The sequence below is a fragment of the Onychomys torridus genome, chromosome 17 (genome assembly GCF_903995425.1).
Source record: "Onychomys torridus chromosome 17, mOncTor1.1, whole genome shotgun sequence".
Lineage (NCBI taxonomy): Eukaryota > Metazoa > Chordata > Mammalia > Rodentia > Cricetidae > Onychomys > Onychomys torridus.
The window spans coordinates 62,722,300-62,788,872 of record NC_050459.1 but is presented as its reverse complement, the minus strand read 5'-3'; the positions used below and the strand labels follow the sequence as shown (position 1 = coordinate 62,788,872).

The 66,573-nt window shown below is 59.4% G+C and overlaps 5 protein-coding genes and 1 non-coding gene across 11 annotated transcripts in view; 2 read left to right on the top strand and 4 right to left on the bottom strand.

Moving 5' to 3' along the window:
* Positions 1 to 844, bottom strand: part of Ccdc124 (coiled-coil domain containing 124) — a 4,651-nt gene extending 3,807 nt beyond the window's left edge. The window contains 1 exon segment of the mRNA XM_036166557.1: positions 519 to 844. The gene's annotated coding sequence lies outside the window, so the exon portion shown is untranslated.
* A 7,900-nt stretch (positions 845 to 8,744) lies between these two features.
* On the bottom strand, positions 8,745 to 17,719 carry Slc5a5 (solute carrier family 5 member 5). Of its 2 annotated transcripts, XM_036166591.1 has the most exons (15): positions 17,308 to 17,719; positions 16,762 to 16,827; positions 16,196 to 16,247; positions 16,026 to 16,093; positions 15,190 to 15,344; positions 14,791 to 14,931; positions 14,576 to 14,705; positions 14,191 to 14,279; positions 13,860 to 13,972; positions 13,717 to 13,787; positions 13,334 to 13,420; positions 13,075 to 13,256; positions 11,705 to 11,829; positions 10,649 to 10,764; positions 8,745 to 9,810 (listed from the first exon to the last, which is right to left on the bottom strand). In XM_036166591.1, exons 1-15 carry the CDS (start codon positions 17,662 to 17,664, stop codon positions 9,706 to 9,708), a joined length of 1,857 nt encoding a protein of 618 aa, XP_036022484.1. In that variant the 5' UTR covers positions 17,665 to 17,719; the 3' UTR covers positions 8,745 to 9,705. The 2 variants fall into 2 exon arrangements, with proteins under 2 accessions (XP_036022484.1, XP_036022483.1); XM_036166590.1 differs by having other exon boundaries at positions 13,717 to 13,972.
* Positions 17,720 to 20,150: 2,431 nt separating this feature from the next.
* Positions 20,151 to 22,162, bottom strand: Rpl18a (ribosomal protein L18a). Its single transcript, XM_036166505.1, has 5 exons — positions 22,083 to 22,162; positions 20,881 to 21,060; positions 20,678 to 20,807; positions 20,365 to 20,474; positions 20,151 to 20,277 (listed from the first exon to the last, which is right to left on the bottom strand). Exons 1-5 carry the CDS (start codon positions 22,098 to 22,100, stop codon positions 20,185 to 20,187), a joined length of 531 nt encoding a protein of 176 aa, XP_036022398.1. The 5' UTR covers positions 22,101 to 22,162; the 3' UTR covers positions 20,151 to 20,184.
* On the bottom strand, positions 20,526 to 20,656 carry LOC118569259. Its single transcript, XR_004943048.1, has one exon. It is a non-coding gene; the product is annotated as a small nucleolar RNA SNORA68 (small nucleolar RNA).
* Positions 22,163 to 27,054: 4,892 nt separating the features above from the next.
* Positions 27,055 to 35,326, top strand: Map1s (microtubule associated protein 1S). Its single transcript, XM_036166312.1, has 7 exons — positions 27,055 to 27,401; positions 28,903 to 29,007; positions 29,801 to 29,883; positions 30,482 to 30,622; positions 30,839 to 32,933; positions 34,237 to 34,460; positions 34,887 to 35,326. Exons 1-7 carry the CDS (start codon positions 27,278 to 27,280, stop codon positions 35,040 to 35,042), a joined length of 2,928 nt encoding a protein of 975 aa, XP_036022205.1. The 5' UTR covers positions 27,055 to 27,277; the 3' UTR covers positions 35,043 to 35,326.
* Positions 35,327 to 40,136: 4,810 nt separating this feature from the next.
* Positions 40,137 to 61,239, top strand: Fcho1 (FCH and mu domain containing endocytic adaptor 1). Of its 5 annotated transcripts, XM_036166306.1 has the most exons (29): positions 40,137 to 40,360; positions 40,926 to 41,058; positions 46,165 to 46,205; positions 46,732 to 46,805; positions 50,093 to 50,184; positions 51,309 to 51,383; positions 51,538 to 51,679; positions 51,987 to 52,139; positions 52,301 to 52,405; positions 54,165 to 54,263; positions 54,337 to 54,433; positions 54,879 to 54,923; positions 55,034 to 55,106; positions 55,529 to 55,553; positions 55,779 to 55,836; positions 56,449 to 56,627; positions 56,717 to 56,741; positions 56,959 to 57,010; positions 57,364 to 57,458; positions 57,619 to 57,861; positions 58,528 to 58,637; positions 58,736 to 58,823; positions 58,927 to 59,035; positions 59,546 to 59,701; positions 59,893 to 60,025; positions 60,195 to 60,394; positions 60,575 to 60,630; positions 60,808 to 60,972; positions 61,044 to 61,239. In XM_036166306.1, exons 4-29 carry the CDS (start codon positions 46,779 to 46,781, stop codon positions 61,064 to 61,066), a joined length of 2,625 nt encoding a protein of 874 aa, XP_036022199.1. In that variant the 5' UTR covers positions 40,137 to 40,360; positions 40,926 to 41,058; positions 46,165 to 46,205; positions 46,732 to 46,778; the 3' UTR covers positions 61,067 to 61,239. The 5 variants fall into 5 exon arrangements, with proteins under 5 accessions (XP_036022199.1, XP_036022201.1, XP_036022200.1 ...); XM_036166308.1 differs by lacking the exon at positions 40,137 to 40,360 and having other exon boundaries at positions 41,036 to 41,058; positions 46,736 to 46,805; XM_036166307.1 differs by lacking the exons at positions 40,137 to 40,360; positions 40,926 to 41,058 and adding an exon at positions 42,437 to 42,493 and having other exon boundaries at positions 46,736 to 46,805.
* Positions 61,240 to 66,573: the final 5,334 nt, after the last annotated feature.

The following is a 66,573-nucleotide window of genomic DNA, read 5'->3' as shown; positions in this document are numbered from 1 at the left end:
TTTTCTAACCCAGGAACGCCGGCTGAAACTGCAGGGCCAGGGTGGGCGTGGCGGCCCCGCAGAGGCTGCACCCCAGAACCCGCCCCAGCCGGCGTGCGCAGAGAGCGCCGGCCCGCAGCTCTGCTAAGATCTGCGCTCCGGACAGGCCGCTCTCCTGCCGGACAGGGCGCTCTCCTGCCGGGCAGGGCGCTCTCCTGCCGGGCAGGGCGCTCTCCTGCCGGGCAGGGCGCTCTCCTGCCGGGCAGGCCGCTCTCCTGCCGGACAGGCCGCTCTCCTGCCGGGCAGGCCGCTCTCCTGCCGGACAGGGCGCTCTCCTGCCGGACAGGGCGCTCTCCTGCCGGCGGCCCCGCTCTCCTGCCGGACAGGGCGCTCTCCTGCCGGACAGGCCGCTCTCCTGCCGGCGGCCCCGCTCTCCTGCCGGACAGGCCGCTCTCCTGCCGGACAGGCCGCTCTCACTTAACACGCCGCCGCCCGGCGGCCGGGGCGCGGAGAGGAGGCCGTGTGCAAAGGGCGCTCACCGGAACCAGCCAGGCCCGCACCACCACCTCGGGCCCAGGCCGGGCATCGCGGGCGCAGCCTGGTCTCCCACCACCTGGCAAAGCCGAGGCAGGAGGACCACACCGGGTTCGAGGCAGCCTAGGCCGCAGCTGCCCGCGTGGGTCTCCGCGCCGCCGCCGCCTCCAGGAAGCCCTCCGGGCTCGGGCCGGGCCGGGCGGCGCTCCCTGCGCCCCGCCGCGCCTGCGCCGGGAGCGCCCCCCGCCGGGCACCCCGTCTCCGGTTCCGCCCCCCCGGGGGAGGACCCCCAGGCCGAGCCGCGCCCGCCCAGCGAGCCCCGCAGCCCGGCTCCGCCCGCGCCGCAGCCGCTCCTACCTCTTCCCCCGGCTCCGGCCCGGTCGCGTGTCGGTGACGTCACGGAGCCTGCGCACTCGCCTGCCGGTGGCGCGCCGCTCATGACGCTCCCCGGTGCCGCCATCTTGGGAGAGGCAATACCGGCCCGTTTTCGCTAAACCAAAGTTCTCACCCAATGTTGCTGGATCTTCTTCTTTTTTCTACGGAAAATGTGTCTCAAAACATCATTTTATAGTCTCGTTTCAGATACTGGTGGACAAAGACGGAAGATAAAGCTACGCTATACAGCAATGACCTTACCAAGCCGGTCGCTGCCCGGAGAAAAGATGGCAGCGCCGGCGTCACATAGGCTCTGTGGGCGACGGCCCGGACTTCGTGGCCGGGCCGCCAGGGGGGCGACCGTGGCCCACGCGGGGATGCGGCCCCGCCTTTCCTGGCACTTTGGCAGGCTGGGCTCCGGTGAGTGACAGCAGCATTGGCGCCTCCGGAGAAACGCGAACGTCTGTTATTAAACGTCTTAACGCGTCTAAGAGGCGGAGGTCACAGGACGTGGCTTCGGCGCGGTGACAGACGGACACTTGATTTGCAGACAAACTCCAGCGCCCGCGCCTCCTTTGGTCCCCGAGGAGAGCAGGCTGGCCTGCTGAGCGCCCCGCCCCGCCCCGGGCCCCGCCCCGCCCCGGGCCCCGCCCCGGGCCCCGCCCCGCCCCGGGCCCCGCCCCGCCCCGGGCCCCGCCCCATACCCCGCGCCGCGCCCCATACCCCGCCCCATACCCCGCGCCCCGCCCCATACCCCGCCCCATACCCCGCCCCGCCCCATACCCCGCCCCATACCCCGCCCCGCCCCATACCCCGCCCCATACCCCGCGCCGCGCCCCACCCATACCCCGCCCCATACCCGCCCATACCCCGCCCCGCCCCATACCCCGCCCCATTACCCCGCCCCCGCCCCATACCCCGCCCCATACCCCGCCCCATACCCGCCCGCCCCATACCCCGCCCCATACCCCGCCCCATACCCCGCCCGCCCCATACCCCGCCCATACCCCGCCCCATCCCCGCCCCGCCCCCATACCCCGCCCCGGGCCCCGCCCCATACCCCGCGCCGCGCCCCATACCCCGCCCCATACCCCCGCCCCGCCCCATACCCCGCCCCATACCCGCCCCGCCCCATACCCCGCCCCATACCCCGCCCCATACCCCGCCCCATACCCCGCGCCGCGCCCCACCCCATACCCCGCCCCATACCCCGCCCCATACCCCGCCCCGCCCCATACCCCGCCCATACCCCGCCCATACCCCGCCCATACCCCGCGCCGCGCCCCACCCCATCCCCCGCCCCATACCCCGCCCCATACCCCGCGCCGCGCCCCACCCCATACCCCGCCCCATACCCCGCCCCATACCCGCACCCGCCCCGCCCCATACCCGCCCCATACCCCACCCCATACCCACCCCATACCCCGCCCCATACCCCGCCCCATACCCCGCCCCATACCCCATACCCCGCCCCGCCCCATACCCCGCCCCATACCCCATCCCATAACCCACCCCATACCCCGCCCCATAACCCCATACCCCGCACCCCACCCCATACCCCGCCCCATACCCCATACCCCGCGCCCCGCCCCATACCCCATACCCCGCACCCCGCCCCATACCCCGCCCCATACCCCGCCCCATACCCCATACCCCGCGCCCCGCCCCATACCCCACCCCATACCCCACCCCATACCCCACCCCATACCCCGCCCCATACCCCGCCCCATACCCCACCCCATACCCCATACCCCGCACCCCGCCCCATACCCCATACCCCGCGCCCCATACCCCGCACCCCGCCCCATACCCGCACCCCGCCCCATACCCCGCGCCCCGCCCCATACCCCGCGCCCCGCCCCATACCCCGCCCCCTACCCCGCGCCCCGCCCCATACCCCGCGCCCCGCCCCATACCCCACCCCATACCCCGCGCCCCGCCCCATACCCCGCGCCCCGCCCCGCCCGGCGCCCCGATGATGCTGGGCTTGAAACCCAGTGCTTCGTGCATGCTAGGTAAGCACTGCAACCGAGCGCAGCGCTCTGCGCTCAGCCCAGCCGCCACCGCTGTCTGTCTTTCCTTGTTTTTTTTTTGTTGTTGTTTTGTGTGTGTGTGTGTGTGTGTGTGTGTGTGTGTGTGTGTGTGTTTCGAGACAGGGTTTCTCTGTGTAGCTTTGCTCCTTTTCCTGGATCTCACTCTGTTGTAGCCCAGGCTGGCCTCGAACTCACAGAGATCCGCCTGCCTCTGCCTCCCGAGTGCTGGGATTACAGGCGTGCGCCACCACCGCCCCGCGACCACTCTCTGTGAAGTTGGTTTTGCTGTGAAGGTCAGGCTGTCCCCCACCCTGGCGTCTAAGCTGCCCACGTAGGAAGTGACAGATTGGGGGCTCCATACCCAGCTCAAGTCGTGGGTTTGCAGTTAAGCACAGGCCGACCAGGCAGCCAGCAGACTCAAGTTCCCGCTAACCACAGAGGCCCCTTGGCATAGCATGGCTTTAAACACGCCATGCCAAGGGGCCCAGTTAACAGTGGGAACCATTGCACATGGTTCCCCTAGGTCACAGCAGGGCTGCTGTGCTGGCCAAACATGAGGACGGCCTAGGTTGGGGGACCACAGCACCTCAAAAACTAACAGTAGGGAGACGAGGCGGGGGAGGAGAGGTCCTGATGTCCCTGCTTGAAGCCACCGCCCCATAGGGCACCTTGGAGAACCTTCTGTATGCTCCTCCCAAAAGGTACATTTTCCACACGCTTGCGAAATTCATCTGCTCAGAATCGGGCCCTAATCTTCTGCACGTGAAGTGCTCTGAGGTCGGCTACCCTCGGCAAGCCCAGCCCTCCACAGCCAGAGCACAGCCAGAGGGGCGGGGTGCGCGTGGGGCCCCCGCCTAGGATCCCCCAGGGCTGGGGCTGTTTCTAGCTTCATCCCAAGTAGGGGAAGAAAAAGAGGAGAGAATGGAGTCAGTTCCGCTAAAGGCAGAGAGCCTGGGGTGACTGCCGGCTCACTGCACCGGAGGGACCCCTCCAGGACCTCCTCACAGGGCCCGGTGGGTCCGCCACACATGCTCAGGTGTGAAAGAAGCGATTTCCCATATCTTTCTTTTTTTGTTGGACTTCAGATAAAACCTAACAGGATCAGTCTGGTTTGCTGCTTCATTTGTTTAGAGGCGGGGTCTCTCTGCAGCCCAGACTGACTGGAACTTGTGGCTCCTTCGGCCTCAGCTTCTCCAGTGCTGAGATGACTGTGCCCCAAGCATGGCCTTGATTTTATTTTTGTTGCTATAGTTTTCTTGTTTTTGTTTTTGATCTTTTGAGACAGTTTTTCTGTGTAGTCCTGGCTGTCCTGGAACTCACTCTATAGACCAGGCTGGCCTCGAACTCACAGATCCACCTGGCTCTGCCTCTGCTGGGATTAAAGGCGTGTGCCACCACACCTGACAGATATTGTTTTCTATTGTGTTTCTGAGTTATTTGTTTGTTTGGTGTGCGTGGAGCCCAGAGGTTGGTGCTGGGCAACCTCCTTCCCCTCTGCCTCCTTCTTTTGAGGCAAGCTCTCACTGAACCTGGAGGTCACCAGTTTAGCTAGACTGGCTGGCTGGTCAGCAAGTCCCAGAGGGACTTCTTGTCTCTCTGTGTCCCTGTGCGGGATGACAGCGGCATGCTTGGTGTGTTTTGTTTTTAAATGTTGTGTGTGTGAACCTTTTTATCTGTGTGCCGCATGCATTTGGTGCCCACCGAGGTGAGAGGAGGGTGCCAGATTCCCTCAACTGGAGTCACAGACAGACAGTCATGAGCCACCATGTGGTGCTGGGAGCCGAACTCTGCTCCTCTGCAAGAGCAGCCAGTGCTCCAGCTGCTGAGCCATCTCTCCAGCCCCTGTGCTGGTTTATTTGATCAAAGTTGATGAAAAGTGTAAAATGAAACTTATCATGGTGTCTAGTCTACAGGGACTTGGCATCTTCTTTTCTAGGGACCTGCCACTTCTGCCAAGTCCCAGAATGTTCCACCGCCGACTGTTGGCAGTCACCCTAGCCCTGGTCTGTTCTGGACCTTTCAAGTCGGTGGAGTCTCTTGCTCTGGGGACTTCTGTGCCTGTGGCTGTCACCCAGGAGAGTGTATGTCAGGTTCCTCTTGGAGCCCAGGATGGGAATCCTTGAGGATTCCTGCCCCCCTGGCCTACCACAGCCTTGTGCTGGTCCCTCCTCAGTGACCCCAGATTCTCATCTGGCCCTGGGGCTCGTGCAGCTGCGGCCCTGCCAGGGCCCTCTCCCCTCAGCTGCCCTGGCCGTGACTCACCTGCAGGCATCTTGTCTCAAAACAAATGTTTGAGAAAGGACCAGATCCAGCAGCCGCCCTGGAGCCTGATGTGAGGTGGGCTGGGCGGGCATGAAGCCCAGCATGTCTCAAGGCCCCTGGGGACACAAAGCAGAGGCCAAGGGCCTGTTTGCTTTCTGGGGTTGACTCCTCTCCAGCTGCAATCTGCTGCACTGGATAACGTGGGCTGTGTGCTTGCCGATGTGGGGACAACCTGCAGACTCTCTGCCGGCATCACACACCCTGTGGGGCTCTCTCGACAAGCACAGCTCCAGTGGCAGAACCTGAGGAGCCCCCAAATCAACCCCACACAGTTCCTTCCTTTTTCTTTTCTTCCCCACCTCCCTTCCTTCCTTCCTTCCTCCCTTCCTCCCTCCCTCCCTCCCTCCCTCCCTCCCTCCCTCCCTCCCTCTCTCTCTCTCTCTCTTTCTTTCTTTCTTTCTTTCTTTCTTTCTTTCTTTTGTTTCAAGACAGAGTTTCTCTGTGTAGCCCTGGCTGTCCTGGAACTCACTCTGTAGTCCAGGCTGGCCTCGAATTCACAGAGATCCACCTGCCTCTGCCTCCTGAGTGCTGGGATTAAAGGTGTGCACCACCTTGTCCAGTTCAATAAATGTTAATCTTGTTCATTTTGAAAGTTTTTTTCTTTTAAAACATATTTGTTTTGTTATTTTTAATTATGTGCACATGTGTACTTGGTGCCTGCAGAGGTCAGATGGCATCGGATCCCCTGGAACTATGAGGCAGCTGGGAACCGAACCCGGGTCCTCTGCAAGAGCAGCCACGCTTAACCACTGAGCCATCTCCCCAGCTCTTAGAATTTGTCTTTTATTTTTGTTACAGGAGAAATGGTGGGGGTGAGGTTGTTCTTGAAGCTTGTTAAAAGTCCTGATGGTCCAGGCTCACCCACCCATGATGGATGAATTCGAGAAAGCCATCCACCTCATCAAGGAGCAGACAGCATTTTGTGTCCATCACTGGACTTCAGGGTCAGGGGACGGGGGCTTTGAACTCAAGGCCAACACCTTGGCCACCCACTGTAATCAGATCAGCTCAGGTCATCCCTTCTACTCACACATGGTGAGCAAGCGCTCTGCCGCTGAGCCATGCTCCCCACTCAGGATGCTGGGTTCTTCGTAAAGCACAGAGCAGGGTCTGGCCAGGCTTTGTGTTCCCAGAGCAACTGATTTCAACTCCCGCTAAGTAACCATGGCCTCGGCAGATCTTGGTAAAAACAATATGGAGAACCAGAAATTCTAGTGGATGATGTGTATGGGGAGCCCAATGTCTAAGGGAGCCCCAATACTCCCTCCACTGTGAGGCCTGACTGTGGGCAGGTCTTGAATCTTGAATTTGTCTAGGACTTGAGACAGTCTCAGGTAGCCCAGGCTGGCTTGATACTCTCCATGAAGCCATGGATGACACCTTCAGCTTCTGGTCCTCCTGCCTCTGCCTCCCACATGCTGGGATGACAGGTGTGGACCACTCAGCTGAGTGGTGCTTGGGTTTCTGCACCACAGGTGTCCTGGAGCCAGCCAAGCCTGGAGCTGATGCTGCCAAGGAACTTAACTGCTTCCTGTCTGCTGTGGCCCTGTTCCCCCGGCTTCCTGACAGCGCCCCTGCTGCCCCAGAGCTAACAGGAAAGTCAGATGCCAGATCGATCAGCAGGGGAGCCCTGGAGGGGAGGGCAGTCAACAGGGATGGGGACAGGAGAGGGAGGCTCTGTGCTCTGTCCCTGAGGGCAGCAGGCAGTTCTTGAAGGGGTCACCAGAGTCTGGTGAGTCAGCAGGTGGAGGAGCGTCAACCAAGCTTCTAGAATTCCTGCTCAAAGGAGCCCCACCACAGGAGAGAGCTGCACAAAACAGCCAGGGGCCCGTGCGTGCAAAAATGCTAAAAACAGCAGGAGGAGATTGAAGCCAGCTGTGAGGACGCTGGGCGGAGGCATACAGGATTTTATCCCAGGGACCAGGGGGACCCTGGAGCTCCGAGGCCTGGGTCATTCAAACACAAGAAGTGGAAACATTCCCCAAGAGCAGCTCCCCGTGCTGGGGAGCTGATAACATCCACAGCCCTTCAGAGACTTAAAGCCTTTGTGCTAAATGAGGAACTGGGAAATGAGGCTGATGGGAGCTGGGGAGTGGAGCGGGCTGCCAGCCTGCGTCAGGTGGCTGAAGGACAGACGTGATGTACATCCCAGGTGCGGCAGGGCTGCTACCAGCCTGCCTGTCAGTTACTGCTGCTCGGAGGATGTTTGCCATGGAGACAAGAAAAAGAATCCAGGCCAGGGTGAATCAGAAAAGAGGGCCGTTGGGAGGGCTCAGAAGGTAAAGGAGCTTGCTGCCAAGCTTGAGAACCTGAGTTTGACCCTCCAGTCTCACATGTGGAAGGAGGGAGCAGACTCCTGTAAGCTGTCCTCTGGCCTGCGTATGCCCGGCATTGGTGTGTGTTTGCACACACACATAAAGGCAACCATGTTTTAAAACCATAAGGGAGTGATGACTGGGGGCTCACACTTTTTTTTTTTTTTGAGACAGGCTTTCTCTGTGTGGCTTTGCGCCTGTCCTGGAACTCACTCTGTAGCCCAGGCTGGCCTCGAACTCACAGAGATCCCCCTGGCTCTGCCTCCCGAGTGCTGGGATTAAAGGTGTGTGCCACCACCGCCTGGCTGGGGGCTCGCACTTTCAACCCCAGCACTCTGAAGGCAGAGGCAGGGGGATCTCTGTGAGTTCCTACCAGCCTGGGTTAGACTGAGCCTTTGTCTCAGAAAACCAACAAGTAAGTAAATAGACATAAAATAAGGGAATGGTGGGGTCCTGGAGGAGAGGGTGTGGGAGGGCTTCCGGGCTTCTTGCTTGACAAAGTGAACCCTGAGGAGGTGGAGGCAGGAGGATCAGGCACTCAAGGTCATCCTGAGCTGTATAGCAAGTGAGAGACCAGCCTACATATGCCTTTATCCCAAAACAAACATCCACTGCCATAGGAGTCAGCCAGGTCATGGCCACCCAAGAAACGAGTTCCTCAGGAGAAACTGAGGGGCGGTGGCCTGAGGGGTGTGGCTCCCAGGAGGTGGTGCCTGCTCAGGGCCCCCACACACCCTGTTTGCACAGAGCCCCCCTCCCCCCACGTACACAGTCTTCTAGACCTTCTTGTGCTGGGGACAGAGCCTTTGGCATGGCGACAAACCTTCACCAGGTCACGACCCCAGCTGTCCATCTGTCTGCCTGTCTGCCTGTTGTTGAGACAGGAAAACACTCCATAGCCCACACGAATCTGGGACCCACGGCATCTCTCCTGCTTCGGCTTTCTGAAGGCTGGGATCACAGGTGAACCATAGCTGGCTTGCTCCCATAGACTCTCTAGCTTAGAGTGTAGATTTGTCTCTCTGTAGATACTTCTTACACTATTTGCCTAGGGAACCAGGACCCAAAATACGTTCTATGATAAATTTTTTTCAAATATTTTCCATCTATGGGCTCATGGACTGCACAGATGTGGAGCCTAGATACTGATAGTCGATTGATTATGTCACATGAACACCCACAGCAATTTTTATTCATTGTAGACAAACGCTGGAAACAATCTAGCTATCCATCTGCTGGGAATGAGTGACACGTTGTGGTATGTCCATACAATGGAATACTACTTGGCATTGAAAAAGAGTGAAATATTGATATACACAAAAGTATGGAGAGATCACTAGACAGCAGCCAGACTTCCTTAAGACCCTGTGTCAAAAACAAAAACAAAAATATGGAGGTCTAAGTGGGCAGTTCAGTGGTAGAGCGCTTGCTCAGCATGTACCCGGAGGTGAAGGGTGGGAAGCGTGGGAGGTGGCATATATGGGGCCTCGTGGGAGCTGTGAGCAATTAGCAGAGGCTGGGGGCTGATCGCAAAAGAAGCATGTTCCCTGGTAGTTCTGCAAACCACAAGTCACACTCAAGGTGTCACCATGTCCGTGTGTCTCGTGGGGGCTCTGAGAATCCAACCCGGCACTCCCCGGCCCTCCCGCCTCCTGGGGGCTGTGTCCTGGAGACACCCCACTCTCTGCCCCGGTTGGTTTCCCAGTGTCTGCGTCCCTCCCGCTATTTTAAAAACTCCTTCGCGGTGGTGGGGATGGGACCCTGGGCCTACTGCGTGCTGAGCAAGCCCTCCCCTGCTAGCAAGGCGCAGGCCAGGTAACTTATATTTGTTTGTTGGGGGCAGGGTCTGCAGTAGCCCAGGCTGGCCTCAGATACACTATGTAGCCCAGGATGCCCCTGAACTTTGAACCTCCCCAGTGTCGGGTGGACAGCCCTCAGTTTCTCTGCCTGTGAAATGGGCACCGGCGGCTCCACCGGCAAGCCTGTCTGGAGCAGCTCCACAAGGTTCCAGGCGGTTTCCGGGGCGGTGGAGAACATCCCGGGGAGGGGGGCCAGTGTCAGCCAAGCGTCCATGCAACGTCCCGTCCAGCCAATCAGAGAGGAGGCTGCTGGTCCGCGGCCCGCCACTGGCTTCCTGGGCCCCGCCCTCAGAGGTTGGTCTCGAGATCGCGCCCCGGGGACAGCGGGTGGGCCTCGTCGCCGGGCAGGAGGCCAGGGGTCTTTTTGGTCACAGCAGGGGTGACTTCCGGGCCCTGGGAGAAAGCGGAGGACATCACACACCCGCCCCAGATGGGTCCCCAGGTCGGCTATGTGCAGAGGGGCCACCCCCGGCCGCTCAGGCTGTGGAGACAGGGCCTCTGTATCCCAGTGGAGCCTCGAACTTGCAGTGATCCTCCTGCCTCAGTGCTGAGATCACCACCAGGCCCGCACCCAGGTTCATAACATTATTATTATTATTACTATTATTATTATTATTATTATTATTATTATTATTATTTTATATTATGGATATGGGTTTTGGCTAGCATGTGTGTGCGTGCCCAGTGCCTGCAGAGGCCAGCAGGGGACCCCTGGAGCTACAGACATAGGTGCTGGGCAGGGACCGGGTCCTCCGCGGGCCACTGCCCCCTCTCACTGTCACTTGAGACAGGCTCTCTGGGCCCTGGAGGCCTCAGGCCTGCCATAGCTCAGGGTGGCCTTGCACTTGGCATTCCTGTCTCTGGTGTCACCTGCTGGAAAGCCTCTTTCTCTGTGTCACTCTGGGCTCCCACTTTGGGGGCATGGGCGCTGCAGTCCCCGGGCTCAGCTCCAGCCCAGCTCCCCCCTCCGTTTCTTATGCAACTCTGAATTAAGTAATGTTATCTTAAGAATATTCTTCAGAAGTGTCTCTCGAGTGGAAACCAGTTTCCCCCGCCACAGGCAGGAAATAATTGTTTAAAAAAACAGATATGATAAAAATAGACAGTGCTCATCTGTGTCGGCCCCTGGGAAAGGGAGATCTGTAACCGCGGAGAGGAATCTGCCCGGCCCTGGTGCTGCCCCGCCGGGTCCCCACGGCCTTGGTGCCCAGCCACCCGAGCTGGATCTGACCTTCACCAGGCTGTCCTCCAGGGTGGTGGCGTCTTCCTTCGGGGCCACGGACGCCGTCTGCCTAGCGAGGTCCCACCACAGCAGTCCGGGGCCCAGGGAGCTGCGCTTGGTGGGGCCTGAGGGGCAGAGCACGGGGACTCAGGGTCGGCGCTCGTCCAGCCCCGAGCCCACCCAGTGGCTGCCCACTCCTGAGGAGGCGGGTTGGCTTTAGCTCCAGGTGGTTTTTCTCTTTTTGAGACAGGGTCTGTCCTAGAACTCATGGCAATCCCCCTGCCTCTGCCTCCAGAGTGTCGGTATCACAGGTGGGTACCATCTCTCAGCAAGCTGGGAGTGTCCAGCGTTCAGTCCACAAACTGTTTCAACCCTAGTGTCTAGAAGTTCAGCAAACCTGAGGGCATCAACTCGTTCTATCAGAGACGTGACCCAGGCTGGGGCTGTGGTCGGTTATCAATGGATTCGCAGCTCAGGGGTAGAGGGTTTACTGGGCACACACCGAGCCTTGGCTTCCGTCCCCGAACACGTAAACCAGGCATGATAGTGCATGATCTCATGAGAATCCGAAGTTCAAGGCCTGTCTCAGCTACTTAATGAGTTTGAGGCTAGCCTGGGCTACATGAAACCCTGTCTCAAAAGGAAATATGTGAATAAAGAGAAGTATGGCATGGGTTGAGTGCACACATGCCATGCAAGCATTGAGGAAGCTGAGGCAGGAGGATTGTCACGAGTGCGAGAGTCAGTCTGAGCTACAGAATGAGGACCCCACTCCCCATCTCAAACCCAAGCAAACAAATCTGTGGGGCCCAGGAGCCTCCCCACACAGATTTGGTTTCAGGACCGCGGACAGCGCCCCACATCCCTGGGCCTTAGCTGGGACTCTCCTGGAGGAAATTGCCTCAGTTCCCACGTCTGCAAAACAGAACCCGCCTCGTGGGACGCAGGGTGCCTCGGGATGACGCGAATGTGCCAGCTCACAGCCGGTGGGGCCCCTTCCAGCTCTTCTTTGGGAGTCGTGATGGAGGCAGGAGGGCTGACCTCCATGGAGGCCCCTGCACTCACCCGTCAGATAGCTGATGAGGGCGCCACACAGCATGGTGGTAAGCGTGCCCAGAGCCCCGTAGTAGAGATAAGAGATGGCATAGAAGGTGTCAGCCAGGGCAGGGCGGCCTTCGTCCACTCCAGAGCTGGTGGGAGAGGAGGTATGGAGATGCCATCTGTCTACAAGCCACACTTCGCCCACCCTGTCAGCTCAGCCCTCACTCAGACCTGCGCAGGAGCCAGGTCTCCCCACCCACCATGGCTCCCCAGTAATCTTGGAATTAAATAAAACCAATTGCTTAGGGAAAAAACCCTTCTGGTCAGCCTCCATAGACGCACCCTCTGAAGCAGAGGGGAACGCCATCGGGACCTCACCAAGCCTGGAAGGGTCAGTTGGCTGTGGGGCATTTTCTTTTCTTACTTTTCTAGAAGGAACCCGGGTCCCCTCCCATGCTAGGAAAGTGCTCAACCACTGAACTCATCCCAGCCCAGGCCTCCTTTTGGGACAAGGTCTAGCTAAGTTGTCCAAGAAGGCCTTGAAGTCACAGCTTCTGGAGTGCTGGGAGAAGAAGCTTATGCACACTTGGCCTTGTGCACAAAGGTTTAACTGATGAGCAGTTACATACATGTGGTATATCTATTCAATGGAATATTACTCAACCACAAAAAGGGAAAAAAATGGTATACCCTTCACTCACAGATAGTCATGGATGAACTTTCTAAACAAGTCAAGACACAAAAGCCCACATATTCTAAGATTTTGTTCATTCAAAAAGTCCTTAAGAGAGAAATCCACAGACTCAAAACATGGATCCTCCCAGAAGCTAGGAGAATTAAAAATTTTAATGTATTAATGTAGCCCAGATTGTCTTCAAACTAACTCAGTAGCAGGATGATCCATGATCTCACCTGCTGCCTGCACCTTAGACAGGCTTGTGCCACCACACCCAGCTAAACCTAAGTTTTTATGGTTAGTTGTGTAGGATGAATTACATCCCAATAAAAAAATATAATCATTGAGAAAGAAAGAAATAAAAAGTAGCCAGACATGTTGGGCCACACCCATGATCCCAGCATGCAGCAGGTGGGGTCAGGGGGACCATGGGCTTGTTCTGAGAGTTCTGGGGGCCAGCCTGGGCTACATGAGACTCTGTCTCCAACTATTAAAATAAAATTAAATAAAGCCCAAAGCCAGATAATTCCTTTGCCTTCAGCCCCTCTGACCTTCTGTTAAACTCAGCTCACATCCCTGTAGCCTCCGCAATCTGAACGTGGCCCCAGGGCCTTTGCACAGACTGTTTTTACCCCCTAGACATGCTCTTTCCCCGGCTCCCTGTCCCTTCCTGTTGACACCCTGACATCCACCCTGGACCCCGACCCGGGCTGCTCACCTGGGGACCCTGCTGGAGGCGTTGGCAGCTCCGGGTGGGCCCATGAGGACCGAGGCATTGGTGCAGCCGGCGGCCGAGGTGGGCAGCACCCCCATGATGTGCTCTCCGGGTGGATACAGTGTGGCCCCCACGGCCACCCACAGGGATACAGCCAAGCCTGCAGCCAGCCCCGACAGGACGCCCTGGGGGCAGGGTCATCGTGAGGGGCGGCGCTTCCTGACCTTGACCCGAAGACCACGCCCACACCCTCCCCACTCACGGGCGTGTTGCAGGCTGGGAGCAGCATCCCCAGCGTGAAGGCGCCCAGCAGAGGCCCACTGATGACGCCCATCACTGTGAAGGAGCCCTGTGAGGCAGGTGGAGAAAGGCTGGGCTTGGCTACCACCTCTCAGGACTCAGTTTCCCCAACCCTCTTTGTCCCCGAAGGCTGGTAGACAACGACAGTGACAGGGCTCAGGTGTGCCCTCGACCTCTATGTAGCTAAGGCTAGCCTTGAACTCCTCACCTTCCTGCATCAGCCTCTGGGATGACAGGCGCTCAGGCGCCAAGCCCCAGCCCCCAGTGTCCCCAGCAGCCCGGGCTTGTCCCTGAGCCTTGGCTAGGCTCACGCTGGGGGTGCAGGCAGGTGGGGTTGGGTCTCACCTGGAGGACACCGCCTCCCAGCAGCGAGGACAGAGCGGCCACCGTGAGGCAAGCTGAGCCGTAGATGAGGGCTGTGGGGCAGGGGTGGCGTCGAGTCAGTGCGGAGAACCTCCCTGGCCCCACACCCTGGCCCCCAAACTCACAGAGCCCTTTAGAGATGAGGACAAGCTTCCGAGGTGCCAGGCTGGGCATCCGCGGCTTGATGAGGTCTTCCACAGTGACGGCTGCCATGGCGTTGATACTGGTAGATGCTGTGCTGCGGGAGGGGGGGCGGGGACACAAGCGCACAGCCTCAGGGCATAGAGCAGCTGCGGGGTGCTGGCCATCAGACACTGTCCCGCTGCAGGCCCTCTGCCTGGCCCCCTCCACAATTAATGGGCAGGGCCAGAACTTTGCATCCTTGAGGAGATGGCCAGTCAGTATGGATCAGAGCCCCCAGGCTGAGTCACAGCTGGGGCAGAGCAGGGCGCTCACCTGAGGGTGCCACTGTAGGCACAGGCCAGGAAGAGCCCGGGGACTCCGGGCAGGTCCTCAAAAATGTCCAGCACGAGTAGTGGCATGTACTGTGGGAGACAGAGGCCTCTGGCTGTCACACACACGGGCGGTGGCTTCTGTTTGGTTCTGGTGTCCTGGGCAGGCCAGCCCTGGCTACGTAGCGCGTTAGGCCAGCCTGAGCTACCCGAGACCTCCCTCGACGGTCTGGCTGCTCCGTGTGCCGTCTCGCTGGCCTGAGGTCTCATCTTGTGACTCTGGGTTGGTTGGCATGCTCCTCTTGCCCCCCACGCTCCCTCCCTCCCCTGCTCCCAGCTCCCCTCTGAGCGGGGGAAGGAAAGGGGCGGAATCTGCTGAGTGCGCTCACCTGGTCCGGCGCTGAGATGCGCCCCCTGAGGAGGGGGTCACAGTCTCTGTAGAAGACGAACATGACGACGCCACAGCACGCGGCGCTGAGCACGATCAGAAGGAGGCCCAGCTGGTTGACAAGCAGGGCCCTGGGCGGATGGGGGAGTCTTAGGGGTGTGTGGGGAGGCCCGCCCGCCCCAGAAGCCTCTGCCCGGCCCTCTCCTGAACACTCACAGCTTGGCCTTCCTCTCTGTGCCGCAAGCCACGTAGCGCTGAACCTGGGCTTGGTTTACCCCGTACATGGAGAGCCACACCAGCGTGCCGCCCACCATGAAAGTCCAGAAGGTGTAGCGGCTCCGGGGATCGGGGTCAAAGCTGAGCAGGGAATGAGGCAGGTTAGCGCTATGCGAAGATGTCCCCTCCTCAGGTCACCCGCGGCTGTTCTAGATCCTAAGGGGACTTGGGCAGTGGGTTTTGAAGTGTGAGTATGAGTGTTCTGTGTTGAGTTTTGCTCCCTTCTGCGACACCTGTGGAGGAGGGACTCAGAAACTATCCTCCCATCATCACAGCCTGGGGAGGCTGAGGCATCATGTGAGGCTAGCCTGGGCTACGCAGTGAGGCCCTGTCTCTCACTCCATCAGGTTGATCCGGGAATGGTTCTGGGCGAGACCGAGCACGTTCCAGGGGCCCCCCATGAGCATGGCGCCGCGGGCCAGGATCACCCAGAAGCCGCTGAGCATCACCACCACCTGGAACACGTCTGTCCAGACCACGGCCTTCATACCGCCCTGTGCATGGGAGCGGAGAGGGCACCCGGGTCACGGCCTACCCAGAGCCGCTGGGGCAGCATTAGTCAGGGGGAGGCTGCGCACGCCGCCCGCCCGGCCTCCTGCGCCCAGGGAACCAGGCCCTCCCCGGCCCCCACCTGTAAAATAGTGTGCCTGCCCGTGGTTGACTGAAGGGTTAAATAAGGTAAGGAAGGATGCGATGCGCCGGCGACCCCGCAAGCAGCCCAGTATCTGCTCTCTTTGTCCCTCTTTTCCCATGCGTGTGTAGCCAAGGCTGGCCTAGAACCTGCAGGCCTGCGACCTCAGCCTCCCCAGTGCTGCGGTGGCACAGCTGGGCAGCACATCTGTCGTCTCACACGGGCTACAGCGCCAGGAAGAGCCGCCAGAAAGAACATGCCGGCCCGGTGGCACAGCCAAGACGCGGACCCAGAGAAGAGCAGCCGGAGTGTCAGCTAGCTCCAGCTAAAACCAGCTCCTCTGGACAGACAGACGGAGGCTGCAGCTCCGGGACCAGGGAGCCGGGGCAAGGCTCCAGCCGCTCCTGCGCGCGCCTGCCCACGAGTCAGCCCTTAGGTAGGGGAGGCCGTGGGGCCCAGTCAGGCAGGGGCTACCTGGGGGAGTTGGGATGGTGCTGCCCGTCTGGGTCGCCACAAGGCCGCGCAGCGGCCACGGCCCACTCACCACGGTCGTGTACAAGGTGCAGATTACTCCCGTGGACAGGAGCGACGCCCAGATGTCCAACCCGGTCACTGCAAAACACACCTCCTGTCAGGCCTCCAGCCTTCTGCCGGCTCGCGAGGTCCAGCCTGGGCTGCTGGGCTCCCGGCCCCTCCCCCGCCCGCCAGTCAGACCTTGGTTCAGGATGAGCGCGGGCGCGTAGATCACGATGCCCGTGTACAGCATCTACGGGTGGGAGGGCCGTGAGGCAGGGGGCGGAACGGGGCGGGGCCATGAGGAAGAGGGCGGGGCCAGGGCCAGGGTGGGCGGGCCGAGTGGCCGGGGTGGGCGTGGCCGGGGTCAGGGTGGGCGGGCGAGTGGCCGGCGTGGGCGTGGCCAGGGCCAGCGGGCCGAGCGGCCGGTGTGGGCGTGGCCGGGGTCAGGGTGGGCGGGCCGAGTGGCCGGGGTGGGCGTGGCCAAGGTAAGGGTGGGCGGGCCGAGTGGTCGGGGTGGGCGTGGCCGGGGCCAGGGTGGGCGGGCCGAGTGGCCGGGTGGGCGTGGCCGGGGTCAGGGTGGGCGGGCCGAGTGGCCGGGGGGGCGTGGCCGGGGCCAGGGTGGGCGGGCCGAGTGGCCGGGGTGGGCGTGGCCAGGGTCATGGTGGGCGGGCCGAGTGGTCGGGGTGGGCGGGCCGAGTGGTCGGGGTCAGGGTGGGCGGGCCGAGTGGCCGGGGTGGGCGTGGCGCGGCGGGCGGCTGGCTCACCGTGGCCACCAGGTACTGCAGCGCCCCGCAGAGCCGCACTGCCGCGCTGAAGCGGAGCTCTAGGTACTGCGGAGGGAGCCAGGGCTGGAGGTCACCGGCACCGCCCCGTCGGCGCCCTCCTTGTCTCACCCCCTCCCTGCGCTCCCGGAGTGCTTTCGAGCCAGGGAGCTGCACGATACTGAGGTCCTAGCCTTCCGAGTGTCACTACCCTGGTTGGACGGCTGCAGGGTGCCATGAGGTTTCCCTAACGAGTCCCGGCTGGCTTGGCGCTCGCGGCAATCCTCCTGCCTCGGCCTCCCGTGCTGAGACTACAGGGCGGCGCCATCCTGTCCCCTACGCTAGCGGCTGGGAAGTACTGCGGGGCCCTGGGCTCGCGGCCGCCGGCGTTTGACCGTGCGCGGGCCGGGCGGGCGGGAACAGGTGTCAGCGGAGCCGCCGCCCGACGCTGCTTCCCGCTGCGGGACCCAGACCGGCTCTTCCTCCTTCCTGGCCCTGCCCAGCGCCCGCGGCATCCTCCCGGAACCTTCCCGCGGGACCGGGCCCTACCTGGTAGGTGCTGGTGAGGCCCAGGCGGTAGAACACCGGCAGGAAGAGCAGGGCGGTGAGCAGCGAGTTGAGCAGCTGGCCGGCGCACATCCACAGGAACTTGAGGCCGTAGCGCGCCGCCTCGGCGGGGACCCCGAGCACCTGCACGGCCGACATGAAGCTGGCGGCCAGCGACAGCCCCACGGGCACGGCCGCCAGCTGCCGGCCCCCGGTGAAGAAGTCGTCGGCGCTGCGCTGGCCGCCGCGGGCCAGGCCGACCCACAGCCCGATGCCCGTGGACACCAGCAGCATCGCCGCGAACACGCCGTAGTCCCAGGGCCCGAAGGTGGCCCGCGCCCCGGCCTCCGCGCCCTCCATGGGCACCGGTGAGTGCGGGCGGCTGCGGAGGCGTCGGGACCCCGGTCGTGGCGGCGCGCCCCAGCCCTGCCGTCGGTCCCCTGTGCGCGCCGCGGATTTATTGGGCTCCGGGGTCAGCGCGGCTCCGCCCCCCAGCCTGGGAGGCGGGCGCGACCCGCACCCTTTCCGCCCTGGGGCTCGCGGGCCTGCGGGGTGCGGGCGGCCAGGGTGGGGGCTGCCCCGCGACTCCCTCGCTCCTGCCACCTTCTCCCACGGCCAGGGCTGTGGACAGACGGCACAGCCTGCCGCCTTTGGTACCCGGAGCTCCGAGGAGCCCGGCCCCGGGGTTCCCTTTCCGGGGAGGCTTCCGGGCTCCCTAAGGAAAAGCGCTCGACTGAGTGCCTCCCCAGCGGGCATTTGCCTTTTTCCCGCAGTGTGGGGCAGGGAACCGTCCAACCTTGCCCTCCAGCCAAGCCCGGTGGGAGGCGCTCGGTTGGAGAATCTCTCTCTCCCTCTCTCCTCTTGTTCCTGCCTTCTCCTTCCCGCAGGTTGGCCTCGACACTGTGGCAATCCTCCTGCCTCGGCTACCCTAGTGCTGGGGTGACAAGTGTGGACCACCCTGCCTCCACAAACTCATTTGCTCGTTCTTTGGGCGCCCATCTCCTTCAATTGCTGGTACAGGCTGGTACTCTGGCGAAGGACTGGGTCCTAAGCAGTTTTCGTAGCTTCCAAGAGGACTTGACCCGCTTGGGACGATGCAGCTTGCGGCTCGGGAGCCGTCACCGTGGGACGGTTCCCGGACGAGCTGGTGGGGAACCTGGGTGTCCAGGGTTGGTTCCCTGTGGGGCCCCCACGTTGCGGGTGACCTAGCAAGTGGAGGATCCGTGGCAGGAGCCTGGCTCGGAGGACCCTGCTCCTGCCGGTCGGACTGGCCCCGCCCCGAGGCGAATCGAGAGACAGGGCCCACAGCAGCAAGGGGCCTGGGGCAGGAAGGAGCCAGAGGTGCTGCTGGGACCACGGGCTAGAGCCATCTCCAAAACCTTGGTGTCCTGAGGACTCTGAACTGAGGGCTTTCAGGTCTTCAAAATGCTTGAGAAGGGGCGGAGCAGAGAACTGGGGGAGATGGATGGACCTGAGCTATCTCCCCCAGTGACCTGGGACTGGAGGGAAGCAGCGAGGTGGGGGTGGGAAGCTTCCCAAACCAGGACAGTTCTGCAGGGTTCAAGTGTCTGACTGACACGCGGGGACCCAACTAGCAGCCAACTTGTGCCCAATGTTCTAGCATCACTCAGAGCTGTGGCTGGAATCCAGCCCAGGGCTCTCTATGCAGTTTGCTTTTTTTCCGGACTGGCCTGGAACTGGAGAACTGCCTGCCTCTGGCCGCAGTGCTGGGATTCCAGGCGAGGGCCACCACCGCACCACCAGGCAGTCTTCTTTAAGCCTGTCCAGAATCTCTGAGGCCAGGCAGGCCCATGCTACCAGGAACAAACCCTAAATCGACTTGTGTGTATATACGGGTGACAGGGTGGGTGCCCGTGAATGCGGGTGCCTGTAGAGGTCAGAGGCACTGGATCCCCTGGGGCTGGAGTCCCAGATGTGGGCTTAACTTAGGTGCTGGAGACCAACTCAGGTCCTCCGCAAGACCTGCACCAGCTCCTTGCCCAAAGCATCCAGCTGGAGCACTGGGTGCGGCCAGAATTCCCCTGTCCAGAGAACTGTGAACCATGACACCACGCCCAAGCCGGAGACTGGGGTGAGTGGATGACGACGGAATGAAGACCTTTACTCTGTTTGGTAAGATGAGATGGCTCACGACATTGAAAACTGGCTGCTCTTAGGGGAAGGGATCCACCAAGTTATAACTTCATCTCCAGGGGAGCAGACGCCATCTTCTGGCCTAAGTTATCAGTGTTAAGCACCTACAGACCTCGAGCCAATTTGGTGTGTTGTCAGGGTCTCAAAGCAGCACCCCAGAGAGCAGTACCTTTAAGGCTGCCTTCACATTAGCTCTCTATCACCCAGCAGGAAGCCCGTGAGGGCAGCAGTCTTGATTCCTGCACACTGTAATGCCACTGTATCCAGGAGTCAGTGTGGCTAGCACAGTTGGTCAGAATCCAGCCAGGACATGGTGTGGACCAAAAGGACACTGCTCTGTCCAAGCCCCAACCCCATCTGCCTAGTCCACAGCTAGGCATCGGCGGTACTGGAGAAAAAAGTGCGACCCTCTGCTCAAGGGCAGCCCCAGGAGGTGCTGGGGCTCAGTGGGCCTCATTCCCATCAGTAGAGGCTTAGAGCCAGGGGGATAAGGGGCTTTCAACCAGGTGGATTAAGTTCGTGCTTGGAATTCTCAGGCCCGAGCCAGCACCCTGGAGACGGCAGCAACAGCCACCTCTCAATGTCACACCCGGGCTCGGCCCACACGACCTGCGTTTGCAATAAAGCTGCTGAGTACAGAGCGACAGAAAGAGGCCTGGAGGCCCCCAGGGACACAGAAACAAAGCCAGGCATACTCTCTGGAGTTTATTCAGCGGGTCTCCGGGTCTAGAAGAAGGTGTTAGGCCTCTTGGTGGTGAAGCGAGGCTTGTGCTGGCGCCGTAACACACGATGTGGCAACGGGAACTTGATCTTCGAGTCCTGTGGAGAGGGACGGGTGAATATCCAGGGCTCAGCCGGGCGGAACACCCCCCACTGCCCTGCGTCAGCCCCACTGGGGACACTCACGTGGAACTGCTTGACAGCGGGCCGGCGGCACTTGCCCGCAGCAATCTCTTCCACCTTCATGATCTGGATGGAGTGCGCGCGGGCACGGTGCCGGGCACCCATGTCTCGGTCTGCGGAAGAAAGAAGTCAGCCCCAGGCACCCCCGCGGCACCTGCCCCCAGGACTGTAGAACCTCCTGATTCACTCTGGGGGGCACCGCGCAGCCCCCCAAAGGCGACGAAGCCTCTTTGCTGTGCGCACCACTGTTTAAACGGCTGCTACAGGCAGCGGCCGTTCTTGGGTTGGGTGCCAGAGGGCTGGGCCGAGCACTCACAGCACTGCGTGACAGCACCCGCGGTGGTCAGGTCCCGGTACTCCCGGTACATGTTGTGTGTGCCACTGCGGGAGTCATAGCGCAGCCAGATGCCGAAGTTCTTCACGCGCAGCGGCGACTTCTCAAATACCTGGGGCGAGGAGAACAGTGAGTGTGCTGCCCTGGCTCGGGTGTGTGGGGGGTACCGCGGGCCCAGGCCGCACCTGCCCGCAGTACACGATCTCTCCCGACGACTTCTTCATCTTCTTCAGCTGCGACAGGAAGTACCAGAAGCGGGACTTGGCCACCACATGGTTGGGCGCGAAGATGCACATTCGGTACAGCGGTGGCGTGTGGCACTTCGGGGTGGGCAAGCAGTGCCCCACCACCTTGTACTCCCGGAGCTGAAAGACAGGGACTGAGTGGGGGCTGCTGGGGACATGGAACTGCCCCCCGACTATCCGCCCCAGACCCGAGGTCGGCCTGTGCCTCACAAGCGAGGGCCTGGCAGCAACCCCGCTCCCCGAGTTGGCAGACACACACCCTGAAGTTGACTTTTTGTCCTTCCCAGGCGTCAGGCAGGCGAATCCGGCCTCCGATTTGCAAAGAGCTGAGGATGACCCTGCCCCCGGCCCCCGTTCCCCGCGCGCCCCCGGCCCCCGTGCTCCCCCGGCCCCCGGCCCGTGCTCCCCCGGCCCCCGTGCTCCCCGCGCGCCCCCGGCCCCCGTTCCCCACGCGCCCCCGGCCCCCGTGCTCCCCGCGCGCCCCCGGCCCCCGTTCCCCGCGCGCCCCCGGCCCCCGTGCTCCCCCGGCCCCCGTGCTCCCCCGGCTCCCGGCCCGCGCTCCCCGCGCGCCCCCGGCCCCCGTGCTCCCCGCGCGCCCCCGGCCCCCGTGCTCCCCCGGCTCCCGGCCCGTGCTCCCCCGGCCCCCGTGCTCCCCCGGCTCCCGGCCCGTGCTCCCCGCGCGCCCCGGGCCCGTGCTCCCCCGGCTCCCGGCCCGTGCTCCCCCGGCCCCCGGCCCCCATTCCCCGTGTTCCCCGCGCGCCCCCGGCTCCCGGCCCCCGTGTTCCCCCGGCTCCCGTTCCCCGTGCTCCCCCGGCCCCCGGCTCCCGAGACCAGAGCCAGCAGCCGAGCTCCTCCGAACCCCAACAGCCATGTGCAGCGTGGGGCGCGGGGTCTTCCACGCTGGAACTCGCGCTAGCCACCTGCCTCCACGGCTCCCACTCGGGCCCTCACCGACCCGCTCCCTCCGCGGCGGCCTAGCACGCGGCGCCCGCCATGTTGCCGCGAGGAGCCCGGGCCCATGGCCAGCGGCCGGAGACCTGCAAGCGGGTCCCGGCGGCCACGCACGCGCCATCCCGGCACACAGCCACTCCGCGCGGCCCCGCCGCCAACGCCGCGCCCCTACCGCACCGCGGCCTCCTTACCGTGCCCGAGGCCTTCATGGCGGTGCGTCCTCGTTCGACGCCCACCACAAAAGGAAGTGTTTCTTTCCGCGCAGGCTCTCACCATCGAGTCCCTGACGGAAGTCCCGCCCTTCCGCATGCCGTGCGTCCATTGGATACCTATACTAGCGCTCTAAGATCTCAGCTTCTTAATTGGCTACAGGTCAGTAGGTATACGCCCCACCTCTCCCACGCAGAGACTACAATTCCCAGGAGGCAGAGCGACGAGCTTTTACAAGTTCCTCCGGAGCTACGACAGAGCCTGTGAGCGCGGGGGATGCTGGTAGTGGTAGGCATAGTGGGAGCCCAGCGATCTTTCTTTTCTTCCTTTCTCATTTTACATCATCCATCTGTGTATCTACCCATCTATCACCCATCATCTATCCATCCTTAAAAAATTGTTGTAGCCGGGCAGTGGTGGTGCACGCCTTTAATCCCAGCACTCGGGAGGCAGAGCCAGGTGGATCTCTGTGAGTTCGAGGCCAGCCTGGGCTACAGAGCGAGTTCCAGGAAAGGTGCAAAGCTACACAGAGAAGCCCTGTCTCAAAAAACCAAAATGAATGAATGAATGAATAAATAAATAAATAAATGTTGTATTAGTTCATTTTTTAGGAGAGCGTCGGGCCCCCGGGACCCGAGTTACATGGTCTTGAGCTATCTTGTGGGTGCTGGGAATCGAACTCCAGTCCGTGCTCTTAGTTGCTGAGCTATCTCTCTGGCACCAACGATTTTTTTAAATCTGTAATCAATTTATTTTACCGTTTGTTGAGAAAGGATTTGTGTGGCGAAGCCCGCCTCTAAGTCGCTGTGATTCCCCTGCCTCAGGTTCCTGAGTCTTGGGATGCAGGAGTGTGCCACCCGCCGGCCCGTGCCGCTGTTTCTTTCCTGGCCCGCCTCTCTTTACTGCAGGGAGACGGGCTTTGCTCGCGGCCACTAGGTGGCGCGACCGTCCCTTCGGCTGCGCTGCGAGGCGGAGCTCGGCCTATCTGGACTCGTCGGCCTCCGCTAGTCCAGAGATTTAGACGCTGGGCGTGGTGGCACATGTCCGTGGTCTTACAAATGAGAAACTGAGGCAGGAGGATGCTGGCCGCTTAGCAAGATTCCCTCGTACAGGCTCCCGAAATGAGCAGCCTACGAGCATGGCTGCGTGCAATGGGCAGGCTGGGACACAATGCCTCCCTCTGCTGGCACGCGCTGCTCCGTGCCTGCCCTCTGCTGCTGAAGTGGGTGGGCAGACACTGAAAGATGCAGGACAGATGCTGGGGCGCAGCGTAGACTCTGAGAGGGCACCGGGTACGAAATGGAGACACAGGGATGAGGAAGAAGTCGGTACCCACAGGCCTTAACCTTGGGCCTGGCCTTGGCGTGAATTCCAAGTCTGTAAGGCCCAGGACCCACAGCTAGAGAGAGGGTGCGGGGCTGTCTGTTTTGCAGATGTCCCCTTTGGGCTCTCTCAGTCTTTTTTTTTTTTTTTTTTCCCTTTTCTTTAATATTTATTTGTAAGTGTTCTGCCTGCAGGCCAGAAGAGGGCGCCAGATCTCATTACAGATGGTTGTGAGCCACCATGTGGGTGCTGGGAATTGAACTCAGGACCTCCGGAAGAACAGTCGGTGCTCTTAACCTCTGAGCCATCTCTCCAGCCCCCAGGCTCCAGTCTTAACACACCTCCTGCTCCAACGGGCTCTACTCTTGGGGGCTATGACGAATCCCATCGGAGCTGCATGTTGGTAGGACCCCAGGCTTCGTCACGAAGGCTGTCAGGGTTCTGGATTGCTAGGCTGCTGACTCCGCCTCTCCTTCCTCTGTGCACCTGGTTAACCTGGGGTCTCAGGCCACCTTGCTTTGGTCCCTCAGTCCCCTCCCTACTCACTCCAGTCCCGGTACCTGTCAGAGCGGGGGAGGATTCTGCACCCAGCCCTCAGACCCCAAAAGGATGGGGCACTGGGTCACGTGTGAAGGGGCCTGGAGTCGGCACAGAACACACCCAGACACCATATTTCCAACCCAGATTTATCACCCCAGAGGGACAAGTGAAGTTGGGGCGCCTCTTGATCCCACAAGACAGCAGCAGGAGTTTCTGCAGACGTGGGTTTTTAGGGAGAAAAAGGGGAAGTCTGTGTGATTTGGTAAATCCTGACTGGACAGGTTAGCCAGTGTAGCCAAATAAGGAATTTTGATTGCTGGGCCTTGTGGTTTTGATAGTTGGACCTTGAAGTTTTAGTCAGGCATAAGGAAGTGGCCACATAAGGGAATGGACCTTGGTGGTGAGTGCACAGACGGACAGACAGACACACACACACACACACACACACGGTCTATTTACTCAATGTGGACATCCACACTTGACATCCCAGCCACTCTGGAGACTGAGACACATCACAGAATCTGAGATGCCATAAAGTTTACTCCTACTACCAAAAAAAAAAAAAAAAAAAGTCCTAAATAGAGGCTGGAGAGATGGCTCAATGGTAAGAGCACTGGCTGATCTTCATAGGACCCAGGTTCAATCCCCAGCACTGACATGAGCTCACAACTGTGTGTCTACAGTTCCAGGGGACCTGCTCGGGCACCAGGCACACATCTGACACACAGACATACTTGTAGGCAAAACACCCTTACACATAAAACTTAATTAAAATTGAGAAAGGTGCACGTGACAGGGCTGGCAAGATGCTCTCTAGAGAAGTGTTTGTTGCCAAGCCTGGCAGCCTGGGTTCCATGCCCAGGACTCACTTTTGAAAGGAGAGACTGACTCATGAAAGTTTTCCTGACCTCCACTTGCCCAGCTGTGACAGATGTGGCCTGTGCCCCCTGCCCCCCTCCCCCAGTTTTTAAAAACTCCATCCTGGCCAGGTGGTGGTACACACGTGGGAGGCGGAGGCAGGCAGATCTTTGAGTTTCAGGCCAGCCTGGTCTGCAGGGTGAGTTCTGGGACAGCATTCCTGGACAGCTGCAGTTTCTAGACAGAGAAATCCTGTCTCGTACCCCCCCCCCCCAACAAAACAACGGCCCTTGACTGTTCCTCGTGGGTCACTGTACCCTGGCCCGAGATTCAGACTCCCTCTGCTGCCTGCGTCTGTAGTTCGATCGCTGGACACTACCTGGATCTGAACCCACACCCAGAGGGGCGAACAACCGTGACAGTTGGGGGCATAAAGGGAGCAGGGACGGTGGGGAGGAAGACCCCCCTGGGCTCCGGCAGAGCGGAGCTAGTGGCTCCCAGGAAGGCTGGAAGGAGCAGCCTGAGGGCTCACCGTCCCTCCGTCACACACGCACTCACACGCACTCACACGCACTCACACTCACACACACTCACACCCCGTTTCCACGCCGACAAGATGGCTGGATCTAGACGTGGACAGAGGTGAGGGCCGTGACCCGAGTGCCGTCTAGTGCTTTGGAACCGATCACAGCTCAAGGACTCGCGCCTTCCAGCTGTGCAGAGCGCTCGGCCTGCCCCGCCGCTCGGCGCCATCCTCCAAAGCCGGGAACTGAGGCAGGGGAATGGACAGTTTGAGGCCGCTGAGAAACAGGGACGGGGGGGGGGGGGGGAGGAGGGGAGGAGGGGGAGGAGCCTAAGGCATCCGGGAGAGCGCAAACTTCAGCCCCGGGTTCAAATCCCGAGGGACTCGGGGCGCAGGGAAGCCTGAGCGAAGGGATGGGCTGCGGGGCCCATGCTGCAAACCCCCCGGGTGGCTCGGGCCCGCACAGGGGCGGCACTTCTCCGGCTCCCCGTGTTTTGGTGGGGTCTCCCCGTGTAGCCTAAGTGGAATTTCCTGTGCAGTCGGGGCTGACCACAAACCCGGAGACCCGCCTGCCTCCGCCGCCTGTGCAGGGGCCAAAGGCGCCGCCGCCGCGCCCGATGTCTGCGTTTCCAGGTCTCCATGTGTGCGGGCGGGCGCCCGTGGAGCCCGAGGGGCGCGGGGGCGGGGGCGGCGCGTGGGAGCCGTGGACTGGAGCTGCGGGCTGCACGGGCCTGCAGGGGCAGCCTAGCGCTCCAGCAGGGGAACCACAGGCCTCCGTGGGCCGCCCCGCCGGGGAGGGGCCGGTGTCCGGGAGCCGCACGGTCAGCCGGCGCCTGCTTCTGCTTCCCGCTCCTCACCCCGGTCCGACCCGCCTTTGGCTCGGCTTTGTTTGCTCTGTGCAGCCCGGCTGTTCCCGGCGCAGGCCGGCCTGATGCGGTCCGGCGGGCTGATGCGGTCCGGCGGGCTGATGCGGTCCGGCCTGATGATGCGGTCCGGCCTGATGATGCGGTCCGGCCTGATGCGGTCCGGGCTGATGCTGCGGTCCGGGCTGATGCTGCGGTCCGGGCTGATGCTGCGGTCCGGCCTGATGATGCGGTCCGGCCTGATGCTGCGGTCCGGGCTGATGATGCGGTCCGGGCTGATGCTGCGGTCCGGGCTGATGATGCAGTCCGGCCTGATGATGCGGTCCGGCCTGATGCGGTCCGGGCTGATGATGCGGTCCGGGCTGATGATGCGGTCCGGGCTGATGCTGCGGTCCGGCCTGATGCGGTCCGGCCTCCTCCGCGAACTCGGGGCGGCCGACCTTGGGGTGACGTGGCTGGGCGAGGCTGCTGCGGGCCGTCTCCACCCGGCTGCTGCCCCAGTGACCTCCCCGCACGGGAGCAGCGGAGGCAGGGGGACCACGAATTTGAGGCTGCCGAGAGGCCGACTCACGTGGATGGCGCCAACGCTTCGCAGGCCTGCTGGTTTCGCCGCTCCACACTGTCCCTTCCTCCAGAATGACAGGGCAGTGCCCACCCGCCTAAATCCTGGTCCTGGCCCGCCACACACGGAGCGGACTCCTACATATTCCTCAAAGCCCCATCTGTCGGAATCCCAACTTAGGAAGCCTGCACTACCTATCAGACCCGGTTCTGGGTGGAACAACTGTGATGGGAAGGGTTTCCGGAGGGCAGAAATTATAAGTCGATGAATGGGTGAATGAGTGGATGAATGAATGGGTGAATGGGTGAATGAATGAAATTTTGGCAGGGACGTCGGCCACGTAGTTACAGGGCTGTCCCAGCTCTACGGTCTCCCAAAGCCTAGACGGCGTTGATAGGGTGGAGAGGAGGGGGCGCTTCCGGCCAGGGTCTCCGGTGCTTCCGGTACGCTCCTTGAAGGGGCGTGGCCAGCGGGGCGGGGCGCTCAGGGCGTCGGGGCGTCGCGAAGATGGCGGCGGTGATGGCGGCGCCCGAGGCTGTGGCGGCGCCGAGCTCGCTGCTGCTGCTGGTGGTGGGCGGCGAGTGCGGCTGCCCGGGGCTGCTGGCCTACGTCCTGGAGGAGCTGGAACGAGGTCGGGGCCCGGGGGGCGAGGGGGCGGGACAGGGCGTCCGGGTGGGGCGCGGCGTTCCGGCGCGCTGGGCCGGGGTCCGGGTGGGTGCGGGGTCCCCGGACGCAACGTTCCGGCGCGGCCCGGGTCCAGCGGGGTCCGCGCGTGCCCGGTGGTCGCTTGGGCTCAGCATGACGGCGCGGGTCTCTGGGTCCGGGTGGGGCGCGGCGCCCTGGGCTCCGCGTGGGGCGTGGAGGATGGGGCGTCGGGTTCTGGGGGTGCAGGGCTCCGGGGCGGCCCGGGGCCGGGTGGGCGCCGCGGCGCCGGCCCCGGGGTTCCGGCGGGGTGCGGCCTTCCTCTTCTGGCTCCGCCCCTCGCCGGGCTCGCGCGTTCCCGCGGCGCCCCCGGGCCTGCTTTCCCCGCTGCTAATGGACGCGTGGGTGGCGCGGCCGCCCCGGGGTGGCTTGGCACGAGGGGGGCTGACTCAGGCGCACCTGTCTCACGGGCACCGGGCGGGGCTGCATCTCGTGTAACGGGGCATCGAGTGCAAGCCAGCCTGGGCTGCAAGGACCGCTTTCTCAAAAACAAGTGCTGGGGTTCAGTGGGTAGAGTGTCGCCCGGCTTGCTTGAGACCCAGCTTCGTCCCCCCCAGCACCCTGTCTGAGATGGAGGCAGGATAAAGGGTTTTCCTCAGCTAGGAGCATCATAGGCAGTTTGTGCCCATTCTGGGCTACATGAGATCCTGTCTCAAAAACAAAATCCCCAGAAGAACGTAGAATGCCCATCGGAATGCCTGGTCTGGAAAGTATCCCTAAGTGTGATCTCTTATCACAGGCGGGGCCTGGATGACAAGCAAGCCACACTCCCGAGGTGTTGGTCCTCAACTTGTGGGTCTCGACTCCTTTGGGGGTCGATGGACCCTTTCATGGGGGTCCCATATCATATTTTTACCATTCATAACAGTAACAAAATTACTGTTGTAAAGTAGCAACAAAGTAACTTTATGGTTGGCGCCACCACAGCATGTATTAAAGGGTCTCAGGATTAGGAAGAACTGTCTGGAGTGACAGCCAGCTTTTCCTTGTGGGAGAGACTGCTGCCCCAAATCCAGTGCTGAGTGGGTAAGGTGCTGAGAACCTGAGACTCCCATCAGAGCTGGGCTTGGCCTGTAATCCCAGCTCTGGAGAGGCACAGGGCAGTCCTGGGTGCTCACTGCCAGTCAGCCTCACCAGGCGATGACCTGAAGATTCAGTGAGGGACTCTGTCCCCAACATAAGATGCAGAAGGTGAGGATGGCACCCAGTGTTGACCTCTGGCCCCCACATGTGCACACACAAAACCCCCAAAGTTCAGGATCCTAGCAGGAAAGCAGGGAATCTAGAGCAGATGGCCAGCTGGGCCTCCAGTCATGAAAGGCCGAGGCCTGCCGGAGTCCCTTGGCTCTGCCTGCCCAGGATCCAAGCTGTGGGAGCCAGGGCAGGCGGGCAGGAGGGCACTGGAGCTGAGCTCTGTCTCCTGCCTGCAGGTGTTCGCTCATGGGAGGATGTGGACCCCACCATCTGCAGCCTGGATGAGCAGCTCAAGGCCTTTGTGTCCCGGCACTCGGCCACCTTCTCCAGCATTGTGAAAGGTGACCTGTCCGTTCTGCCTCCCAGTATTCTTTCTGCCCACTCACTGGATGCCAGGGTGCTGGGTGACAGCTGTATGTGGGCATGGGTTGGGGCATCACCCAGGCCTGTGCCACTCCTAACCTGGACAGTAAGAGCAGGGCCTGTGCACGAAAGTACACAGTAACTCTAGGGAGGGGCCCTTGGGGCTGGGAACCTGCAGGGTGCTCTCAGTCGATAGGGAAGCAGAGATGGGGTGCAGGGCAAGCTCCCCAGGGGATCCCAGGGTGGCAGAGCAGCCACTGGCCACTTTGTGGGTATTACTTGTAGCTCAGCTCCTGGCCAGTAGGGTGAGTCACCACCTACAGCTGCTGGAGGGAAGGAAGTGTCTAATTGTCCCTTCGAGTCACAGTGGCTTCCTGACCCCTGGTGGGGCGGAGAAAGAGCTGGAAATGCCATATGCTGTGTGGCCTACTGGGTACCACAGCCCCTGGGAAAGCCAGCTGAGTCTGCTGGGGCTCCCCAAGCAGCCCGGCAGGGTCTGCCTGAGCCACTCTGCCTGTTCTTCGGAGCCTTTCAGAGCCCCCTGGCTGGCGCTGGGCTGAGCTGCCAGGGTGGCGGTGCCTTGACTCTTGTACCTGCTTGAGGCCCCAGGTGTCCTTGGGTCTCCATGTGTCCTCATCTCCAGGCCCCAGGGCTCACAGCTCTGTGGGGGTTGTGTGGGTCCTGGGGCTTGAGTGCCGTAGGGTCCCTCGGTGGAGGATTTAATCAGGCCAGCCTGATACTGAGTCAGGGCCTGGGCCTGTCATCCCACAGGCCAGCGGAGCCTGCACCACCGTGGAGAGACCCTGGAGACGCTGGTGCTGCTGAACCCTTCAGACAAGTCCCTGTGGGATGAGGTAGGAAAGAGGAGCAGGTGACCTGTGGATCTGCCTGTCTACCCTCACAGCGGCCCTAGCTTCCTCTCTCTAGTAGGGGTGGACAGGGAGGCTGGAGGCTTGGGGATGGGATGTGTTGTGTCTAGCTGGGCAGTGTGTGTGTTGGGGGTCCTGCAGCCTGACCGAAGGTGCCTAGGAGCCTTGACTTTGGCCAGCCTGCACCTTCCTCCGTTACAAGTCAGTAGAGGCCAGACAGCTCTGGGATCCCCCGCTGCTGGCCACAAGTTGATCTCTTCAGCATTTTTCATCTGGGAATGTTGTCAGGCCTCTTTTCCCATTGGGGAGGGCTAACTCGTACCTTCATAGAGGAACCTTGCCTTTAAAATAATAGCTGGGTGGGTCTGCCTAAAGCAGTCCCCTGCTGGAGGAGCCAGAGCACTGCTAGGCAGTTGGAGCAGGGGAGGGGGCTGCGGGAAGGGCAGCTGTGCCCACACCCGGCCAGGCTCTGCTTACCCTGCTTCCTCAGTTGCCTCCACAGCTGCAGTCAGACTCAGGTGTGAGTTCAGAGCTGAGGCCTGGCCTGGGCGCTGCTCACGAGACCCTTCACCCTCACTCACAGCTCCGGAACCTCCTGATGGACCCCGCCCCTCACAAACTGCTGGTGCTGGCTGGGCCCTGCCTGGAGGAGACCGGGGAGCTGCTGCTGCAGACCGGGGGGTTCTCGGCGCAGCACTTCCTGCAGGTGCTGGAGGACAAAGAGGTGAGCCCAGCGCTGGTCCCCTCTGGGCTGGGAAGAGGGCCCCAGGGCTGCTGCTCAACTGCGCAGTACAGTGCCTTGGGGGGGCGGGGCCAGGGGCGGGGCGGGGCCAGGGGACGGGGCGGGGCCAGGGCGAGCCGGGTGGGTCTGGGCTGCCTGGCGGCCGGGCGGGGTGCTGCGCAATCCTTAGGTCCGGGTGGGCTTGTGCTGATCCTACAGGTCCAGGACGCGCTGGCCTCGGCACCCACGGCCCCGCCGGCGCTCACCGTGTCCTGTCCGACTTTCGGGGACTGGGCGCAGCTGGGCCCCTTGCCCGGGCTGCGGCTGAACCCGCCCGCGCGGCTGCCGCCCTCCGAGGGTCTGCGGGCCTTTCTGGAGTATGTGGCCGAGTCGCTGGAGCCGCCGTCGCCCTTCGAGCTGCTGGAGCCGCCAGCCGCGGGTGGCTTCCTGCGCCTGGCGCGGCCCTGCTGCTACGTGTTCCCGGGCGGCTTGGGCGACGCCGCCTTCTTCGCAGTCAACGGCTTCACCGTGCTGGTAAACGGCGGCTCCAACCCCAAGTCGAGCTTCTGGAAGCTGGTGCGCCACCTGGACCGCGTGGACGCCGTGCTAGTGACCCACGCGGGTGCCGACAGCCTGCCCGGCCTCAATAGCCTGCTGCGCCGCAAACTGGCCGAGCGGGAGGCAGCAGCCGCGGGGCCCCAGGGACAGCGCGAGGACCGGCTGCGGCGGCTGCTGTCGCCCGCCCTGGGGGTCGTGTTCCTGAACGCGCGCGAAGCGGCGTCTCGGCTGCGCGGTGGCGAGGATGAGGCGGTGTGCGCCCGGCGCCTGCTGCGGAGCCTGGGCATCGCGCCCCTGCCCCTGCAGCGGGGCTCGCAGCCCGCACAGCCCACCGTCCTGTTTGAGAAGCTGGGCGTCGGCCGCCTGGAGCTCTTCGTGCTGCATCCGCCGCCCGGGGATCCTGCCGCACCCGCCTGCGCGCTGCTGGTGTGGCAGCCTGCGGCGCCCAGCGACAAGGTGGTGCGCGTGCTGTTCCCAGGCCGCACACCGCCTGCACGCCTGCTGGACGGGCTGCAGCGCCTGCAGCATCTGCCGTGCCTGCGGCGGCCCGTGGTCACCGCGCGTGACTTGGATGCGCCCGCCAGGGCTGACAGCCAGGACAGCTTGGCCTCACGGGACAGCTCTCGCAAAGAGCAGGTCCGCAGCACCGGCAGCAGCTCCACCAGCAGGAGCGCAGTGCGGAGGGAGCCTGCTCCGCCCGGGCGTGACCTGAAGAAGGACCCAAGACCCGGGCCCACACGGCCTGCAGTCGTCCGCGACACGCGCCGCTCCGGGCCTGGTGTTGCCAACACGAAGCCCCGCACGTCACAGAACGGGCCTCGTGCCCCGGCTCCCGCAGGGCCGCCCACAGCCCATGTGCCCAAGTGCCCAGGAGAAACAGGGAGCAGCGCGGAGCCCGAGCGGCCACCTGCCCCCTCCCCGACCCGGTCCCCACCACCTGCTGCACCCGGCAGTAGCCCTGAGCGCCTGTCGCTCAGCCCACTGCGCCCAGAGCCTGCCCCGGACGCATCTCCCTCGGCCACCACACCCACAGCTACGACGCCCACGCTGACCACGCCCTCGTTGCCCGCGGAGTTGGGCTCACCGCACTCCACCGAGGTGGATGAGTCGCTGTCCGTGTCCTTTGAGCAGGCGCTGCCGGCAGGCGACTCGGGGCTTAGCCTTCCCCTGCGCCTTGCGCGCCGCTCCGCGTCCCCGCACGATGTGGACCTGTGCCTCGTGTCGCCCTGCGAGTTTGCGCACCGCAAGCCGCCCCCTCCCGCATCCCCGGGCAGCTCAGACAGCAGCGCCCGTTCTCAGGAGCGGCCGCCTGAGACGCCGCCCACGTCGGTGAGCGAGTCACTGCCCACGCTGTCTGACTCCGACCCGGTGCCGGTCGCGGACTCCGACGACGAGGCGGGTAGTGAGAATGCAGCCAGGGATCCGCTGCCCACACCCCGTGTGCCACCACCGCTGCCCGACGCGCCCGGCATCTGCATGGTGGACCCTGAAGCGCTGCCACCCCGTGCCAGGCGGTCCCCCAACCCTGCCAATCCGAGTCGCAGCCGCAAGGCCCCTGTGAGGCCGAGCTCCGCCTCTGCCACCCCCAGAGCCGCATCCTTAGCTGTGAAAACCAAGGGCCCTGCAGGGGACCGGCCCCGGCCACTAAGCGCCCGCAGTGAGCCTGCGGACAAGCCAGGCCGTGGGCCCCTCACCAGGAAGCCCTCGGTGCCCAAGACTGTCTCCAAAGTGGCCTCCGCGACGAGGCTCTCCTCGGGTGAGTCCCTCATCCCACCTCTCCACTGTGGCTGCAGCCACCCAACTCTTTCTGGGCCTCACTCCTGTCCGGGGACTGGGCCGTGGTCTCAGTGTGGGGTGAGCAGTGACAGAGTCTTGCCCCTGCCCCTTAGAGCCTTCCGGGAGGCCTGGTCTGAGCATGCTGGTGCCTCTCCCTGCAGAGGCTGAGGCCGGGGGTCGGGTCTCTTAGCCTTCATGGTGTTTTGAGAGGATTTTATCAGGAGGTGGTGGTGCTGCTGCCTTTAATCCCAGCCCTCAGGAGGCAGAGACAGGAGGATCCTTAGGAGTTTGAGACCGGCCTGGGCTGTGTGTCGAGAAAGACCCTATCTCAGAGACAAACTGAGAGGGTTTTGGACTGTAGCCTAGGCTGACCTAGAACTGGAAGCGAACCCCCTGCCTGGGTCTCCTGAATGCTGATCTGACAGGTAAACTCCTGGGCTCTGCTTTGCATGTGGATTCCAAGGGTAACACCTGGGCCACGAGACCAGCCCTGAAAGCAGGAAGTGGCTCCCTGCCCACCTCCCGGCCAGGTGGCCCTGAGACCACGCTGGGCCTGGCCCAGCAGGTTCCTGGCCTTAGGCGGTGCCGCAGCTGACCGATGGCTGCTTTGACCCAGTCTCTGGGTTTGGCGCAGGTTACAGATCGGTCCTGAAACCTTGTTGCGGAAGTCACCACACTGACAGGTACCTGCAGGAAAGATCAGGTGATAGCTCTGTCTACCCAGGTGACACCCTCCCGTGTGACCCCCACCAGAGACAGGCCCACTCCCCCGAGGGACAGTGCACAGCTAATCACGGCGCCAGCTCTGCATGCCAGAGCCGGGCAGGGATGGCATTTGTAGACCTCAGCTCCATGCCATGTCCCCAGACCCCTCCCAGGCCCGCTGGCCCTACACCCCAGCTTTCATTGGCTGTGGCAGTGCCCGGCAGGGCTGGATTTGTCTTACACTGCTTACCTTGTTCTCCATGGCACTGAGGCTGCTGTGGGTCTTGTCCTGGCCCTCTCGCCTAGGAGTGGGCAGCACTTAAGTCCGCAGCACCTGCCGCACATGTGAGCAGCTTTGTGAGTACCCTTAGTTCCGCACACCCAGGTTCTCACGGGCTGTAGGCTGAGAGTGCTCCCTGAGCACTCCTCTCTGGCCCAGGAGGTGTGGCTGACACTAGCCCCTGTAAACACAGGGTGCAGGGACCTGCGGTGTCTGCCCTGGTGGGAGGTGATGGCCCTCTACCCCAGAGATGCCCTGCAGCTGCCGCATTACCACCCCCAACCTACATTCCCCACAGGGCCTAATAGCCGCCTCGTGCCACCTGCTGCCGGCTCCCCTGTCTACCTGGACCTGGCTTACCTGCCCGGGGGTGGCGCAGGCCACCTGGACCAGGACTTCTTCCTGAGGGTGCGCGCACTCTGCTATGTTATCAGTGGGCAGGGCCAGCGCCAGGAGGAGGGCCTTCGCACCGTGTTGGATGCTCTGCTGGCTGGCAAGCAGCAGTGGGACCTTGACCTGCAGGTGGGTGGACCCCAAGACCCCAGTAGAAGGGGCTGAGATGCTGTGTCCACTGCAGGACCACTGTGGGGACAGGTGGTGTCCTGCAGCTGGGAAGTGTCGCCAAAGGGTGGCTGCTTCCCAGATCTGTGGGGCTGGGACATGGAGGCTGAGGCTGTGCTCACACCACATGCTGAGCAGATGGCCAGGCAGCCCTGTGTGTGCACTGTCAGGTTTGGGAACAGTGGGGACAAAGGCCCCATGGCGGAGTTGCGCCATGCAGAGGAGGCGCTATAGCCTGGCAACAGCACTGCCCTGTCATGGTGTGTGCGGAGTGGCAGGCCAGCCTGGGCCGTGTGGCAGTACCTGGTATGCAGAAGGTCCTTGGGTGCTGGAGGGGAGTCAGGCCATCAGAGGGGGTTGTCACCTGTCTGCTTGCTCTACCTCCAGGTCACACTGATCCCCACCTTCGACTCTGCGGTGATGCACAGGTGGTATGAGGAGACGCATGAGCAGCACCAGGCGCTGGGCATCAGGGTGCTGGGTAGTGGTAGCATGGTGTCCATGCAGGACGAGGCCTTCCCCGCCTGCAAGGTGGAGTTCTAGCCCCATGCCGCACCCTGGGGACAGCAGTGTGTGCTCCATGCTGAAAGCCGGACACCGCACCTGGGTTAGCTGCCAACACCCCAGCCTCCGTCCCCAGCACTGCAGATGGGCAGTGCTCCTGTTGTAACTTGTTTGTGCTGGTCACAGGGCTGGCACAGCAACCACCCCCTCCATCCTAGCACTCAGGTTGCAGAGGCAGGAAGATCACTGGGGTCCAGGTCAGCCTGGGCTACATAGTGAATCCTTGTCTCAAAACCCGCAGAAAATAAAGCAGATGGGTCAGATTTTGGTCTTGATGACTTAGTTAGGGTTTCCAGTGCTATGTCAACACCTCGGCCGTAAACAGCCTGAGAAAGGGGTTTACTCCAGGCAGGCAGGAGTCTGGAGGCCAAGGAGGGTGCCGCTTACTGGCTTGCTCAGTTGCTGTCTTAGCAGGCCAATCCGGTATGGGCACCTTCTTAATTTATGTCCCCCCTTCTCAAATGATCTAGCCACCTCACTTGGAGAGAATTTAACATGAGAAAAAGGCTGAGGTGTGCTGGGTAGTTATGTCGACTTGACACAAGAGTTGGAATCATCTGCGAGGAGAGGGCCTGAGATGAGAAGACGCCTCCCTAAGACCTGACTGTAGGCAAGCCGATGGGGCTTTTCTTAATTAGTGATCAATGGGGAAGGGCCCAGCACATTGTGGGTGGTGCATCCCTGGGAAGGTGGTCTTGGGTTCCATAAGAAAGCAGCTGAGCCGGGCGGTGGTGGCGCACGCCTTTAATCCCAGCACTCGGGAGGCAGAGCCAGGCGGATCTCTGTGAGTTTGAGGCCAGCCTGGGCTACAGAGTGAGTTCCAGGAAAGGCGCAGAGTTACACAGAGAAACCCTGTCTTGGAAAACAAAACAAAACAAAAAACTCAAGAAAGCAGCTGAGCAAGCCATAAGAGCAAGCCAGTGTAAGCAGCACCCCTCCATGGCCTCTGCATCAGCTCCTGCCTCCAGGTCCCAGCCCTGTGTGAGTTCCTGTCCTGACTTCCTTCAGTGATGGGCAGTGATGTGGAAGTGTGAGCCAAATAAACCCTTTCTTCCCGAGGTGCTTTGGTCATGGTGTTTCATCACAGCAATGGCACCCTGACTAAGACTGGGGCGGGACACCAGCGCCATGGCTTTGTACCAAGTGCTGCCACGTCACAGGCAGTGAGACCGGCACCAGCTTTACAGAGCAAAGTTGGTTCTGGCCTCACATCTCTAGAACAGGTCTGTTTGAAGCAGCATGGGCAAGGCTCTGTCACCAGCCAGGCGGTCTGCAATGGAGGCTCTGGGGATGGGTGCTAGGTAGGGGTCAGAGCTGGTGGTACAGGCCATCTGGAATCCAAGAGCAAGGCTGCCACCACATAGTCTCCACACAAGCCTTCAGTAGGGTAGGTCACACGGAATAGGTCCACAAGAACGAGCCAGGAGCCACAGCCCCATGAAGACCAGCTGCTGCTCCTGACATGTCTCTGCAGCCCTAGTTCTTCCGGGGAGACAACCTGCATGCCTCCCACAGCCGCCTCCACTGATGCCAGGAGCCACCGTCTCAGCCACACAGGACGGCACTCGGCCTGGGGCGCTCTGTTACTTGACATGTGTGTTGCGCCCGGAGAGCTTCTTGGAGGGATGACTGCTCCTCCACCAGTGAGTCCAGAGGTTGGACTCAGGTGTTCTGGCTTGGTTGTGAGCACCTTTTTCTGTGGCCATGAACTTACCAGCAGTTCTGCTTTTAGCATCCTGGGTGCTGGAGTGATGGGCATATGCCACCACACCCTGTTTGTAGTCTCGGGTCTTTAGAATTTATTCTCTTAGATTTTTTTAAGTTTTTTATGTGTATTCGTGTTTGCCTGCATCTCTCTGGGCACCACATACCTGCTGTGCCCACGGGCCAGAAAGGAGCGTCAGTCAGATCCTCTGGCACTGGAGTCCGGGAAGGGTAGTGGTGAGTGGATCCGGTCCTCTCCAAGAGCGTCCAGTCCTCTTAGCCTTGAAGCCTCTCCAGCCCTGGGTTTTCTTTTCCCCCTAAGGTGCCTTCTGGGTGATCACGGGTCAGCGTGAAGTCTGTGGGGCTGGATGTCCCAGCTTTGATGGAGCAGAAACAGCCTCTTTGGGGGCTGGGCTAGAGCAGCCTGTGTGTCAGCAGCAGCTAGGACCATCCTTAGGGATCAATGACAAAGAGACAGATTGGCCCATTACCACAGAGCCCAGGGCCTGTCTGGTCCTACAGGCAGCAGCACTGGAGGGGCTGCAGCCCTGGAGCACTGGAGTCCCCTCCCAGCAACTCTTCGAACCTTTGCCAGCAGAAACCACAGCGGGGTTCTGAACCCTAAGAACCATCGGTGCCACCCCAGTGTCTAGCACCCTGAACTTAGACCTCAACCCCTAGAGTCCAGGGCCATGACCGCATCAGTGGAGTGAGCCCTCAGCACTTGGTCAGGCCCCCGACAAACTCCTGATCGTCTGCCTCCGCCTCCCAGCTGCTGGATGACAGGCCTGTTCCACTCAAGTAGTACTGGAGCTCCAGTCCTGTGTCTTGTGCGTGTGGGCCAGTTTTCCAACCGAGCGATGAGCACTACCAACTGAGTGCCACCCCTAGTCGAAGCGGGGGGACTGGTTCAGGCTTTCACTGTTTGAGGTCCATCTAGGCAGAGCAACTCAGTACGTGGCTGCCCAGAAAGGTGAGCAGGAAGGAGCAGAGATTAGACACACCCAGACCCCACCGCCTCCAACTGGGTTTCCATAGAGCATGCCACAGCTGGGAACCAAGAATGGAAACAGCTACCACGGAGGTGGCCTTGGAGGCCTCACTAGAGACAGGGAGCCGGCTGATTATAACCCAGAGGCGGCCACCCAGCAGCTGTGCACTTGAGGACACCTCTGATACAGAAGGCCACCAGGGCACATGGGGAATGTGGCTTCTCTGTGTAGTCCTGGCTGTCCTGGAACTCTCTGTAGCCCAGGCTGGCCTCAAACTCAGAGATCCGCCTGGCTCTGCCTCCCGAGTGCTGGGATTAAAGACGTGTGTCACCACGCCTAGTTTAAGTTCACTCTCAGCAGAGGCCAGCCAGGCCTGTACAGAGCACCTGCCTCCAAATTTAAAAAGTAAAAAAAATTGTTACTTTAGGGTGCTCTTGTGGGTCGTGGGGCTGAGCCCTGGGTTGCAGGCTAGGTGCCCACTCCCCCGGCTTCTCTGCTGACATGGACTCACTTGGTCTGTTGTCTACATTGTCCTCAAACCAATCATCCTCCTGCCTCAGGCTCCCAAGTAGCTGGTGTCTATTTTCTCTTATGCTTTGTGGTCACTGCCCAGCACCCCGCAGTGGTCACAGCTCCGTAACTGGCCAGGCCTTCTGAAGAGATGGGGTTTTGCCTGATTAAGGCCAGAGAGCCGGGACCAGACCCTGGGAGTCCAGGAGACACGGCTGTGTAGGGTTCGACAGGAGGCTGGATCCGGGCGGTGGGTGTTTTGTCAGACCCCTCCGTGGGTCTTCCTCCCTCACAGCGGCCCTCCCCTTCGCCACCCCCCTCCCGTCTCTCCGCAGCAGTCTCCGCTGATTGCACACTACAACGCGGCGCTTGGCCCCAGCCGGGACCCAGGACCCGGAGTGGACGCCAGGGGGCGCGAGGCCAGGCCGACAGCTCAAGGCGCCATGGAATGGGGGCTGGGGGGGATATTGGGGAGGGGAGGGGAAGGGAGGGGTGGGAAGGGAAGAAGACGGAGCAGTCTTAGCTGGGGGCGTGGCCAGGTGCTTTCACAGTGACCGCGAAGCTGAGGCAGGGGGACGTTGACATTAAGGCCAGCCTGGGCTACCTGGTGAGATTGTCTGAAATGAATAAAAATTAAAAAAAAAAAAAGAGCGGCACTTGTGGGCTGGAGAAGTAGCTCAATGGGAAAGTGCTGTCTCACAAGCCTGAAGACCTGAGTGTGAGTCCCAGAACCCTGATAAAAAGGTGAAAAGGTGCTGTGTAATCCCAACACGGGGTGCGGAGGCAGGAGGATGGCCCAGGTTCAGCAAGAGATCGTGTGTGTGTGTGTGTGTGTGTGTGTGCGCGCGCGCGCGCACGCGCGTGTGTGCGCACGCGGCGGGGGACTCGCCCCGTTGTCCTGGGCTGTGCCTTCCTGGCGGTGAGCGTTCCGAGGCTGCAGCGTCGCCTCCCCGGGTCTCACTTCCCCGCCCCTCGCTTGCTCCAGGCCCAGGTTTGCAAGGAGGGTGGATGTGTAAATGCGGTCACGCCTTGCCTGGCAGTTGTGTGAGGCGCCGGATCCCCCGGGGTTCCTGGCTCCCATGCGGGGTACCTTCCCGAGGGTCCCGCGCTGGGCGGGAGAAAAGCCTCCCCGGGCGGCTTGGGAGCCGGAAGAGCAAACCACAAGAAAATGACCAATCAGGGGGGACGTGGCGGGTGAGGGCGTGGCTCAGTGTAGGACCGCAGCTCTGTGTGCGCAGACACCCCAGTCCCACCTTATCTCCAAAAACGATGGAAGAAAACCCCCGCAGTGCTGGAGGATCCTGCGGGAGCAGCCTGAGGCGGATGGGACATGCGCGGGTCCTGCACAAGCCCAAGGGCTTGGCGTCTCGGGCTAGGCCAGGGTCACCCAGGTCACAGATTGCCAGTCCATGTCATAGCAGAGCATCATGGGAGAGCAAAGCTGCTGACTTCGCGGAGGCAGGGAAGGGGAGCTGGGTGACCCCTCCCTCCAACTAAAGTCCGCCTCCTAATGTGTCAATCATCTCCCAGCCCCTTAAACTGGGAGTTATTAGTAGACTCACCCACTGGTGAGGGCCAAATTCTCCGACCACCTCTGAACACTCAGTTTTCAACATGGGAGCCCAGGCTAGCCTCTGGGATCCAGCGGGAAGCACTCTTTTACATTGCTGCATACTATACCCTTTGGGGGAACATTCTGGATCTAAACCCATTCCCGTTCAATCTGATTCAGGCTTTGGGCTCTATTAAACTATTTTACTGTGATGAACACCCTGATATAATGCAACGGGGGGGGGGGGGGCTCTGTATTTCAATTACAGGTTTGCCATGAAGGGGAGTTAGGCCAGTAGCTAAAGCAGGACCCCGGAGCCTGTGAAGCGGATGCCACAGGGAGTGCCGCTTGCTGCTCCGCTCTTATCTTCGGCTTCTCAGCTTGCTCTCTGCAGCTCAGGACCACGTGCCCAGGGGTGGAATTGCCCACAGTGAGCGGGGTTGTCCCACGCCAGTCATCACTCAAGAAAATGCCCGCAGACACGTCCACAGGACAGCCTGGTGGAGCTTCCTCTTTCAGATCGCCGAGGTCACTTCCAGGTTTGTGTCAAGCAGACAAAAAAGCTAACCAGCGTGGGCACACATTGAGAGGTGTGTATAAATGGTACACGCACACACACGCACATACACGCGCGCACACACACACACACGCGCACATACATACACACACACGCACACACACACACACGCACATACATACACACACACGCACATACACACACACACGCACACACATACACGCACATACACACACACGCACATACACACACGCGCGCACATACATACACACACGCACATACACACATACACACTTACACGCGCGTGCACACACACATAAATACATACACGTGCACGCACACACATACACACGCACACACACACGCACGCACACACACAAACACACTCTCACGCGCACACATATACACACGTGCACACACACATACACACGCACACACACTTACACGCGCGTGCGCACACACATAAATACATACGCGCGCGTGCACACACACACACATATATACATACATACACGCCCCCCCACACACGCACACACATGCACAGTTTTCCTCCTGATAGTCCACACTTGTCTCCCGTGACTTCACAGACAGGAGTATGACTGGGTCATGTAGAGAATTCAGGCGACTGTGGGGCACATGCCTGTGCTGGAAGTGCCCGGGATCCAGAAGCACCAACTCTTGAGTTCCAGGCCAGCACTGGCAGCTGTCCATCAATGGCAGGTGAGCTGGATCAGATGGTCACACTTTCCACCCTATTACTCTGCTGTGCACAGGCACACGTGTGTGTGTGTGTGTGTGTGTGTTTAAATGTCTGATGCTTTTGTTACCATTCTCAAACTCCGGAACCTGAAGGTGACTCAGGACTGAAAGTCACACGGGCTCCTGGGGCAGAACAAGGACACTTGGAACACATGAACGTCCCTGTGGGTTCACACGTGGAGATGCAGGTCCTTCTACCTTGAGGTCATGGACCAGCTGGGTGTGGCATCTGTAAGGATTCCCATGACCACCCTGCTGCTAGCGACCTCACAGGTTTGCTCTTTATTGTTTAATTGATAACTGTAGGTTAGTGTGTGCATGCCTCAGCGAACACAAGGGGGTCAGAGGGCATTGTACAGGGGCCCCTTCCCTCCCACCACGTGGATCAAACCTAGGCTTTGCCACATGCATCTTTGCCCGCGGAAGCCGTCTCCCCGGCCTAGAGCTGGTGTTAAATGGGCATGCTCACCATTGGACCCCCCGGCCCAGGGCTGGTGTTAAATGGGCATGCTCACCATTGGACCCCCCGGCCCTGGAGCTGGTGTTAAATGGGCATGCTCACCATTGGACCCCCCGGCCCTGGAGCTGGTGTTAAATGGGCATGCTCACCATTGGACCCCCGCGTCATTTTGTGTCCAATGAGGGGAGGAGCAGCGGCAGGCTTGGACGGACCTGGCCCGACCCCCAGCCGCAGGAAAATGCTCCAAAGGCTCCAGGGCTGTGCGCTGAGGATGAAAGGGCACTTAGCTTCCCCAGTGCCCCCAGGCTGGTGGTCCCAGTTCCTTGGAGGTGCTTCAGGGGTAGGAGAGGCTGGTGGCCTGGGGCTAATTAGGCAGGTTGTGTCCCTGAATGAAAGGTTGAAACGGAGCCCAGGCCGGGGAGTTGTAAGTCTCTAAAAATCGTCATGTAAGGATGGGGTAGGTATGTAGCTCTTGCATAGTTCTGGGTTTCGTCATCAGAACAGCCTGAATAAGTTAATGAATGACGTGTGGTAGGAATGGGTGGACCAGAGTTGCTGGGTGACGTCCAGAGCAACTCCAAGCCCTTGTTTGTAAAATGAGGCTCAGTATTAAATATTACCTCATTCACAGCTGGGAGGGGCTCTCCAATAAGCCATGCACACAGTAGGTACTCAATAAAGGCTGCTCCTTCCTGCCCTCCCTCCCTCCCGCGGGACGCACAGGTGCAGGGAACAAGGAGGTCTCCTATCCCTTTAAACTGTGCAAATAGCCTGCGGGTGAGTGGCGCGGCTCAGCCAACCAGCGCAGGGATTGTGGCGCTCCGTGGGGCGGAGCTCCTTCAGACCACACCCCGTGGGCGGGGCCAGCGGCGCGCTCCGCAGCGCGCGGGGAGGGCGGGGCGCGGGTCCGGAGCGCGCAGGTGGCGGCGGTGCGGGGTGAGTGTCCCGGGGCGCGGGGCGCGGGGCGCGGGGCGCGGGGCGCGGGCGGGCACAGCCTTCATCCTCACCCGGCCCGAGCGCAGGTGCCGCCTGCAGAAAGCGGGGCGCCGCTCCACTGCTGTCCCCCCTCCATCCCGGGCTGGGAAGCGGGGACCCCAGGACCTCCAAATCCCTCCCCTGGGTCTTCAGCCCTCATCTCCCAGGCCCGAAGGTGGGGGCCGCCTCCCTCGCTACCCATGTGGCCCCCATCCTCGCCTGCCGGTCGTGGTCCCCTCCCTCCCATTGCATTCGCCCCGGGCTTGGCAGGCAGGCGGGGGCTCTGCAGGGCGGGTGCGGTGGGGCAGCGGGGAACTGGGGTCCCCTCCCTGGCGAGCGGGGCCTGGAGAGGCCTGGAGCCCGCACCGGGGACTCCCGCGCTCTGTGAGGGGGGCGGCCTGCATCTGCTCCCAGGGACAGAATTAGTCGAGGTGACTGAGGATGGGTGCGGAGGAGGTCGGGGGTGGAAGCCCCTCCGCTCGCCCGCAGCATCGCGGGACCTGCTTCATGGTGACCTTGGGCAGGTGACAGTACCTCCCTGACTCTCAGTCTCCTCTTAGGAATGTAGAGGTTGAAGAGGCCAGACTGTCTGTCTCAGATTCCCGATATGCACACACCATTTTCGCCAGATGGGGATCCTAGTCTTTGGCCAAAGGTTAGGGGAGACTCAGTTTTCAGCCCTTTGAAATGGGTTGAGCCTGGCAGGGTCATTCCTGTCCTTGGGAGGCTGAGCTGGAAGGAAGGTCTGCAGCTTGTAGCCAGCCTGGGCTACATAGCCAGACTCTGCCTCATAAAAAAAGCATAAACAAAAACCACCCATGACATTGATTGATGGTACAGTCTGGCCTTCCTGGAGGGACCTAGGGCCAGGAGGGGACAGTGCCCACGTGACCCTAAGACGGGACCGGTCTCAGTCACCCCGGTCCCACCGGTGTGGCTGCCCGGGTCACACCCTGACCCACATACCATCACCTACGCCAGGGCCCTGCCGTTCCTGGGCGGGTCCCAGGTGGGAGGTCAGGCCCTTGCAGGACAGTAGGGTGAGTCCTAGGGCAGGAAGCCGGACACCCCCAAATTGGTGTGCTCAGACTGGCTGAGCCTTCTGTGAAATGGGCCGAACCCCGTGGGAAGAGGAGAGGAGACAGGAGTGAGGGCGGCTGTAAACACCCTCCTTGTGACATTAATTATGATACTGCGCTCCTTAAATGGGGTCACAGCCAACGAGGAGATGGATGTCTTTGAAGGGTGTGACCAGAGTCACCGCATCCCATGGGCTGGGGTACACAGTGGTGCTCAATGTGTGCATTGAATGAAATGACTCAGCTGGAGGCTGGCACAGGGGCCTCAGTTTCCGCACGGGGTGCTGGCTGAAGTCTGGGGCAGTGTGAGCTCAGAGTGGCTCATGTTGAAGGTCACATGGCAAGGGGTCAAGATCCAGAGTGCCCGCTCGGGTGTGGTCCTACCTGACCCGCGGTGCCTGTCCTCTGCACCCAGGCGCTGTTCACACAGCCAGGCCCCGGGTTGTGGGGAATTGGTGGGGAATGTGGGGGATGCTGTGTGATTCTGAGCAAGTGTCTGTCAGTCTCTGGGCCTCATTCTGGTGTTACAGAGGCCAGGAAGCCTCGAGTTACAGTAGGAAAACTGTCTTAGTCCTATGATATTTTTAGGGGCCTTGGTGGTATCTTAACTTCTTTTCAAATCACATGGGTAACAAACAAACATCAAAGAAAACACTCCAAGAGCGTGGGGACGGACGAGGGACACGTTAGAGCATTCAGTTTCTACATTTCCAAGCCAGGCACAGTGGTGCGCCCTGTCACCCCAGTGCGGGCTGGGGGCCGGAGGGTCAGGAGTTTGAGGCCAGCCTGGGCTACACGAGACCTTGTCTAAAACAAGCTTTAATCTGTTGGTCCTGAAGGAGTTGTAAAGAGTATTCGAGTTTCCCTTTTCCGAGGGAGAGGCTTCATACATCTTCAAGCCTCAGTTTCCCCTCTTGGTCATCCTGGACTGGCTTGGGCCAAGGTAGAGGCTCTGTGGGTGGTCACAGTCCTTTTAATTAGTGGGTCTCTGGTAATGATCACGTCGCTCCCACCTGCTCCCTCAGCCCACTTCCCCCTCCCACATGCCGCCCTGTGGCTGTGGGGAGGTCCCAGGGGTGCTGGGCGGGGAGGTGACGGTTGGGCGGCAGGCAGGGCGGGCCAGGCTTCCTGCCCTCCAGACAGGGCTGGCGGAAGTGTCAGGGGCCTGTGGACTCTTGGTGTTTACTGCGTCTCCCAGGGGCCCCGGCCCACCTCGGGGCCCGTCGGTGAGTCTGACCCCAGCACCCACAGAACAGGAAGGTGGCTCAGGTCCGGGGTCAGCAACAGCTGTCACTTCCTGGGCCAGGGGCAACCTCAGGGCCCATCCCTGGCGCCGCCTCTTGCCACCCCAGGTCTGCTCTGCCCCAGTGCAGGTTGTGGCCCTTCAAGGGCCACTGGTGGAGTTCTGGGCAGCCAGGCGCACAGCTGTGGTTGTGAGACGGTGTCTGGCGTAGATGGGGATGGCCAGTGGGGTGAGTGGATGTGTGTGGGGCTGGGGACCGCATGTGTGACTACTCAGGGGCTTGCATGTGGTGGCAGGGGTGAGGGGTGGGGGGAGCTCTGGTGATATTGATGACTTCCGGGACCAGCACCCGCTGCCCAAGGGCTTTTTCAACCTGGCAGAAGTTTATCTGGTTCGTCACAGATGGCTGCCACCTCCCCAGCGGCCCCCAGGCTTGTGCATGTGAGGGCCTGGTCCCAGCGGGTGGATTTTACTTCATATAAGATGAAGTTGTCACCTGGGTGTAGGGGATCGTGTCTCCTGTCCTTTGGCACATTTTGGGGGATTCAGATAGGCCGGCTGGGTCCCAGCCAGGCACCAGGGTCCAGGTGGAAGGTGGTGTAGTGGCTCCAGGCTGTTGCCACAGTACCTGGGAGACTGAGGCAGGAGGGTGGACATGAGTTAGAGATCAGCCTGGGATACAGAGTGAGATCCTGCTTCAAAAATCAAGTGAAACAAAGAAAAGCCACAATATAGACATTCGGGACTTTCCTGCCTGTCTTCTAGAAGCGTTGCCCAACCCAAGGGTGGGAGGGTAGACATCTGAAAATGAAGTCATTATTTCCCGGCGAACTCCTATGCCTGCTCCAGGGCCTTAGCTGCCATATCCCTCTCATTGGACCTGGCTTCCACGGCGTCCTCCTTACATCTGGGACACACTGCCTCTCATGCCGGGGAGGGAACCTGCCAGGCACGATGACATGCAGCTTGAGTCCCTGACCTCTGGAGGCTGAGGCAGGAGGATCCAGAGTTCCAGGCCAGGTTGGGCTAAGGAGCAACAAGCAAAGGACAGCTAAGCGTTCAGTGTTTGGTAAACTGAGGCTCAGGGCTAAGTGGTCCTCTCCCAGAGGGGCCGGGTCCTGTGGTCAGCCGTCCGCATCTAGTCTGTTGCTGGGCTCCAGCTGTCACCATGCAGCCCAGCAGCTCATGAACTATGGATGAGGACGCAGGCTCCTGTGACAGCCGAGCCTTGGTGTGCTGAGGATTCCGCACACCCTATGCAAAGTGACCTGGAGTCTCCAAAACCTTTCTGGGTTTTCTGTTTCCTACAGATGGAGAAACTGAGGCACAGAACTGAGTGACTTGGAACCAGGTGAACAGTGGCTCCCGAGGGGTGGTTGGGACTCATGGAATCCCCGACACTTGAGGGGCCCCTGTACATCATGCCCAGACTTCCCACAGAAACCACCCTGCTGTCCCAGACACAAAATCCATGTTTCTTCCTGCCATTTGACCTTGGCGAGTAGCTTCCCCTCTTGGGAAATGACTCAGTTTCCCTACATCTGAAATGGCCTAGAACCATTCTGTCTAGAATTCAGTTGATTCGATACCACTCTAGCCCTTACCCACACACTCCTATCACGCTTAAAACCCCTTCCCACCATGGCCTCCTCCATCCTAGCCCCTGTCCTCCAGCCCACGCTCAGCCCATGAGACTGAGACATATGTCCTGTTGCCTAGGGCCACAGGGCCAAGCCTGAGGAATCTGGGAGCCTGACCTGCTCTGGCCTTGGGCCTACACTTCCTTAGCCCTCCCTGAGGCAGGGAGCGAGGGTAGGATTTCCCTCTTGAAGCCCTTGCTCCTTATGACTCAGCCCCAAACTTACCTTTCTTTTCAGACAGATACTGGACAGAGGCCAGCAGGGTCTCCTCAGAGGCCACCAGGATGTCGTATTTTGGGGAATATTTCTGGGTAAGACCTGCTGCTCCTTCTGTTTCCTTTCATTCATCCTTCACTGTTCTTATTATAGTGGAGGCTCACAGAGACCTGTAGGGACTTTTATGGTCAGGGGGAACTGGGCAGATAGAAGATGGAATTTAAAACATGGAGACACAGGTTGCCTTGACCTAGGGCAAGGAACACAAAGTATAGCACGAGAATCAGGCCTGAAGCAGCATGTGTATTCTTAGAATCGTTCAGTAGAACACCACAAAGTTGGGAGCATACACCTGGGATCCTAGACCTAGGGATGCTGAGGCAGGAGAATGGCAGGTCCTAGCCAGACTGTGCTAGACAGTAACATGTTTCCACAAATGGCAGAATAGCATGGCCTCAAACCTGGGCCAAACAAGCCAACCAGGGAAATTCTGTGCTTTTTTTTTTTTTTTAACATCTTGGGAAACTTATTCTTTGGGGAGGGTTCATGCCCCCCCAACCTATGCCCCTCTCGGCCACCTAGCCCTGCTGAAAACCAGGTCTGGGCATGGGGAAGAGAGACTCTCATAAAGCCACATCTGTGCCCTGGGAGAGGAGCTGCCATTCTTGGGGACATGGAGCCAGCCAGACCCTGCAGCTCTGCATCTCAGGGCTCCCACAGCCGTGTGCTGTAGCCCTGAAGGCAGGTTTTCCAGGATGTGCAAAAGCGTTACAACCACAGGAAACACCCTGAGTCCATTTCAGAGGTGTGGCGCTGGGTGGCACTCAAGGACCGAGGTCCCCTCCGGGTGGTTGGGCCAGGGAACTGGGAGCCACCAAGGACGCAGATGCCAACCACCGCTCCAGAATGGGAGCCTGGAGTCTGAGAGGCATCAGGCTGGAAGGCCCCTTCCTCCCCAGTAGGCCCACAGCTTGCAAAGTGGTAGCTGGTTGCTAAGCAACCAGTTGCCCCTAGCAACAAGCCCCACTCCCTCCAATTCTCCCTCCCCAGCTGGAGCTCCTCTTACTTGCCTCTATTTTCTTAAAGGGCCCGCTGTCCCTTGCCACCTGCAGGGCTCACATTCTCCCATGGCCCCTGAATGACCATGTGATGCCCGGGAGGTGGTGTCCTCTGGGCTGTTATCGGAACCGCGATCCTGCAGCGGCAACCTAGGAGACACCCATCTCTGGGGGGGCGGGGTGGCAGTAGCTCCCACAGGATTGTCAGTGTTTTATATTCCACGAGGTGTGAAAACGGGGGAAGTCGATGAGCAGAGAGAATAGAAGCCACCCCAACTTCCCTCCCATGCACACCCCAAGATAGCACAGCTACCAGAGCTCAGACCTTTGAGTCAGGATCCCACTGGCTCAGAGGTTCTCTGCGGGAAGGGGCTGACCAACCAGCCTCAGTTTCCCCAGGAGGTACAGAAAATGAATGAGAGTTTTGCCTTCTGGGACATGGATCTGTGGTTAAGACTTCTTTTCTGTTAATTCCCTGCTGGGGATGGAGCCCAGTGCCTCAAATGTAAGAGACAGGGCTCCACCCTGACCACGCCCCCAGCCCCTCACTGGGATTCTAGGCGGGGCTCCACCCTGACCACGCCCCCAGCCCCTCACTGGGATTCTAGGCGGGGCTCCACCCTGACCACGCCCCCAGCCCCCTCACTGGGATTCTAGGCGGGGCTCCACCCTGACCACGCCCCCAGCCCCTCACTGGGATTCTAGGCGGGGCTCCACCCTGACCACGCCCCCAGCCCTCACTGGGATTCTAGGCGGGGCTCCACCCTGACCACGCCCCCAGCCCCTCACTGGGATTCTAGGCGGGGCTCCACCCTGACCACGCCCCCAGCCCCTCACTGGGATTCTAGGCGGGGCTCCACCCTGACCACGCCCCCAGCCCCTCAGTGGGATTCTAGACGGGGCTCCACCCTGACCACGCCCCCAGCCCCTCACTGGGATTCTAGACGGGGCTCCACCCTGACCACGCCCCCAGCCCCTCACTGGGATTCTAGGCGGGGCTCCACCCTGACCACGCCCCCAGCCCCTCACTGGGGATTCTAGATGGGGCTCCACCCTGACCACGCCCCCAGCCCCTCACTGGGATTCTAGGCGGGGCTCCACCCCTGACCACGCCCCCAGCCCCTCACTGGGGATTCTAGGCGGGGCTCCACCCCTGACCATGCCCCAACGCTGACTAGTATTTGGGGTGCCCCAGTTCCTTTGAGACAAGTCAGGGTCAGAAGCCTAGAGAGCACTGGGGAGCCATGGCAGAGGTGAGCACTAGAGGGTATGAAACCATGTTAAAATGTCACTCAGAGGTTCTGAGCAGAGACAGGCCCTGGACATCTCTCCTCGGACCCTCGGCTGTCCGCCCACTTCTCGGAGGCACAGTGCTGAAGGCTTGCCAGGTCTGGGAAACGGGCCAGTGGTTGGCTCTGTGAGCCCCAGATAATGGCCTGGACGGCAGTGCCTGGTGCAGCCTCACCCGAGGATCCCCAGCGGCGGCAGGTGGGCTCAGTGGGAGCTGTGTGTGGAGCCCTCGTTATTACCCAGAAGGCCTTTGTGTCTAGCAGAGTACCCGACACATCTCACCCATAAAGCCGCTGTGTGGCGGTCGCTACCATCGCCAGCATTTTTCCCAGGCGGGAACTAGGGCTGGGTGTGCAACCACCACCCCAGAGTCGCCCAGTGCACTCCAGTTGGTGGGGTGGAGGGCCGGGCTGTGACCCTGTGGGGAGGCTGGAGCTCTGAGCAGCCATGGGGCCTTGGAATGTGTGGAAGCTGGCGGGTCCAGGAGGAGGCTAAGAGCTGAGGCGAGCAAACAGGAACACACTGAGGACTTCTGGGGTGTTGGCCGCTGATAACAATGGGTCCGGGGTGGGAGATGGTGATGGTGGCGGGGACGTGTGGACACGAGGCTGACGTGGGTTTGTTCCACTCTTGGCTTTGGTTCGAACAATGCATTACATGCACCAGGATCTGAGTTCGAGGCCCCAGTGGCCATGTGAAAAGCTGGCGTGTTAGGACAGGTCTGTAACCTGCACAGGGGAGGCAGAGGCAAGAGGATCTCTGAGGCTGTAGCACGGGCTTCGGGTTCAGTAAGACTCTGACTCCGATGTCGACCTCTGGCCACATAAAGGGACACCCAGGAGGAGATGGTGTAGCCTTAGAAATGCTGTGGAAGTCCCAGGCTTCCCTCTGGCCGGTGGGAGAGTGCAGCCTGCTGATCCAGTGAGGTCTCTCCCCATCTCAGCAGACATTTGAGGGCTCCAAAGCTTGTCTCCGTTGCTAGGCAACCTGGATGCCCTTCTCTGCTTCTACAGCTCCTCTCTCATCCCTTACAGGGTGACAAAAACCATGGCTTTGAGGTCCTCTACCATTGTGTGAAGCAGGGCCCTGTGGCCACCAAGGAGCTGGCTGACTTCATTAGGGAAAGGTGAGGCCTGGGGCATGCCCGCGGGGGTGGGGGGGCATGCCCACTAGGGCTCTGGCTCACCACGCCCTTACTGGGATTCAAGGAAGGATCAAGGGTACAGATCTCCTGGGGTCCCTGGAATCAAATGACTTAGTCCTCCAACCCCACGGGTCCATTTCTGCCTCAAGCCACCTCCTTTTTTATTTTCTATTTTGAACTGTGTGGAGGGGCTGGTGCTCATGCCCTGACACACATGTGAAGGACCTTAGCTGAGTTGGTTGTCTCCTCCCACCCGTGGATTTTGGAGATTGAGCTCAGGTCGTGGGGATTGGCTGCCATCTCACTGGCCTGTATGCACCTTTTAAACCGGTCGGTCCCAGGGGCCTGATGTCTCTCTCCTCTACTGAAAATAAGATCAGGACTCACAGGAAGGAGTTAAAATCCCGAGTGCTAGCATCAGAAGTGGAAACATGTATGATGCAGGCATGATGGTGTGCCCCCATAGCCCTGGGGGAAAGTTGAGGCAGAAGAATTACCACGAATTTGAGGTACATCTAAGCCACATACCTAGACTTTGTTTAAAAAAACAAAAACAAAAACAACAAAAACTAAAAGCCGGGCGGTGGTAGCGCACACCTGTAATCCCAGCACTCGGGAGGCAGAGCCAGGCGGATCTCTGTGAGTTCAAGGCCAGCCTGGGCTACAGAGCTAGTCCAGGACAGGCTCCAAAGCTACAGAGAAACTCTGTCTCAAAAAACCAAAAAACCAAACCAAACCAAAACAAAACAAAACAAAAAACAAAAACAAAAACAAACCTAAAAAAGATTACTTAAGGAAAAATAAAATTATCCAATCAGTTTCCAAAACTCTGTTTTTTTGTTTTTTGTTTTTTGTTTTTCCGAGACAGGGTTTCTCTTTGTAGCTTTGCATCTTTCCTGGAACTCACTCTGTAGCCCAGGCTGGCCTCGAACTCACAGAGATCCACCTGCCTCTGACTCCCAAGTGCTGGGATTAAAGGCGTGGGCCACCACTGCCCGGCCCAAAACTGTTTTGAGAATGAGGTGTAGAGATAGGGAAACTGAGACAGAGAAAGACCTGTCTCGGGGTACTTGAATCTGCCTATCTTTGCCCCTTCTCCGATCCAGGGCCAGCATCGAAGAGACATACTCGAAGGCCATGGCCAAGCTGTCCAAGCTGGCCAGCAATGGGACCCCCTTGGGGTGAGTGCAGCTGGATGGGGGGATGGATCCTAGTGACCTCGGGCAACCCGGGACCCGGTGGACCCAACTTCTGCCAAGTTCCTTATCAGCAATGTCAGCTGTGCTGTGCGAGGGGCCCGGGGTGTCAGACGCGCTGGACTCTGCCTGTCCCCAGGACCTTCGCCCCGCTCTGGGAGGTCTTCCGCGTGTCCTCGGACAAGCTGGCACTGTGCCACCTGGAGCTGACCAGGAAGCTTCACGACCTCCTCAAGGACGTGCTGCGCTACGGGGAGGAGCAGCTCAAGGCCCACAAAAAGGTAGCGGGCTGCCCTGACAGGCGTGCAGGGGTCTGGGGCACCCATGACCCCAGATGAGCCTGCTACCCACTTACAAGCCTGCACCCCAGCACCTCACTGGTGGATTCCTGGCTGTCACTCCACCCCTGACCACGCCCCCAGCCCCTCACTGGGATTCTAGGCGGGGCTCCACCCTGACCACGCCCCCAGACCCTCACTGGGATTCTAGGCGGGGCTCCACCCCTGACCACGCCCCCAGCCCCTCACTGGGGTTCTAGACAGGGCTCCACCCCTGACCACGCCTCTTTTCTACTTTTCCCTGCCACAGTGCAAGGAGGAAGTTTTAGGTACTGTGGATGCGGTCCAGGTGCTGGCCAGTGTGGGTCAGCTCCTGCCAAAGTCTCGGGAGAATTACCTGAGCCGCTGCATGGACCTGGAGCGGATGCGCAGGGAGAACACCAGCCAGAAGGAGATGGACAAGGTTTGTCGGCCTCCTGACCGGAGAGAGACAGCAGCCACACAGCCCTGGGCACTCAGCCCTGCGACCACTTCCCTTGGCTTTCAGAAGACGGCATAGCAGGGTGGTAAAGCCACCTGACTGTCCCCATGACGACTCACACAGACCCTGTCTATGATTCCCAGGCAGAATCCAAAAGCAAGAAGGCAGCTGACAGCCTGAGGCGCTCTGTGGATAAGTACAACTCCGCCAGGGCGGACTTCGAGACCAAGATGCTAGAGTCCGCCCTGGTGAGAACCTCGCCCTGCGGCGGCTGGTCCCCACACTCCCTGCCGGAGTGCCCTGTCCTCAGCTGCAGCCTCCGTCTCCCAGCTCCAGGGGCCCGAGACCGGAGGATCAGGCAATTAAGGTCCTTCTGGGCTACCTATCAATATAAGGCCAGCCTTGGCATTCTGAGAAGGAGTAGAAACCTTCATTTAAACAGACTTACTTACGGATTTTCAGTTGGAATGGAAGTTAAAACACCCTTAAAATATATAGGGTGGTTTTATTTAGCAGTACTTTCTACAACCCAATGTCTCTCAGCAGTGTTTACCCTTGGCTCAGCATTTAAAACATTCAAAGTCAACAGAACACCATGCAGGATCCAGACTCCTGTGTGTTTCCCATCCTCACGTGGCTCGTTCTTTTTATATTACTTTACTCTCTAAAGACGTTATTGTTTAAACTATTTTTTTCTATGACTGCCTTTTTTTTCCCTTTCTTTCCTCAGCATCTAAGCACATTTTCAAGCATACTGTGCCTGTCTGTTCAGAAGTCTTTTTTGTTCTGGCCCTGGCCTCTCGTGTGGCTCTCTGGCTTCATGAGCTGAGCCTTAAACAGCCAGGCTCCCTGCCTCAGGGCTCCGCTTGGCACATGGTGCTGGCAGCTGTCTCTGCCCCCTACAGTAGGTCCAGCAGGCTACCACACTGGCTCTGGGCAGAAGCAGCTGACACGTGCCTTTCCCTGAGAGCTGAGCCTCATGCCGAAGGGCTTCTTCCAAGAGCAGTGCCCCAGTTCTAGGGCATTGGACAGGGTTTCTCTGTGTAGCCCTGGCTGTCCTGGATCTCATTCTGTAGCCCAGGCTGACCTCGAACTGACAGAGATCCACCTGCCTCTGCCTCCCGAGTGCTGGGATTACAGGGGTGCGCCACCACTGCCTGGCCCGTGTGTTTCTAGTCTCCATCCAGGAAGCTCACCAGCTGCTCTATGAACGAATATATGTGTCCAGTGTTGGACGCCAAATATAGCAGATCTTTCTTGTTGGACTTTCTTTGGATTGCCAGTCCCCAAATAATGACGTGTAGACTTATTATTAATTATGAAAGCTTGTCCTTAGCTTAGGTGTTTCCAGCCAGTTCTTCTAACTTAAACCTGTTTCTATTAATCTACATTCTGCCACGTGGCTTTTTAACTCTCCTCTGTATATCAGACTTCCTCCGTGTCTTGCTGGCCAATCCTGTCTTTATTCTTCCCACAGACCCTCTCTCTTCCAGGAGGCCTGTCTGTCCTCTCCTGCCTAGCTCTTGGACGTTCTGCTCTTTATTAAGCCAATCAGGTGCCTTAGGCAGATGAGACAAAACATAGACACATCTTCGTGCAGTGTGAGCGAACCCGGGACATGGGTTCCCTACAGTGATGATGCTTTTGTTTGGTGGGTTCAGGGTGTCAGGCATGGCTGGATCTAGGTGTTCCAGTGGCGTCACTGGGATGTCCTCTCCACGGTTGGTTGCTAGGGACTTCACTCCTCTGTGTCTCTAAGCCAGCAGGACCATTTTCCTTTATGTAGACTAGGCTGGTCTCGAACTCACAGAAATCCTCCTGCCTCTACTAGTGCTGGGATCAAAGGCCAGCACATGGGAGGGCAGGGAGGTTGGGTGCAGCAATGTCCTTTTGACTTGTAACTAAAATCTGATCGCAGAATCTCATTGGTGGTTCCCTAAGCCGGTCAGAGAGGGAGCTGGGCTGATCTGATTGGTCAGCCTGGGTCACATGCCCCTCCCATCTCAGCGCTTCCAGGCCATGGAGGAGGCGCACCTGCAGCACATGAAGGCCTTGCTGGGCTCCTATGCGCACTCGGTGGAGGACACGCATGTGCAGATCGGGCAGGTGAGGCTGGGCCCCGCTCCCCTGGCCCGCCCCACTGAGGCCCGCCCCCTCATGCCCTGCCTCCCCCACCCAGGTGCATGAGGAATTTAAGCAGAACGTGGAAAATGTGACGGTGGACATGCTCCTCAGGAAGTTTGCGGAGAGCAAGGGCACCGGCCGCGAGAAGCCTGGTGAGTGACAGCGGGCTCCCTGGCACTCGGTTTCTTCTTTGGCAGGTCTGTCCCCCAGCATGTAGGGGAGGCGTCTGATGGCTGGTCTCACATAGTCCTGTCCTGGACCCGAACCCCAAAGGGGTCATGAAAGCTCGGCTCGGAAGCTCGGCTGTTTCTCAGTCTCAAGAGCCTAAGGAAGCCATGGAGGGTGTTGAGCGCAAGATGCCCTTGTTGAGAGCCAAAGTTTGATAGCCAGGCTGGTTTGGGTCCTTTTTCATTTCTTGCTGGTCACGTGTCTTGACTTCTCTGAGCCTGCTTCCTCATCGCTAAAGAGGAGATCACAATCCCCTAACTCCTGGCATGCCGTGTCCCCAGACCCAGGTGACCACAGCGGAGCCGGCGTGCTGCTGTCCCGGGCAGGCCTGCTTCCGCCCCTCAGACTTCCTTCTTTTGTGTTGACCAGGGCCTCTGGACTTCGATGCCTACAGCACAGCTGCCCTGCAGGAAGGCAAGTACGTCTGGGCCTGGGTGCCCAGGCTAGACCAGGAGTGTGGGAGGGGGTCTGAATGAAAAGAGGGAGAACCTTCCAGAGGTTAGCTGCCCTCCCTCTGTCCACAGCAATGAAACGCCTCCGGGGAGCCAAGGCCTTCCGCCTTCCAGGACTGAGCCGGCGGGAGCCCCGTGCATCTGTGTGAGGAAGTGCCCCCTCCTGGCCCAGGCTAGCCCAAAATCCTTCCACTTGCTCCAGCTATCTCCCTATCTCAGACCAGCCCAGTACCACTTCTGCCTGGGCTAGCCCAGAAAGACCTTTGTCCTAGGCTAGCCCAAGAGAGCCACTTCCCAAACTAGTCTGGAATTCCCCCTTTCACCCAGGCTGGGCCAGAAGGTAGCCTAGGCTGGCCATGATCCCTCCCCTCCACGGCTAGCTCATTTGCCAAGGCTAGCTCCTTATCTGCTCTGCTGTTTGAAGCTATCTCTGACTCAGCTCCCTCTAGATGCCCCCCACATTCTCAAAGAAGCCCAAGGGTCCCAGCCAATGGGCTAGCTTGGGGTAATAGGGTGGGCACCCCTCCTGGGGGCTCTGGGCATTCACTCCTGTTCCTCTGTCCCCAGTGACTTCCTGGAGTCTGATTCAGGGGTGAGTACCGTGGGGGAGGGGCAGCGGGTAGGCGGGGCCTGATATTCAAGGCCTGAGAGGTGGAAGCCGGAGGGGCCCAGGGTGGGGCTCAGAATCAAGTCCCTGTGAGGGACTGTAACTTGACTCAGTTTCTCCCTGGCTTGCCTATGTCCCTGGAATACCTTCTGGTGGGGGCCTGAGTGGGCAAGATGAAGGGTCGTTAGAGGAACCTGGCCGTGTCCCCAGGTGCCTCCAGAGGTGGATGACGAAGGCTTCACTGTGCGCCCCGATGTGCCTCAAAACAATATCCTTTCGGTGACTGTGTCCCCCGGGGAGTTCCTCCTGTGCACCGAGGAGGGCCAGGCGTAGGCCTTGTCCTGTGTGCTTCCGGATGAGAGCAGGCCGTGGTGGCCCACCTCTGTAGTCCAGCATGGAAGGCAGAGGCAGGCGGACCTTGGAGTGTGAGTCCAGCCTGTGAGGTCCAGGCCAACCAGGGCTATGCAGGGAGATCCCGTCTGAAAATAAATATGGACAGACAAGACAGGCAGACTTCTTTTTTTTTGTTGTTGTTGTTTTTTTTTTTTTTTTGAGACAGAGTTTCTCTGTGTAGCTTTGCGCCTTTCCTGAATCTTGCTCGGTAGCCCAGGCTGGCCTCGAACTCACAAAGATCAACCTGCCTCCGCCTCCCGAGTGCTGGGATTAAAGGCGTGCGACACCACCGCCCGGCTTTTTGTTTTGTTTCGTTTTGTTTTTTGTTTTTCGAGACAGGCGGACTTTTATGGTGGGATATCCAGGAGGGCTTCCTGGAGGAAGGGCCCCAGTGTTGGGCTGTAATGGCTGAACAGAAGCCCCCCTGAGCTTCCTGAGGGTGGGGAGTGTGGCCAGATTCAAGATCGGCTCCTTGACAGAGGCCCACGCACGGCCGAGCCCCCGCGACTCTCCTCCAGTGACTCTGATTTTGACGATGAGGAGCCCAGGAAGTTCTACGTCCACATCAAGCCCGCCCCGCCCCGCCCCGCGGCCTGCAGCTCCGAGGCCGCAGCTGCCCAGCTCAGGGCTACAGCTGGCAGCCTCATCCTCCCGCCAGGCCCAGGGGTGAGCTGGACGGCCGGAACCGTGAGGGGCACAGGGCCAGCGGGCTGCACCTGGGCCTCCTGTTGCTTGATTTTTCGCTTTTTCCGCAGGGCACCATGAAACGTCACTCGTCACGTGAGTAGCCAGCCGGGCCTGTGGGTGAGAAGGTGCCCGTGGAGGGGAAGCGGTCTGGATGGCTGGAACAGCCTCACTGTGGGACGGCAGCTGGGGACCGTCCAGCGCCCCAGGCTCGGTCCCCTCTGCCCGCTCTGCTGGTCACCTGGGGCCTCTGGCTGACAAATGCCAGCCGTGGTCCTGCTGTGGCAGACGCTCAAGGCTCTGTCTGTCCTAGGGGACACTTCTGGGAAGCCACAGAGACCTCGGTCGGCCCCACGGACCGGCAGGTGGGTCTCAGGGGGATGTGACTGAGCAGGCGGGTGGGTCCCATGTCCCCGCCTCGGGCTTCCTCACCCCGGCCGGTTAAGGACACTGTGAGGCCACTGGACACTTAGGAGGCGTCTGCCGTGTTCTCGTGCTGCGCTGGGTCTGGAGGCCTGTGGACAGGTGGCCCTCCCAGACACTCGAGTAGCTGTGATTGTGGGTGAGGCTGGCGTGTCACCCAGCGCTCAGGAGCCTTGCCCGGTCTCAGTGTGGTGATGCTGGGGGCATGGCAGCGCTGGGTGGGCGGCAGTAACCTCAAGCCCGGAAAGGCTGTGGGAAGCCTCGGGTGCGAGGCTCGGACCGTCCCTGTCCCCAGCTGTGCCGAGAAGCCGCTGGCATCGGAGGAGCCGCTGTCTAAGAGCCTCTTCGGGCCGCCGCTGGAGTCCGCCTTCGACCATGAGGACTTCACGGGTAGAGGGAGTGTGCACAGCAGGGGGCGGGTCGGCTCCAGTGGGTGTGGACATGGCTGGGGACGTGGCTAGGAGCCTGGTCCCGTGGAGGGCCTACTAAAGTGGGAGGTGACGGCTAGGCGGGACCCTGCTGACCACGCCCTGGCCTTGCTCCCTTGTAGGCTCCAGCAGCCTGGGCTTCACGTCCAGCCCGTCCCCTTTCTCTTCCTCGTCCCCGGAGAACGTGGAGGACTCGGGCCTGGACTCCCCATCGCACGCTGCCCCTGGCCCGTCCCCTGAGTCCTGGGTTCCCCGGCCAGGCACCCCGCAGAGCCCACCCACCTGCAGGACGCAGCACCCTGAGGCCAGGGGCCCAATGCCCCGTGCACCCTCACCAGGCCCCTGGGGGCCAGAGGCAGGCGCAGGTGAGCTGGAGCCCAGCGGGTATCCCTGGCAGGCTGGGCGCCAGGTGGAGGCCTTCCTAGGTGGGACCGTCCGATGGTCAAGCAAAGGCCCTGGGGCAGGAGGGCAGGTGTTGACTTGGCCACGTGGTGCTGGAGTCTCCCCTGGGCCAAGAGGCTGGGAGTGAGCTGCAGGAGTTGGGGCGCCTAGAAGGATGGATGGACCTAAGACAGCTGTGGGACTCGAAATGGGCATCCAGCCCACCCAGGCTGCAGGGAGAGCTGGCCCGGAGCCCAAGCGGCTGGAGGGTGGAACGGGGAGAGAGCAGTCAGGCTCTGTGGCTCTGCCACCTGAGGCCCTGGTCAGACTGACAGGCAGCTAGCTGGCATCCACGGGAAAGAATCTGGTTCTTGGCAGAGCCAAGGGGGTGGGACATCAGAGTGACTGCTGATAGCAGGGAGTCCATCACTCCGAAGATGGAGGCCACTGAATCACCAAATCCGTGGCTCCCCCCCCCCCCAAGCTGCCAGTTTTTGGACAGGCCCAGCAACAACGGGCGCACAGCCCTTGCCCACCTGCCCGTCCACAGCCTGGGTGTTACCCAGAAGCCCTCGGCCCATTGTCTGTTCTTCAGGGCTGATCCCCCCCAACTCCTGGGGAGTCTCAGCCCAGCGTTGTTCCCACTCAAGACTCCATGATGCCTGCTGACTCCACCACCAGGGAGGGTCTGGCTGCGCCACCCAGGAGACCTCGGTCCAGGAAAGTGTCCTGCCCACTCACCAGGAGCAACGGTGACCTGGTGGGTGACATGGCAGTGAAGCAGTTCCGGTCGGGAAGGGGCAGCCCCTTCGGGCAGCTCTGGGCAGCTCACAGCCCCGATTCTCTCCTGCCCTGCAGTACCGGTCCCTCAGCCCCTCCCCGCTGGGATCTTCTGCCCCGAGCATCGCCCCAGATCGGCCCAACTTCTCCACCCAGATGGGACATGGTTTGTGGGGATAGCTCCCCTTGGGGCCTTGGGGTCCTTCTCTGTCTGGGACGGTGGCTGAGTGGGTGGGGCCTGCCCCACTTCTGACCCCATACCCCCACAGGCATCTCACGTGGCCCCAGCCCTGTGGTCCTGGGATCCCAGGACACCCTGCCTGTGGCCACGGCCTTCACTGAGTATGTCCACGCCTGTTTCCGTGGTCACAGCCCCAGGTAGGCGGTCTCAGGGACAGCGTGCCAAGTGCAGGGTCAACCTGAGGGCATGTGACTGAGGCTAGGGAACCCCGAGGCTCCTCTAAGGAGGCTATGGTATTGAGCCGAAGGGAATTGGGATGCGGACCTGTCCGTAGTGAACTGGCTGGCTTGCCATCCCCAGGGTTGACAAAAGAAGACATTAACATTAACCCACAGAGAAGAGGGGATCTTTAGACCCTGAACCCGAGCTAGAGGTGCTCAAAACACCAAAGTTATTCTGGTTTGAGATTCCTGGTGGCCCAGGGGAAAAGGGACCTAGGGAAGATGTGTTCCTTAGCCCAAGCTCTGTGTGTGTGTGTGTGTGTGTGTGTGTGTGTGTGTGTGTGTGTGTGTGTTTCACCCCGCCAGGCAGGATGGAAGAGAAAGAAGTCGGGGAGCTGGTGTTGGAGACCATTAGAGCCTCCCAGGAGCTTTGGGTGCCAGCGGACCGGGAGGGTGGGGAACACTGAGCCCTGATCCACTCCCCAGCTGCCTGGCTCGAATCACCGGGGAGTTGACTATGACCTTCCCTGCTGGCATCGTGCGAGTGTTCAGTGGGACCCCACCCCCACCCGTCCTCAGCTTCCGGCTCGTGCACACGGCCCCCGTAGAACACTTTCAGCCCAACGCGGACTTGATCTTCAGGTGCCTTTCCTGGGCAGTGGGAGAGGGTCTCAGATGCCCCGGGGCCAGGGGCTCAGGGCCTTAAATGCCTGCAGCGCCTCCCGCCTGTTGCTGTGTGACGAGAGGCGGGTGGCTTTCCCTCTCTGGACCTACCTCTCCCACCCACGGCATCTCAGGCTGGAGATGAGGATGGTCTGTCCCCATCTCTGCAGTGACCCCTCCCAGAGTGACCCGGAGACCAAAGACTTCTGGTTGAACATGGCGGCGCTGACGGAGGCCCTGCAGCACCAGGCGGAGCAGAACCCCACGGCCTCCTACTACAACCTGGTGCTGCTGCGCTACCAGGTGAGGTGCTCGAGGCGGGTGGCGGAAAAGATGCAAACCAGAGGCTGGTGCCGGGGCTGCTCTCCTGCCCTCTGCTGGCCGCGCGCGGTACTGCGCGTGGGTCCCAGTGGCTGCACATGGCGCGGACCCGGCGATGTCGCCCAGCCACCCGTGTCTTCTCATTCCTAAGTTCTCCCGCCCCGGGCCCGAGTCTGTGCCCCTGCAAATGAGCGCCCACTGGCAGTGCGGGCCCACGCTCACGCGGGTCACAGTGGAGTACAGCTACCGAGCGGGCGCCACCGCAGTGTCCACGCCGCTCACTAACGTCCAAATCCTGCTGCCCGTGGGAGAGCCGGTGGCCAGCGTGCGCCTGCAGCCTGCCGCCAGCTGGTGAGCCACCCAGTTCCGCTGGGAACACACGGGCCCACAAACAAGGGCTTTCCGGGTCTGGGGCAGCAGTGCCGTGCCGCGACTCCAGCACGGGTGGGGAAACTGAGGCTCCGCCGGGCAGTGGGTTTGCAGGGGCCACACAGGTCACTCTGCTGCTGACCCATCTTCCCTTGCCACCAGGAGCACGGAGGAAAAGAGGTTCACGTGGAAGCTTCCAGATGTGTGTGAGGCAGGGGGTGAGTCACGGCTGTGATGAGGTCTGCTGCGTGGGAAAAATCGAGGGAGGTCAGCACTCGTTCAAACCGGGGATGCTCTGGCCCGTGGGGCCTGCAGAATCCCAGAGCGGGGTCCTCAGGCCGGGCCTGTGCCAAGGGCCTGCGGCAGGAGCACTCCCCTGACCCCAGGCCCCGCAGGCTCGGGTCGTCTGTCCGCCAGCTGGCAGCCGCAGTCGGGGCCCAGCACCCCCAGCCCCGTGGCCGCGCAGTTCACCAGCGAGGGCGCCACGCTGTCCGGCCTGGACCTGGAGCTGCTGGGCGGAGGCTACCGCATGTCCCTGGTGAAGCGGAGATTCGCCACAGGTAGCTGCGGGCCGGGAAGGGCTCGGGCGGCACCGAGAAGCGCATGCGAGGCCCCTGCCCTCTCCCCGCAGGGATGTACCTCGCCAGCTGCTGAGGTGACGGTGCTCCGGGACCTCCTGCCCTCCCGCCCGCCACAGCTCCCAGGCTGGACTCCTTGGAGAGGAGCCCCCATCCCAGGCTGGCTGAGCCAAGACTCCGCCATCCTCCCTCCCAAGCAGGCCCGGGCCTTTTCGTATTCTTTAAATAAACACTTTTCTAACAAAATAAGGAGTCCACGTTCCCATTCTGTCTTCCAAAGCCAGACCAGGAAGGGAGCGGGGGTGGGGGAGTGGGGTGTGTGTGGGGGGGGGGAGGTGCTGGTACCCACAATGCATTTCATCTTCTACCCTCTGTCCCCCTGACTCGCAGCTTGGCTAAAGGAAGGATGATTTCCTAAAGCAGCCGGTCTCAACCTTCTTCCTAAAGCTGCGACCCTTTAATACAGTTCCTCCGAGAGGATGCCAGGGTTGCAGCTGTCTTAGAGAAGGGTCAACAGGGGGCAGCAGGCCCTTGGACAAATTGTTTTGAAAACAAACAAACAAACAAACAAAAAGCACCAGAGGGTGTGCTGCTCCTCTGCCCCTAGACCCAGACAATTAGCAGCTGCACAAAAAAAACTAGTTCCATGGGTTGGGGATTTAGCTCAGTGGTAGAGCGCTTGCCTAGCAAGCACAAGGCCCTAGGTTCGGTCCTCAGCTCAAAACAACAACAACAAGTTCCAGACATTTCTGCCATAACCTAAAGGCTATGATACAACACAACTGGCATAATAGACAGCACCAGATGTGTCCTATGGGGTGTTTTCTGTGGTTATAGACTGTACACCATGGCTGTTGGAGGGAATGAGTTTCCTGCAGATAAAGATGGATGTCTAACTGTCAAAGGAAACGGGTCTGCTGGTGATGTAGGTGTGAGGACATAAACTGTAGAGGACATGGCGATTTCCTTGCAGCTGCAACCCTCCAGTCGGTTCAAACCAAGCGTCTCTAACCTGAAGTAAGCACCAGTCCTGAGCTTGTATATAGAGTTGGAATTCCCCTAGATCTCCCGCCCTAACCACTATAAAACCCTGCCCCACTGCTACTCAGGGTCTCTCCTGCTCTGCAGCTGTGTCAGATGGAAGGAGAGGCCCAAGTTAACTCGAAGCAATAAAAAGACTCTGTTTTTGCATTGGATTTGGTCTCTTGGTGGTCTTTGGCAGACTCTGGGTACAACATCTCATGTTGTGGTGACCCCCAACCATAAAATTATTTTGTTACTACTTCATAACTGTAATTTTGGTACTGTTATAAATTGTAATGCAAATATGTGTGACCCCTGAGAATGTTCAACGCCCCCCCCCCCAAGAAGCTGTGGCCCTCTAGTTGAGCACCACTGCTCTAGAGAGTTCTGAGGTATACATAGGAGTTTATAAGCTAGAGAAGGACAGACACCCCAGGGAGATGCAGGCTTGGTGAGGAATCCATCAGTCAACCCAGGCTGACACAGGGCTGGAAGCTGGGGCAGGAGAGAGCGCCTAAAACCAAGGACTAGGTTGTGTTTCCAGAGCCACTTTCTGGCCTCCAAGGACACTGCATTCATGTGCATGTAGACACACAGATACGCAAATTAAAATAGAATCAATCTTTGTTGTAGGAATTTAGCAGAGTCACTGTTCTGGGGTAGATACTAGTATGAACAGCTGTTTTTTGGAAGTACTCTGACCTTGAAGAATCCTTGTGGACAACAGTGATTGTTTCCTGTGATCTGTAGAATTATTTAGCTGATGGAGTTCTGCAGCCATCCCATGACTTTGGTCACAAGACACCTCAGGCACACCTGAGGCTCTTACATTATTGTGTATCACATACAATGTATAATGAAAGACTGGAGTCATGGAGGCATGTGATGCTCCCCTTCAGTGAGACATGTAAATTAAGATTAGGGACCTGGGTATGAGGAAAATACTTTGTGTAACTTTCAATGAATATGCCTTTGTATGGCTGTTCAAGTTCAGTCCATCAGAAGAGGCTGGAACTTCCTGCTGCCACAAAGGCCTTACAATTTCATCTTGGAGTGCTGCTGTGGAATGTCTGTATGCTGTGAATGGGTTGCTCTGATTGGTTGATAAATAAAGCTGCATCAGCCTATGGCAAGGCATCTTAGAGGCAGGTGGGAAATCCAAGGAGAGAGACAGGAAAGAGAAAGGCAGAGGTGAAGGAGATGCCATCCCACTGTCCAGGGAGCAGCATGTAATGACACACAGGTAAAGCCACGGAACACATGGAGACATATAGATTGATAGAATGGGTTAATTTAAGATGCAAGAGTTAGATAGCAAGAAGCCTGCCATAGGCCATGCAATTGGTAATTAATATAAGCCTCTGAATTTTATAAGCAGCTGTGTTACTGCGGGGCCTGGTGGGCCTGGAGGAAGCTTCCTACTTCAGAGTGCCGCCTTCTTAATGGAACTGGGCTGCACGGTGCACCCTGACATTTGGTGCCCAGTGTGGCGTGAGAAAAGAAGGGTCCAGACACCCCAAGACTGGTGATAATGTATGCCATAGTAGTAGGTGAGAATCTGAGATAGGTCAGGAACATGGAGAATTTAAATTCTTCATCTCGGAAGCAGCAACACGTAAAATGACTCCTGGGACAAAGGATAAATCAAGGAAAAGAATCTTCCCGGTGAAGATAGGGAGAGAAAGCAAGTTTTAAAAGGTCCTCAAGGCTGGAGAGATGGCTCAGAGGTTAAGAACACTGGCTGTTCTTCCAGAGGTCCTGAGTTTGATTCCCAGCAATCACATGGTGGCTCACAACCATCTGTAATGAGATCTGGCGCCCTCTTCTGGCCTGCAGGGATACATGCAGACAGAACACTGTATACATAATAAGTAAATAAATTTAAAAAAAAAAAGTATCTTCAAGCTGGGTGATGGTGGCGCACACCTTTAATCCCAGCACTCTGGAGGCAGAGCCAGGCAGATCTCTGTGAGTTCGAGGCCAGCCTGGGCTACAGAGTGAGTTCCAGGAAAGGCGCAAAGCTACACAGAGAAACCCTGTCTCGAAAAAGGAAGAAAGAGAGAAAGGAAGGAAGGAAGGAAGAAAAAGGTATAGTTACAGCAGAGAAAGGCAAAGGAAAGGAAATTTAAAAAAGAAAATTTCTTGATGGAAAAGGAGAAATGTTTAATCAGTAAAAAAGGGAAATGATGAATCAATTCCCAGAAATAAAAAGGGCCCAGAAATGAAAAATAAAGGAAAGAAAAAGCCTCTTCCCAGTAGCAACAGAAAAAAGGCTCTTTCTGATAATAGAAATAAATGAAGTATTTCTGAAACTTAGAGCTTTCTGTCAGCTCTTTCAGAGGTCAGCCTGCCTGCACAGTGCCGTGGTCACAAAGAATCATAGCAGGGGCCTCACCCCTGCAGCCTGGAAAGCACAGCACAGAGCTTAGATTTGTTTGTTTGTTTGTTTGTTTGTTTAAATGCCCCCCCCCAGTGGGAATAACTCAATATTAAAGGTCCCTTTGTGAGAATTTTTTCCCCTAATAATGGTAATAACTCATCAATGGTCCCTTCAAGGGAGAAAGAAAAAAAATGTGGTGATATACTGTGTACCCTAATAAACTTGCCTGAGAATCAGAGGCAGACCCAGCCACTAGATTAGACATAGAGGTCAGGCAGTGGTGGCACACACCTTTAATCCCAGCACTTAAGATCTCATTCCTTTGCTTGGGAAGCACACACACCTTTAATCCCAGGAAGTAATATGGCAGGGCAGAGAAAGGTATATAAGGTGTGAGGAAACAGGAATTCACTCTGTTTAGGTTGAGGATTTCGTAGAGGTAAGAACTAGTGGCTGGCTGCTCTGCTTCTCTGATCTTTCAGCTTTCACCCTGACATCTGGCTCTGGGTTTTGTATTAAAAGACTATCAATGCCGGGTGGTGGTGGCGCACGCCTTTAATCCTAGCACTTGGGAGGCAGAGGCAGGTGGATCTCTGTGGGTTTGAGGCCAGCCTGGGCTACAGAGTGAGTTTCAGGAAAGGCGCAAAGCTACAGAGAAACCCTGTCTCGAAAAACCAAAAAAAAAAGTGAAAAAAAAAAAAAAGACTATCAAAGATTCAAACACCATCTAGTGCCCAACATGGGGCATAAATCCACAAACAAGTTGCTTGCCTGTGGCCTTCCAAGCTCTGACTCAGGCTCCAGCTGTACACAGCTGGAGTCTCCACCCCATGTGGGCCAGAGTCCCTCACCTGCTGGCTACATTTTTTGTTGTAGCAAACTCCATGGGGGGGGGGCTGCGACGGCGGGGGAGGGGGGCTCCAAAAACCACAGGAGTCAGCCGCTTTCTCTCACTCCCTCATGCAGACAGCTGGCTCTTTGTCTTCTTCTTTCCTGGTGGTGGTTGTGGGCTCTCCCTGGGTCCCCATCTTGAACGGCTACCACACAGGCAGCTGCCTCTACTGTTCTATGCAGAAGTGGTCAGCCTCACATCTGAATCGTCATTGTCAGCAGGTTTGGTGAGGGATTTCTTAAAGGGCGAAATTAGTTTAAAAAGTATTTTTTCCCACATTAAAAAGATGGGAAACATTTTTACAATGGAGGGAATTTGGTCTCTGTTTGACAGTCTGAAAATGGAACAATTAAATGAGAGGATAATTAATGTAGATGGGATTTATGTAATGTCAATTATAAATATAATTTGTTTATCATTTCTGTTTTATCATTTAAAAAGTTGGTTAATAAGATAAAATAAAAGATAAGATAAAAATTTTAGAAAAACTTGTTAAAATAGATCATAGAGAAGTTCAGACCCAGACAGAAGAATCAAAGTTGAACCAATCTCAGCATTTTATTATATGATTACAGAGAAACAGCCTAAGGCTTTCAAATGGCCAACCTTAACATATCCAGTAACCTTACAGGCCTTGACAAATGCTCAAGGCTGTGTACAAGCTGATTGGACTCCTGTGCAAATGTTAGATTTGAGGAGATTCAAAGAAGCTATAGTGTGATATGGCATGCATTCTCCATTTGTGAAGCAAATGTTAAACTCGTGGTCAACCTGTAATACAATTATCCCTCAAGACTGGAGAGATTTGGTTACAGCAGTCTTAGAGGCTTGTCTACAGTTACAATGGAGGACCTGGTGGAAGGATGAGGCTAAGACCATTGAACAATGAAGTATGGCTAGAGGTATGGGAATCTCCCAGGACAAACTTCTTAGAGAGGGAGATTATTGCTAATGTAGAAAGCCAATCTCTATATGATGACCACACCCTGGCTTTATGCCAAATGGCAGCCTTGAATACTTGGGACAGAATTGAAGAAGTAGGAAAGAAAATCGAGTATTTACAAAAGTTATAGAAGGCCTGAAAGAATCCTTCACTTATTTCTTACAAGATTGATTTCAGCAGTAAATATAAAGATACCAAATTCAGAAGCTAGGCAGATAATAATTGAATCTCTGGTCTTTGAAAATGTTAGTGCACAATGCAAAAGGGTAATTAGGCTGTTAAAGGCACCCTAGGTAGAATGGATCTGAGATACAACAAATATTGAATCTCATGGCCATGATGATG

What these genes read in the sequence shown, in the direction of transcription:
- Slc5a5 (XM_036166590.1), bottom strand. Translation starts at nt 17,664, where the DNA reads ATGGAGGGCGCGGAGGCCGGGGCGCGGGCCACCTTCGGGCCCTGGGAC. An exon ending in GCACCTTGTACACGACCGTG is followed by an intron (nt 15,345 to 16,025) that starts GTGAGTGGGCCG and finishes TCCCATGCACAG; the next exon opens with GGCGGTATGAAGGCCGTGGT. An exon ending in ACAGAGAGGAAGGCCAAGCT is followed by an intron (nt 14,706 to 14,790) that starts GTGAGTGTTCAG and finishes CCATCCGCCCAG; the next exon opens with GGCCCTGCTTGTCAACCAGC.
- Rpl18a (XM_036166505.1), bottom strand. An exon ending in AGATCGTGTACTGCGGGCAG is followed by an intron (nt 20,808 to 20,880) that starts GTGCGGCCTGGG and finishes TCCTCGCCCCAG; the next exon opens with GTATTTGAGAAGTCGCCGCT. An exon ending in GGGTGCTGTCACGCAGTGCT is followed by an intron (nt 20,475 to 20,677) that starts GTGAGTGCTCGG and finishes TTTCTTCCGCAG; the next exon opens with ACCGAGACATGGGTGCCCGG.
- Map1s (XM_036166312.1), top strand. Translation starts at nt 27,278, where the DNA reads ATGGCGGCGGTGATGGCGGCGCCCGAGGCTGTGGCGGCGCCGAGCTCG. An exon ending in ACAAGTCCCTGTGGGATGAG is followed by an intron (nt 29,884 to 30,481) that starts GTAGGAAAGAGG and finishes CCTCACTCACAG; the next exon opens with CTCCGGAACCTCCTGATGGA. An exon ending in AGTGGGACCTTGACCTGCAG is followed by an intron (nt 34,461 to 34,886) that starts GTGGGTGGACCC and finishes CTCTACCTCCAG; the next exon opens with GTCACACTGATCCCCACCTT.
- Fcho1 (XM_036166306.1), top strand. Translation starts at nt 46,779, where the DNA reads ATGTCGTATTTTGGGGAATATTTCTGG. An exon ending in TTCCGTGGTCACAGCCCCAG is followed by an intron (nt 59,036 to 59,545) that starts GTAGGCGGTCTC and finishes TCCACTCCCCAG; the next exon opens with CTGCCTGGCTCGAATCACCG. An exon ending in AGATGTGTGTGAGGCAGGGG is followed by an intron (nt 60,631 to 60,807) that starts GTGAGTCACGGC and finishes CAGGCCCCGCAG; the next exon opens with GCTCGGGTCGTCTGTCCGCC.